This window comes from Hibiscus syriacus, unplaced genomic scaffold (assembly GCF_006381635.1).
Source record: "Hibiscus syriacus cultivar Baekdansim isolate YM2019G1 unplaced genomic scaffold, ASM638163v2 tig00111779_pilon, whole genome shotgun sequence".
Taxonomy (NCBI): domain Eukaryota; kingdom Viridiplantae; phylum Streptophyta; class Magnoliopsida; order Malvales; family Malvaceae; genus Hibiscus; species Hibiscus syriacus.
The window spans coordinates 1184261-1244663 of NW_024063176.1; the positions used below are offsets into that span (position 1 = coordinate 1184261).

The window sequence follows — 60403 nt, forward strand, 5'->3', positions numbered from 1 at the left end:
GTAATTTATCTCTTTAATTGTTTGAAGGAAAAAATGGAAATTAAATATGATAAACTACATTTTATTAGGTGTCTTAATCTCGTGATATCCTTTTCCTCGAGGAATATTCTTCTTCCTCACTTTTACTTGAAAAGGAACATAAGGATATAACGGTAATTTTCTGTTTGAAATAATGAGAAAAGGAAGTAGGAAAAATTACAAATTCCTTTTTTTGGCGGCATCGAATTGGTCCAGGTCCAACCACCACCGCCAGGCCAGCGCCGTCATCACCGACCACCACCGCCAACACCGGACAGGGTGTCGAAGTCTAAAGTTGGATTCTAATTTCTTAAAGGCAAAATATATATGGGAATTGTTTAGTCCTCATTCAACTAAATTATAAGTATTCATGTTCTACTTTCAAAAAGAACAAGTATTCATGTTGAATCTATAACTTATTTTAAAATATTTTATATTTATATAAAATTTAATAGTGGATGACGTACATGATTTTTTCTTGGAAAAATTAGATTAATATTACGAAATTAAAAAAAATTTAATAATTTCTCTCAAATCTAAATATATATATAGTAAACATGGATCAAATGACCTCAGTGATTAAATGATTGTTGTTATCTTTAACGTTCTGAGTTTGACAATCGCATATACAAAGTTATAAGTGTTCATCTTCAAATGGTTGTCTTTAAACTGATATCAACTTGTATTCACCTTAGAATTATCAATATATAAAACAATCTTTTTTATCAAAATCGGTATAATTTTTTTATGATTCCTCGTATTTTTAAACTCGAGGAGAGTTGATTATAACTTCTTAAAATTATATAAGATCAAATAATAAAAATAGATTCAAAACATAGAGTTTGGATATTACATACAAGTTGGGGGTACGTTACTTTAGTAACTACATGCCCCAGACAGATATTACATAGATAACATTTAACATTATTCAAAACATAATATGAACTGGTACAGCACCGAAGGTTAGGCCATTGGGTGTTTATATACATATTATGGTGGTTAAAAGCCATTGGGTGGTTAAAATTTTCGATTTGTATGGTGATAGTGTATGCTTCTTGTACTTTTGACCAACATGTCATGAGATTAAACTGTGTATCATTATTTAAGGGCCCATGGTACGTTGAGGTGGATATTTTATTATTGTTTTGACGGTTTATTCTTTTTAATTTAGATTGAGAGTCGTAGTCGGTGGTTTAATAAGTTGAAGGAGATGATTAACAATAGTGTGGTAAAGCCCAAGAGAGAGATTTTGCATCCCTTCCGTTGTGCATGATGACTTATATAGTGATTTTTAGTATTGGTGTCAAGTCTAAGGTCATGATAACTACTAATAAATTGACAAGTTAAATAAAAAGGGCTGTCGTAGATCATGTCACGGTGAAATCGAGCCTAAGAGAGAGACTTTGCTTCCCTTTCACCATGCATAGTGACTTGTATGGTGACCCTTGATGACTACTAATAAGTTGACAAGTTAAATAAAAACAACTATCTAATATCATGTTATAGATCATGTCGGTTTGCTAAAGGTTAAGTTAAAGATTTATAGTTATGCGGAGGACATAAAATTCCGGAGATTTCAATGAACTCTTTTGATGCTGCTGTCTTTTAGGCGGGTTTGATTGCAAGTTTGGTGCACTCTTTGTGCCTGTTTTAGGCCTTTAGTTGCTATATTTTTATTGACTACTTCCTAGTATTGCCATTTCTTACAATTTTAATCAAGCAATTCCATGTTTTCCGAGAAAACAAGAATGCTCTAACTTATATATACGTGTGAGTTTGAACCGAAACAACAATAAGATAAAAGGGAATAAAATTTGATTAGCCACCATGTGTGTCTTAATAAAGTTTCTAATCACGCTCATCTTTTTAATTGTGTCCGGTATTACGCAAATTTCAGTAGCTTCTGCAAATCGTGAGGGCATCGGGTTAAAATCGCTGACTCTTTTGAATGACGCACCCTCTCCGTCGCCCTACTTAGCCCCGTTCGGTGTTTTCGATGTTCTCGGTTTAATGTCACCCTGTTGGCGCTTCTTTAACGGAAGAGATTCCGAGCCGTCGTCGAGTTGCTGTGCAGGTGTTAAAACTCTTGTTCAACGAACGAAAACCAAACAAGACGAACAAGAACTATGCTTGTGTCTTAAAACGTTGTTGTCGCAATATGGACCGTATGAACCTAAACGAATTCCTCTACTTGGCGAGGGATGCCGTGTTAATTTGCATATTCCTCCGATTACTAGTAATACAGATTGTGCCAATTAACCATTCAATTCCTTTATCCTCCATATTTCATAAAGTAACATAATCCGGGCGAAGTAAAAAGTGTAGACGTGACACTTGTATTTTCGAGTTAATCGAGTTAAGTTCAAATAAGAAAACTCAAATTTGATATGTTTATTATCATGTGGGTTCGAATAGCTTCAATATTTATTGAACGAAATAAATTTAAGTATCTTAATACATGACTCGAATAATTCATGTCTATTTTTTTTCATTTTGTAATCATAATTCTCGATTTGCACTTAAATAAACTTGGGTACAAGAAATTTACGTTTAACTTAAATAAACTTGGGTACAAAAAAATTTACGTACGCCACTAAGCTCGCATATAATATCGGATTTTCGGTAGTTAACTTGCCATTAAGGTCACATAATATAATATCACCATTAAATCATATATTATAATGTTATCATTGAAGTCACAATATAATATCGTCACTAAAGTTGCACAATATAATATAATCATTAACGCCACCTAATAATCAGGCTCTCAAACAATTAAAGTTCATTGCATCTCATAAGTTAGTTGCATGGAACAATCATAGTATGAATATATACGAGTCATGCAAATCTTCTCATGACAATCATTTATGTAGAATTAGCACGAATTAATCGATTTTGGTGATTAAGAAGGTGGTTGTTATCTTTATATGTCTTGGATTTGAGCATGTTATTTGCAAGAGTGTTTGAGTGTTCATTGTCAAAGGGTTAAATCTTTTAAACAGATATTACCTTATAATCATCACAGACTAATAAAAATACACAATTGATCATTTCCTCAGAGTTATTCAAAGAGGAACAATCTTTTTTTTAGTTGTCCTCCCGGTTCTCAGGACTTTGCCCTAATCAGTCTGGACTAACCTGTGTTGCACGTCTAATTTTGGTGGGTGAATCTCCCATCAGAGATCTTTTGCATACACAAAACCTCAAACTCAAAAACTCATTAAATGATAATAAGTTGCTTACCACTTTCTGTTGGAAAAAGATTGAATTTCATTGATGAATTATATTTCTTTTGAATATTACAAATTAAAAGATGTTTTTAATTTGAATATTAGTAGGATAATTATCCTTTGAATATGTCAAATTAAAAATGTATTTGTTACCTAGTTAACTTTGAATATTTAAAGATTATATTCTTTTAAATATTTCAAATTAAAATAATATATATTTAAGTTTGAATAGTAAAATGTGATTTTATCTTTTGAATATTTCAAATTAAAAGATATTACTATATGTTTAAATTTGAATATTAAAAGATATCTAATTAGAGTAAATCTCTCTTGAAAATCCCCTATAAATATTGAGTTAATCTACTAAGTTAATCACAATTTTAGAACAAGTTTTCAATAAGTTTTTGACTAGTTCAAAATAAGAAAAGTTTTTCTTTACTAGTTTTCCGGTGATAGATGAAGGCAAGTATATTTTGTGATCTCTACAATTGAGCTACTATAATTGATCATCTAGTTGTTGTATCTTGGGAGACAGACGACCAACGATCTCGAGCACCAAAGGAGTGGCTAAAAATATGTCTTTAAGTAAATTATGTAACAATAGGCATCAACTGTTTTCGATCAAAAGATCAATAAAAAAGTTTTTTTTTTCTTTCTTTCTTTCTATTTATTTTATTTTATTTTTAAGAAGTTTAATTTGGTTTTTTTATCTTCTCATGTAGGGGTGTTCATTCGGTTAAAATAGTGGCCGGCCGAACCGAATTATCATTAACCGAATTAATCGATTTTTTTTCTTTAATCGTTAACCGAACCAAACTTTTTTTTTTTGAAAATATTAATTGAACCGAATAAATTTCAGTTAATTTGGTTAATTTTCGAATTAACCGATTTTTTTTAAAATTTTATAAATTATATAAAAATTGAATATTTTTTAATTCATAAAAACAATTTACAATTAATTTAAATAATATATAATTATAAAATAAAAATTTGTATGAATTTTTTAATTAATTAATATTGATTTAGGTTTAAAAGTTATTGGATCTTAAATTATTAATTGAGTTTTAAATAGTTTGAGCTGAGCCCATATGTTATATATAATATATTTAAAATTAAATTTTGGTTAATTTGGTTAATTAACCGATTTCAAACCGAATTAACTGTTAATCGAATTCTAAAAAAATTATTAACCGCTTCTCGACCGAACTAATTCGATGGCCGATCGAATTAATCGAACTAATTAGGTTCGATCGATTAATTCGGTTAAAACCTAAAAATAAACACCCCTATTCTCATGTGTGATTATAGTATTGGATTGTTATACTTTCAACAATCCTATGACATAGTAAATTCGTTCTTTATCATTATTTTTTTACAATGATATTTGATCATTATTATCATTATTTTATTTATCTATATTATTTTTGGATTAACGACTTTTAATCCAACAATCTTAAGACATATTTTTTTTTTTATTTTTTTTCGAGATGATATATATTCTTTTTAGTTTAATCCTTGTTGTATGTAAAGAAAGTGTTAAAAATTCGACAAAATGACATGGTTTCACCAATTTATATGTAGGAATTCAAATAATTAGATTTTAAAATCTTTCCAAGATCTTTGTGGTTGCGAACTTTATGGGGGCACACATTGAATTTTGATAGTTTAAATTTTTCATTAACAATGATGAAGTAAATCAGGTAGATGAAATTTTAATATTTTTTGTTGACTGTAGAGGAGTAATTTAAACTAATTTTAGTTAAAATCACTATATATGTATTATTCTTAATATTTTTAAGATACCTCAATCTATAAATAATAATTAGTATTATTAGATTATATTTTTCAACCAAATAAGGTATCTAATTGGCATACCATTTGCACACAAATTATTTCCTAAAATATTTCAAACAAATAAGGTATCTTCTTGCCACATCCTACACTACCACATATGATTTTTTTTGAATTAATCAATGGTATTCGATCTATTGACCGACTAATCCAGATCGGGTATTGCAGAGGCGAGGACGACCTTCCCAACCCAGTTTGCTCTATTTGCAAACGTCAGGATTCGAACACCTGACCTTGCTTAAGAGACCTAGTGTCTCATCCCAAGTGTTTGCTTAAGGACCTATGAAAAGATCATCCATCAAGATTCTTGAAAACAAAAAGAACTGAATATTCTAGAAAATTGATCAAATTCTTTCAAGTGTTTTGTATTCTTGCCATCCTTCTCCTATATACCTCAGGTGCTGTTCACCTTTTGCTTTGAAAATTATCTTGAATTTTATTTTTACATATGTTTTCTTACCTATTATATAGGTAAAAATAGAGAAATAGTTCATTTGCAAAAATTTAGAAAATGAAAATGGTCTGAAATTAATCAGAGAAATAGGATTCTTGTTACAATGGATGTCGGAGTCATCATTTCTTTCCGATGATATTGTAAAAACCGTTACGTCATGTTGACCTCGTTTGATTAAAGGGAGTATTGTTTTGGTATACCGTCTTCAAGACAATGTGTTTGCTGTTGTAATTGTTAGAAACAAAGCATGTTGAGCATTTGCTTGCACTTACTATTTTATAATGAAATAAAATAAATATTGTTCGATGGATTATTCATAAATATTTGGAGTTATTTATATTTGATTATATTCAGTTTTTTAAATAAAATAAATAAGAAGAGCCGGGGCTAGGACGTTAGAAGCCATGTGTAAATTCTTAAAAAGAGGCATTTGCTATTCCGGGGCCCTTGCAAATTTTCTTACTAAAAATTGTAAAGTTTGAATGCATTATATATAGAGAGATTGGTGATATTACTAACTCAAATCCTAACGATGTGGGATAGGGAGATCATGAAGATGAACTCATTTCTCGTAAAGTGAAGTTAAACAAAAAAAATGAGATTTTTATTGTAATAAATCTAATTTTTTTTGGGCCCTTGCTATTTCGAGACCCTGTTCGATCGCTCATGTTGTTCACCCTATAGCCCCGCCCCTATAAATAAGTATGAATATAGAAATTTATTTATAAAACATAAATAGCAACATATTAATTATGTAGAACATCATAAAGAATCGTATGAAATCATCACCCTAGTACTATATTATCGTGTAATTATGAGAGATTTTATTTGTCTAAACATGTTATTTGACATAACGTAACCCTATATTTATATTTAAGTATAATAATTTTCTTAAAATTCTCTAAAAAATACCCTTTGAGGATTCAAGTTTGAGCACTTGCGTGTGCAGAGGATGTGTTTATTAGGAAAAAAATCACATCACAAATTATTCAAAAAAAATCATTACGTCAATGACCTCTAATAATATTTTAAATTTATTATTATTTTTAATTAATCTAGGATAATACAATGCAATATTTATTCAAAGACAACTCTTAACCATTTGACATTAGATGCTCACACCCTTAATATTTTTTGGCGCTCGAACTTGAGACCTCATTAGGATGTCTGTACTAAATGTGTAGTTTACCTTAATAACTAACCTAATACACATATCCAACCTAACCTAAAATTAATTTAATCCAATGTAAAACCCAATTTTGCAAATAAAACCCCCAAACTAATAAATTCAATCAATTAACTAATTTTTAATGTTAAATATTATCGATTTTTTAGATATTATTATCATATGACATTTATAAATTTTAAATATATACGTGCTTTTAACAAAAAATTAAAATCTTTAAATAAAAATAAAAATATCACGATAGCAAAGTGATAACATCATGAGACGCAACACGTACCATCATATGAATTAAGAAAATTTTTATTAAATTTAAAAGTCGACGTTGATAAAAAAAAAGATAAATTAAAATAGCTTAAAAGCTAGAATCTTCAAAGTTTGCATCCAATACGTTCCGCTACATCAATTGCTGTACAAATGCAGATAGTTTTGTAACATTGGTAGAAATATCAAAAAGCTGAAAGATGAACATTCTTTTCGACACGAATCCATGTCGCTATGCCATGCCATCTAAATCGAACATCAGCAAGATAACAGCACCGGCTTGTTGCAAAATCCGGGTAGTAATTATTTATCGACGAAGGTCGGACGAAGAATTGCAGTTAAATTTTTATACCGGAGTGAATGGCAACCACGCCCCCAACAAGATTCTCGTACTTGACCTTCTGAAATCCAGCATCTGCAATCATTGAAGCGAATTTTTCCTGCATTCGAAGATTTCTCATGATTAATTTATGGCAACACTGTACACTGGAAAAAAACTGAAGTAAATCACTTCGAATGAAAGTCCTAGATTTTTCACATTTCATGTTCCGGACTTCTAGTTGGTTTTATAGGGCTATATTCGTTTCAAATGAAAATCCGAGATTCTCTTACCACATGTTTTAGAAGCAACACTAAGAACCGCCTAGCTTTACCATACCAACTACCAATTAGTCTATCAGGATATGGTGCCAGATCCCTTAAGCAAGATCAGGTTCAATTCCCAACATTGTGAATGGAGCTGCCTTTGCGGTATTCGATCCAGATTAGTCAACCAAAGGGTCGAATACCGGTGGTTATACCATAAAAAAGAATCACCTAACTTTCCCAAAAGTGAGTATACAACTAGAACACTTGGTCTTTAAGTAACTAATTGTATATTACTCACCTGTGGTGGAAAACGGCGGATGCTTTCAACTAGGTACTGATAAGATTCTCTATCACCCGCAACGACCTCTCCTAGTCGCGGGATAACAGAGAAAGAATAAATGTCATACCTGCATAAAGGGCAGAAAATTCATAGAATAAGGCTAAAGTAACCTGAATCTCATAAAATATGAACTTATATAAAGTGAAAAAGAAAGATCCACTAAGATTAGCGGTGCTTTCTCACATTAACTTTTAAAAGCTACCAAAGATTGATAGCCATCTATCAGATCTCGAGATAAAATTCTCAAAATGCTTCTCATGTGTGTCAGCATGTGCACTATTTGTGTGTAAAATACAAACAGAGATCACATCTAAATTTCAAATTGACAGGCACCAGCTAGATGAAGCATATTCGTAGTCCTGCTTTACCACTTAAGCGGTTAAAAGAGAAAAAAAGAGTGATCACTTCAGTAAAAAATCAAGAAGAGGAAGGGCTGGATTTCTAAGTAAAAAATAGACAGAAAAGAGTCGGGGAAACAGGAAATTTGTAGAAGAACATAATGCAAAAATCTTAAACACTATGCCTCCGTTAAGTAGTCCATATGTAGTGGACAAATCTGCCAATACAAATATCTAGTCCTTAGGCCACTTGCTTATTTCCTATATACATTATAACATGAACCATATTCAATTATGAAAAGTGTGAAGGATACTCACAATTCCTTAAACACAGGAATTTCAACATGGCTCAGTTCGAGACAAAGGAATCTTCCTCCCCGTTTCAACACCCTGAAAAAGAGAGAGAGAGAGGCACTAGCATCATATATGATATAACAAAAACCATATTCAGTTATATAGAAGAGCCAAAGTTTCATTTGAAGCAACAAGGACATATATCTGTTCCAGGGAAATTGGAAAATTTAAGGACATAGAAGCAAACATAGATGTTCTAGGGAAATTTGTTAGCCCCATGAATTCAAGCCATAATCTGGAACTCTGTCTACCTCCTTACTACTCTGAGTACGGTTGTAAAGCTAAGTGGATATTCTACAGTTTCTTTAACCAAAAGTTGCAGGATTTACAGCTTAAAAGGTGAAAAGGTTCTGAATTCCTTAATCACTTATTCATAGCAGTAACGAAACTCATGATTAATGTTAGTCACAAGAAATCAAATGTCCGCTTTCTGAACAAGTTATATTTTTTGTCTCTCTAGTTTCTCTACAAAGGCTTGGTTTCGTATAGTAATTAAAATATAATAGATAAAAGGTCAAAAGTTGAAAGCTCACCTATAAGCTTCAGTGAGAACTTTCTCTATGTGGGTGACATTTCTAATTCCAAATGCAATGGTGTAACCATCCATTGAATTATCTTCAAAACTCAGGGCTTCTGCATCTCCTTGCACCCATACAAGGGATTTGGCTTCTCCAAGACCTAAAAGCACAGGGAAACAAGATATATAAAAAAATAATTCCAAATATTGGGCTGAAATTCAAATTTCCCCTCCCAAAAAATTATTCTCCTTTGGGAGATACAAATACTCCCTTCAACAACGAGCTTATTCTTTTATTTACCTCTCTCTATGGCACGATTTTTTCCAATGTTTAACATGTTTTGGTTGATGTCACATACATATATCCGAGTTTCTTCCTGTAAGTCATCGTTGATTGGATCTTGTAATGCTCTGCGTCTGATGCTGTTAACAATTTCCAGAATCCTGAAAGCAACATCACCTGCAAAATCAGCAATTTTAACCTACGAAACATACGTTCATTTTAGATTAAAAAAAAGGATGAAAAAGCATAACAACACCCCACACTTGCCTCATTTGATTTTTCTGTAGAAAATGACAGATAAATATCTTATTGAGGAGCTCAGATTCACATTAATTAAATTCAAACGTACATCCTATTATGAGCAATATTCAATGTACTTACACTGGAAAATTAATTATCCAGCCATTAGAACTATACATGCTAATGTAACTCTTTATCACTTTTGTAGTTCTTATATTTTCCAAGTTACCTCACCAAATTTACTATTTGACAATGTTTATGCTTTCTCCACTACAACCAATGCACATATGCTATGTTTAACAAAGAAAGCCTACCAGTTCCACCAGCTACATCAAGATGTTTCATTCCTGGAAATGGGCTCAGTTCGGAGACCAGTCTGATAAATTGGGAAGCAGACACAAAGAAGATAAGAGAAAGCAAAGCAGATGATAAAAATGAAACAAGTAGAAAGATCCATAGAAAATCCAACCTATCCTTCCACAGTCTATGTAGTCCAGCACTCATAAAGTCATTCATGAGATCGTAGTTTGAAGCAACATTGCTAAAGACTTTACCAACCATTTGGCTTTTTTCTTCTTCTCGTACTTCTTTAAACCCTGAAAATTTAACACTGCAAGCCTTCATTCTATAGAAGTCAATGATTGTGGAACAGGGAAAATAGTAGGAATTCTGATACATGAATAGGGTGAAGTATTTCAGCATCAAGAGCAAAGAAAATCATATAATATGTCTGTGGTTTATGGATATCTAATATTCATAGTTGACCATTGCATTATAAGAAATAATGACTTCCTAAACCCAAATTTTCATGGTTCCATCTTTGGATATCGTATTAAGCATCAGCCATCTATTTTACAATTTGCGCGCTACAAAATATAGTGTGAGTGTCACATTTCAAACTAAAGTGAATTTGCTTCATGGCAAGACAGAGGAAGAAAGAAAAACTAAGGAATAGATCCAGACATAGAAAACAAGCATAAAGATGATCTAAGCTTATCAAGTAAACTGATGGGCAAAATTGAATTAATGAATTAATAAGCAGGAATCTTTGTTTTCATGTAGAGAAAGAAAAAAGCAGAGAAATACCAAAACTCGTGGCGTGTGAATGTAACAAAGATGCAGAACATAGCTTAGGCGAAATCCTGTTCCTGAGATTCCTAGTTACCAGCCTGAGAGCCATTCCCGGTACAACGATTTGCCTACAAAACAAAGCTCATTTTCACTTTCAACTTGCAATAGTATGATCTATGTTACCCGAATTCTTCATTTTGTGCAAAGTACTTATGTGAGACATATTTCGACGTGAACATGGGATATGCATATGATCCTTGAAATATATGGGGAAAAAGCTTATACAAAATTGAGCATATACACTTGTTCCTGAATCCTAGTAACATAGAAAATGAGTCCTCTACAATGAAGATGATAAAACAAATGGGAAACAATTAGAACCCACAAATCCTTGAAAGTAAAAAACAAAATCAAACATACAATTCCAAAAGATAAAATTGAAAGAAACAAAAAAAGAGAAAGTGAGTACGAAACGGGACCTCGATCTCGGTGATAGAAGCAGTCGGTGAGTCAGTCCGACGAGTATTGTGAAACGTCTTCAAATGGAAGTAGATTTACAAAGAAACTGAAAGAAGGCATAGGTGAGTTAGAGGACACGGGCAGGTTTCGGAATGATTACCCCGCCACCCGAATAGGAAACCCGAACCCAAACCATTCCATCCAAATATGAATTAATCCTACCCTAAACTGTTCATGGACCGGGTAGCCAGCACTGTCCGGGTCTGGATTTAGATTTTTATTAGGGTAAATTGTATTTCCTTTTACTTCCAAATTCTCTTTAAAATCCCAATCTAATTTTATATATTTCAACAATTCAAAGCTTCAGTTGTCAAAAAATAGTCGATGAGTTAGTCCGATGAGTTTCGTGAAACGTCTTCTAATGAAAGTGGGTTTATAGAGAAACTTAATGTAAGTTAGAGAACACAAGCATAATTTGAAATAATTACGCCGCCACCCGAATAAGAAAACCCTAACCTAAACCATTCCATCCAAATATGAATTGATCCTACCCTAAACTGTTTATGGCCCGGGTAGCCCGTACTGTCCGGGTCTGAATTTAGATTTTCATTAGGGTAAATTACCCATTTAGTACCTAAATTATTACTTTTGTTCTATTTTAATATTTAAACTTTATTTTTATTAAACCAATCTAATATTTACTTTAAGTTTTAATTTGATATTCGTCTTTAAAAACTTAGTGGCAGTAATTACGTGATTTTTTTCTTTTTTGATATTTTTTGTTTCTTGTAATGTAAATTTCACTTCATCAGTGTTGTTAAGTTTTTAGCGACGATGTACTACATTGAAACATAAACTAAATATTATATATAATTGTAAAAAAATTAAAATTTAATTACTAAAATGAAACAAAAATAGTATTTAATGCTTTCTGTAGTCCGTAACTGATAATTAGACTTATAAAGAGACATGTTCGACACAATATTGATATTTTGAGAATTTAATTAGAATATCTTAAAATTTGGATCAATTTAGAATTTAGATTATAGTTTGAGGATATATGTTAAATTAACCTTAAAGTAACAAAGTTAACTAATTCTAGGTTTTAAGGTTTTAAGCCGTCGCAAAAGGTTGTATTCATTCTTCTTCGTATTTCACTCTCTCTAGCGTCGCTGCCGCCGCCGGAGTCGATGCCTCTAGTCTATACTTTTTTATCCGTTTCTCCCTCTATTTTGTACTTTACTTTCTCTCGTTCTCAACACTCAACAGAAATTTCCGCGTTCAAAAAGATCTAAAAAGAAAGAAGAAATTGAGTGAAATAAGATGTCGAGTCGGCCTGAGTTGCAAGCCCCGCCGGAGATTTTCTACGACGATTCGGAAGCTCGAAAATATACTTCCTCTTCTCGTATCGCTGAAATACAGGTTCAGTTGAAAATTTAATCCTCTTTTACTTTCTGTTGGATTGTACAAAGCATTAAAATTTGGCATTTTGTGAAAAAAATAGGCAAAGCTTTCTGAGAGAGCACTGGAGCTTCTCGCCTTGCCTGATGATGGAGTCCCGAGGTTGCTCCTTGATATCGGTATGTATATTTCATTCTCTGCTCAAATAAAAGGGAAAGTACCTAATGTTATGATTATCTGATTAGGAACATTTGATGTTATTTTTAGGGTGTGGATCTGGGCTTAGTGGGGAGACAATAACTGAGAATGGTCACCAATGGATTGGTTTAGACATTTCTCCTTCAATGCTTAGTAAGTTTTTTTAACTTAATTTTACGTACCAAGGTGTAAATGAATAGAGTATTCTATGAATTGTTCATAGAATGTTCATTTATGTATATTTTTTATTCTTTCCTAAATAAATGAGTATGAACAAAATTTTTATGTTCATTTAGTAATACATAGGTGTGTTTGGTTTGTTTTTGATCGTTTATGTCCACAAACAAACTCTTTGAAAGCTTGTTTACTGGTGTAATTTCACCAACATGTTCATCAAACAAACATATTGACGAACGCTGAACGAACATGTTGACGAACAGATAAACGGACATGTTCTCGCAAACATTAAACGAACCGAACATAAACACAATAAAAAATAAACAAACGAACACAACCTTGTTCGTTCAAGCCCAATTCATTTACACTCCTAATTTTATGACACATTTATAATGTATGATTTTTTAAGGGTTCCCCCCATTTTTGTTGGTTTTGATTCATAGATGTTGCTTTGCAAAATGAGGTTGAGGGTGATTTGTTACTTGGTGATATGGGCCAGGTATTTACCAATTTCTTAAATCTCTTCAAATTAAAACCGATGGTATCGTTGTTGTTTCCTGACATAATGTTTCTTAAATGACGACTTCATTACGCTATATTTACGTTTCAGGGCTTAGGACTTCGACCTGGAGTTATTGATGGTGCTATAAGTATTTCTGCTGTTCAGGTATACTTTTGGTGCTTATTTGAGATTTATGTAGTTAAAAGACTGTTCTTGCTCATGATTTCCCCCCCTTTGTTGCTTTGGCATGCAGTGGTTGTGCAATGCTGACAAGTCCTCTCATGAGCCAAGATTGAGGTTAAAGTATGTCGGGTTCTTACTTCTTACATGCCTATCTTTTTGATAAATTAAACTGACATTTGTACATACATGCAAATGGAAGATGTGATTCTGTAGATGTAACGTGTGATGATTCTCGTGACCTTTTTAGGGCATTTTTTGGATCATTATATAGATGCTTAGCTAGGGGAGCAAGGGCAGTGCTCCAAGTATATCCCGAAAACCTAGCCCAACGTGAGCTAATTTTGAGTTATGCAATGCGAGCTGGATTTGCTGGTGGTGTGGTTGTTGATTACCCGCACAGGTATGCCGTTATTCTGTATGAACAATTTATGACTGTCTTTAAAATTGCTTCCTCTGTTTGTGTATTATACGTGTTTGGTGAGATGGATGCCCAAGTTAATGACAGTTATATCATCGACTGTTTGTGTGTTTTGCTGGACCATCTCTTCGTGTTCGATTCTTTTTACCTTATTAATTAGCTCTCGTACTTTGCATTTGCATTTTCGTTTTTGTTTATATTACAGACGTCCATCTATTATATTCTGTGTTCGTAAATGTAGGGAAGGTGCTATCCCTCCTAATGCATGAAATATAATTTTGGTGAAAATATGCATTCAGGAACATAGAAGAGTTCAAGAGAATAAAAATGAATTCAATTGACATCTCATGATATCTTTTAAACACCCTAACATGAACTAATTGTCTTCCGCCAGTACCAAAAGGAGAAAAGAATACCTTGTCCTCACTTGTGGCCCGCCATCCCTCAGCACCGCCATTCCCAGCGGAAAAGGTGAAGATGGAGAGAGTTGCTCCGATGACGAGAGTAGTGGAGATGAAGAAAACCAGACGGTGAGCCTATATATATCGTATCATATTATTGCTCTTTTCTGGTCAAGGGCTTTCACATTTTTCCGAAAAAGGAAATAAATAAACAAATAGATAAACGGTTTGGAAGGTTTAGTACTTTGCTCATTGTTGCTTCAGCTGCCGCGACACTGCCATTTCCACGACTGCAACTACTAATATTATCGTTGTATTCTTCGGGAATTTGCAGGTTAGCATTTCGGACAGGCATAGACCCAGGAAGAAGCAGAAAATAAACAAGAGAGGCAAGGGCAGAGAATGGGTGTTGAGGAAGAAGGAACAGATGAGAAGGAAGGGGAATGCTGTGCCCCGAGACACCAAGTACACGGCTCGAAAACGCAAAGCTCGCTTCTGATGGCTACGGTGTAATAATCTGGAATGCATCCGTCGAGGAGTGTTTTATTAAGTTTTGGCGATGAACTAGTTTGCATGGTTCATGTTTTATAATCTAGAACTCGTGGAAACCACAACGAACCACACCATTTGAAAATCATAGTAAGTTGTGGCTAATGCATGGTTTTTGTTACTGTTTTGATTTTACGAAAATACATATATATTATTAGTTGACCATATTCTCATATGTAATGGGGTAAGAGGGTAGGATAGTAGGCTACCCCCAACGTCATGTTGAGAGTAACTTTCGTGAGAGACCTCCCGCAGTCAGAATTATGAATTGTTCACCGTGGTATTCAATCTCACGACCACAAGGTTAAGAGTCTTGCGTTCTTACCAACTGAGTTGGACGGACAATTCATTTTATTTAGGTATAGGGATCGTCAAATATTATAATCCGATGAGTTATGATCTGATTATATAAGATTATTATTTTTAACTTAGGGTCTGTTTGATTCACTGAAAATGTTTTACAGAAATGTAAATCATTTTCCAGAAAATATTTTTCAGTGTTTGGATGGTACATTGTAAAATGTTTTACACTGTTTGGGTAAATTTTTTGAAAATTATTTTCAAAATCTGTTTTTAATAAAAAAAAACTGTACATATTGAATATGTTTTATTATTTATTATTTTTAAAAGTTTTATTATTTATTATTTTTTAAACGTTCATTTTTTATATATAATTATATTTTGTAAAACGGTTACTGATTGATCCAGAGATCGGAACACAAGTACATTTTGAAAATCTTGAACTACATCTTTAGACAGGTATGATTATAGAACCTATTAGTTAACTAAACTGAAACAAAACAACATTTGAGTTTTCTTGCTGCATGTGTATTCCATTACAACATCTCAGAAAACATATGCAATCATATGTTTCAAGCAAAATAATATGTATCCAAAATTAGGCAAAAATTCAATGCCAACAACAAAAGGCAAGTACAGAAAACTGAGTTTTATTAGAAAACATACAAAACACCACGTCGGTAGAACACCAGATTTGCTGAAGTGATAACCGACCAGACGAATACAATCCACCAAGCCATGAACACGACCACTTCTTTAACAAAAGCAGAGCAAGGCAATAAACCACAAAGGAGGTTGTATCTATCAAATGAATCAATGTCAATTTGAGATAAGTCAAGGAAGAGAAGTACCAACAGTGATGGTGCAAAGAATTGCAGAACTGCAAGGCATATGTAGTGATTGTGCATGAAAACCTTGGCTCGGCTGAAATCCAAATCTGGAACCTTGCTAGCATGCAATTTTTGATACCAAGTCAAAACTGCTTCGTTCAAAAACATCTACAGGTTCGAATGTACTGCGATGATTTGTGCAATTCCGGAGAGCAATAAGCAGAGAAGCCTAAACCTAGTGAATTTTGAATTCGAAAACCCAACATTTCTAACAAGTTCCTCCGCAGCTGATCCACCATGGAAACTATTCTTGTTAACAAGGATTTCAGCAAATGGATTGATCCAAAGTAAAGCAGTGAAAACTGTTAACATGTAATTGGTTTATAGAATCATTCTAGCAAACCATCCACAAGAAATTATGGACAAATTATATCTAATCTGATCAGTCCCAAGCCAAAAGAACCTTGCATTTTTCCGCATATACAGAAACCCAACAAGCAATCCCATGAAGATGGCAATAAGAATCCTCCAAGACCCTTCGATCGAATTGAAATGGAAATCGAAAACCGAGGGTCCTATTCCAGAACACATCATAATCCCTATAACAAACCCTAAAACACCAAAAATCACACTAAATTGCTTCTTCGACCTCTTAGAAGCAGATTTCTCAAATGATATCTTCGCAAGAGCTAAAATGATTTAGTTAAACTAATGAATGCCAGAATAACCGAAATCAAATTCACATTCCCATAACCCTCAGAGCTACCTAAATACTTGTAAAGCAACAAACAGGAAATACCCACAAAGGAGAAAAGAAAGGAATTGTGGTAACCATCGAGTCCGAGACCAGAATTCGAGCCAGAAGGTCTACTAATGGCAGCTCTAACGCCGGTGATGAAAAGAGGTCAAGCAAGATAAAAAGGGAGAAGATGAAAAGAGAGATACCTGAGAAGACGACCGTCTGCCTCGCCGGTGACAAATATTCCAAATAGTCGATCGATTTTCCAGTGTGAGCAAGGGACAGGAGAACAAAGTTGTTTTCTGTGTGGAGAAGGGACGAGAGAAAAAATGGAAAACGACCTACCCTTTTCCAAACGGTAAGTCGAAATACCATGTTTTCCTCTCACTTTTCCATTGACCGTAAAACCAAATACATTGACCTGAGTGTTTTCCAGGAACCAAACACAGGAAAACGGGGGAAACATTTTCCGTAAAATGTTTTCCCCGTTCCAAACAGACCCTTAATTTAGGTTTAGGGTAGTTATGATTCTTCTTTAATTTTACTGTGTCGGTATATGTCTGTCTCCATATAATAAAAGAGGGTAAATTACATATTCCTTATTGAACTAGGCTCTCTATTTCTATTTTCCTAACTTAATTTTCAATTTTTCTAATTAACTTATTGAACTTTACAAATTGAATTATTTTGCTTATTCATTTGTTATATCTTTAACGTTTTGATGACATGTTATTATCTTTTTAATTGTTTAATATAAAACAATTGAGAAAATAAAAAAAAAGAAACTGAAGGTGAGCGGATGTCACTATAGACCATCGTCGATGTAGATGGTGGTCGTTCGGTCTCAAATTTCATGGGTTGTTTCATCTCGACACCTGAGTTCGAATCCAATCTCTATTTTGTCGAAACTTGCTTCGAAATTCACGAATTTGAAATTGAAAATAAGGAAGCCGAAACGTTTTAGTCTAGATTTACGGGTTTTGAGGCATATTTCGATGAAACAACTATGGGATTCGGACTCAGGAGGTTACCGACCCATGAAATTTGAGACCGAACGACTACCATTAACGGCGATAGACAGTGGTCGGAATGAAAATGACTTGTGTCCAACGACGGAAATCGGTTGCAAAGTAGAGAGAAAATAGGGAGAAAGAAAAAAGGAAAAAATAAAAAAAAATGAAGAAGAAAAAAAGGATTTTATAATGGATTCGAAACGACGTCGTTTTGGTGTATATTTGTGTTTTTCAAAACGATATCATTTTGATGCTTATGTAATTTATTGTGTGAAGTCATAATACTGTTAAATAGTTAAAGGCAGAGTGAGCAAAATTATTCAATTTGTAAAGTTCAGTGAGTAAATTAGAAAAATAAAAAAACAGGTAAAGAAAATGGGAGAAAGAATATAATTCATTGAGAAACGGTGTAATTTATCGAATAAAATATCATGTGACAATTTTAAAGTTGATGGCTCTAATAAATTGACAAATAGATAAAATCAACTGTCAAATAATATTTAACCAAATAATCCATTGATGATTATTGATGGCTATTGTATCAAAAGTCTCTAAACATTTTTGTATTAATTCTGTTTCCTTCTAAAATAATCTATTCAACCAAATAAGAAGAAATCAAAAGGGCAACGGGAAACATACTAACCTTGGCATAATCGAAAAAAGCAACTAGTAGTGGAACTTAATTTATAGAGAACAGAAATGATAAGATCATTTTCTAAAGAATTAGACAAGGTATAATATCAAAATTAATCCTCAACATTTATCGAAATGATCATTTTGGCTTATGATTTTTTAGTATTTTAGCTCACAACGTTTTATTTTAGAGTAAAAAAGTTTCTAACGTTTGACTAAATAGTCACTTTGGTATTTTAGACTTTTATTTTGAAACATTAGTCGTTCATTAACTAACGATTTTCATCAATACAGAGACCTTTTATTCAAAAATAAAATGTTAAGAGTAAAAATCCTCCAATAAAATAAATATGAACCAAAATAATTATTTAATCGAACATTATGATTTTTTTCTGACATTATACCTATTAAAAAATCTCTCTCCTCGACAATCTCTTGTCAGGAAAATAAATAAATAAATAAATAATATTTTATCTCCAAATTATGATTAATATTTTAAATTGATTCTCAACCTTTATAACATTTAAATTCATCCTATGTTATGACGTTCCTTCTAATACATCGTTAGTGGAAGGTACAATCGAAGACATAATTTGTTTTAAAAAAATCCGCACAGCTTGTTACGAAAGAAAGCGCAGGCGCTCATAGCCAATTCTCTCTCGCATCAACGCCGTCGCCAGCCATGGTCTCCTTCCTTCCCTTTCCATTGCTTTTCATCATTGACGTATTCTCTCTCACTTCATTATTTTTTTACTGTTTGGTTTGAATCCGCAATCTCAGCAACCGGATACGAATTTGACTGAAGAAGAGCTCGAACGAAAGAAGAAGAAGGTTCCTTTATTTTCATTCCGATCTTTTCTCCATTCTACTTGAATCACGTCTAGAAGCATGGATTTGTTTATTGTTTACTTAGAGTTAGTGTTTTACCTCTCTCTTTTTTGATAGGCGAGGGAGAAGGAACTGAAGAAATTCAAGGCCTCAGAAAAAACTAAGGCAGCCAAACTTAAGGTAAACACAATGAAGAATCTGCTTTAGAACTTGAGAATCTGCTAGATATAATTTTGTTTTGATTTTAGATATGTTAAAAACTTAAAATTAGTGAGTGTGTTATTTCTTGTAATTCTGCACAGGCACAACAAGGATCGAATGCTCCCAAAAAGAGTGCAAAGAAGAGTGCCACGCGAGAAGTGGATGATGAGAATCCGGAGGATTTTGTGGATCCAGAGACTCCTTCAGGCGAGAAGAAAAGACTCTCTAGTCAGATGCCTAAACAATATAGTCCAGCTGCCGTGGAGAAGCCATAAGTGTTGAAAAAGTGGATGATTTGTAGATTTGATATGGTTTTTAGTTGGATTTTTATTTAACTTTTGCATTTTTTGTGTCTGTATGTTTAGATGGTATGCTTGGTGGGAGAAATCTAGTTTTTTTTTTTCATGCTGATGCAAGCAGCTTAAAACCACCGTTTGTGATTGTACGAGTCAAATTGGAATTCACACTTTGTGTTCACCGTATTTAATAACTTAACTGATTTTGCAGGTTCTTTCTCCACCAAATGTGACTGGGGCTCTACACATTGGCCATGCACTAACTGGTGCCATAGAGGTTGTGTATTATAATGCTGCTGCCGCTGCTGCCATATTTGATCATCGACTTTTACATTGAATTTCATTTACGTTTAAATGTTATTGCATGCAGGACACTATCATTCGTTGGAGAAGAATGTCTGGGTATAATACATTGTGGGTAACTGGCATGGATCATGCTGGGATAGCTACACAGGTTGAGTTCCTTTAGTATTTATTTGGACCAGTCAAATCTAGGGATGGCAAACGGGCGGGTCGGGTGCGAATATCTCCTCCTCTATCCTCATATTCATCTAATTATTTTCAATCAACCACCCTCCCACCATCCATATTGGGTAAAAATTTTCAAATCCACACCCGCCCACGCGGATACATTCTCAAATCCATCCCCACACCCACTACCTACTGGAGACGTATCCGGCTAGACCATACTGAAAACAAACTTAAGTTATACATAAGCAACAAACATAAAACAAACACATCTATTAAGAAACATAATAAAATAAACCAATGATTATCTGAGTTAAGTGTTAATATAGATCTTAAAGTACATAAAAACATCATAATAAAAGACATAATTAAAGTCTAGAAACATAAATGACAAACACATAATGTTTTTGTTCTTTGGCACAACATTCTAAAATTTCAAGCAATACTTGTGACATCTGATACTCCATTATTACAATCATCATTCTCATAAAACACCATAATAAAACACCAGTATTGCAAAAATACTCGGTTGAAATTTGAATTTGAAAAAGTCAGTTTCAATGGCGTTAAAAATGGAGGTTTGAGAAGCACAAGTGAAACACTTAATTCTATTCAGTGGCGTTAAAAATAGAGATTTGAGAAGCAACGATCTGACTCTGTTAGCAAAAAACGTGGGTGTTCAGTCACAAGATACTGATTTGTAGAACATTAAGAAATTAAGCTTAAAACAAACATTAAGATGAATCTACAAAATAATTAAAAATCAGTACGAGCAAATAAAAATTAAACTCTTAAAACGAAATACAGAGGAACTTAAAACGAAATGATTACGGAAATGACTCTAACAAAAATTAAATTTCAAATAAAAAGGGAAGAAACATACATGAATAAGCTAGAGAGTGAAGACAAGAGGTTTGAAAGAAAAAAATTTATACATAAACTTATTCCTAATATTTGATTAAATTACAAGTTATATCTTATACAATATTAGGATTTATAAATTAGTCTCTTAAAATTACATCTAAATTTATAATGGTCCAAAATTTAATGGATATTTAGTTGGGAGGGCGGTTGCGGGACGGGTAAGGTCTCAAACTCATTACCCGCCTACTACCCGCGACGGGTACCACTTTCTAAATTCACACCCACCCACTACCCTCTAAAATTATACCCATCCCCACTCCAATTAGAGGTACGAAATCCACGAAATTATAACCGTTTCAAATCCTAAGTTTCATTTCGTAATATTTGGTGTTATCTTTAACTTACTCTGTCTTTTGCTTTTATAGTTATTATTTTTCTTTGCATTTTGTATTGAAGTTGCTCTAATGTCTGAAATTTTCAGGTGGTTCTAGAGAAAAATCTAATGCGTGAAAGGCTTGACCAGACATGATGTCGGTCGCGAAGAGTTTGTAAATGAAGTGAGCTTCAACCCTGAAGTGTCTCCAAGTTTAAATGTGAAATTAAGTTGTAGATTATTGATTTGTTCTGCAAATATAACGTCTCACGGTCTTCTATTGATGCTGCTATTATAGGTTTGGAAATGGGAGAATGAGTATGGTGGTACCATTCTGAGACAGCTACGACGTATGGGTGCCTCCCTTGATTGGTCGCGTGAGGTAAGATATAAATGGCACCCTTTAAGCTCCATATATTGGTTAATGGTTTTGTAGTTAAATACATCTTCAGCTGTGCTATTAATAGCTTATCATGTTTCTTGCTGTTTTTTCATTGTTATTATATTATTTTATTTACCTCTCCTAGTGCTTTACAATGGATGAGAAGAGGTCAAAGGCTGTGACAGAGGCTTGCAATCGGCTTTATAAAGAGGGTCTTATTTATAGGTATGTTTTACATGGTGAAATTTCTGTTATTATGTGACCTGATGAATTTATGTTGTTGACAGTAATATGAATAGTTTTGTAGCATTTAGACTGATACGTATCCTTTAAACATTATCTTTTGTCTTTTTTAATTAAATTCTTTCTTGTTTTCTCCATGCATTTTACAGGGATTTTCGATTAGTCAATTGGGACTGTGTCTTGCGAACTGCTATCTCTGATATAGGGGTAAGTCAATTTTTAGGTGATTCTTTGTTTTTGCATCTTCTGCTGCATATCTTGAAGTTGCTCCATGTTTCTATGTAGATTATACAGTCATCAAAGAAAGGACTTTGTTAAAGGTGCCTAATTATGAAAAACCAGTGGAATTTGGAGTATTAACATCATTCGCGGAAACAATGCTAGGTGATACAGCAATAGCTATTCATCCAGAAGACAAGAGGTACAGTCATCTGCATGGGAAATTTGTAATTCATCCTTTCAACGGCAGAAAACTTCCAATAATCTGTGATGGGATCCTAGTTGATCCGTGTTTTGGAACTGGTGCAGTAAAGGTAAGAATTCTATCATAGATTTTGAGATCCTGTTATTGTCTTTCTCTCCTTGATTTGTTTATTTTTCTTGTCATGGCCTTCAATGTTCCACAGATAACTCCCGTTCATGATCCTAATGATTACAAGGTGGGCAAGCGCCATAATATTGAATATATAAACATTTTCACAGATGATGGGAAAATAAATAGCAATGGTGGAGCAGAATTTGCTGGAATTCCACGGTTTAAGGCTCGTGAGGCTGTGATTGATGCATTGCAGAGGAAGGTATTCACTTTCATTGATATGCATCTAGGATGACTTACCTTTCAAGGTGAGGTTTTTCTTTGCTTCTATGGTATTGATAGTTAAATTTCTTTATTATGGGTGTGTTTCGCCTCCCTTGCACCCCATCTATGTATGTAGCAAGAATTAAACCTGCCTTCATTTGGTGTAAGAGCCCAATGCTCTACCCCAAACTTCAAGGTCTTTCCCAGTATGCTGGATCCACACGTGATGATATTTCATAATTGTGCTCTTCTTGGGATCACAATTTGATTGCATGAAGAGTCTTTCGGTTGTTGACTAATTGTTGCCTTTTACACTTTTATATGTGTTGTTTTTTTGGTGTTAAATGATTTCTAATTTTCATCCATGCATGATCGTAAATTCATTAACTTATTTCTTCACCATTAGAAATTGTATAGAGAAGCTCAAAACAATGAGATGCGCCTTGGCCTTTCCAATGATGTTGTGGAGCCACTGATAAAGCCCCAATCGTATGCAGCCCGGTCCTGACATTTTAAGAGCCCTAGACCAGAAGGTGATGACAAGAAGACAAGTGGGGACCCATATCTAGATTTCTCCCATAATTAAAATGGGACCAACTGAATTACTATATTTTCGAGTTTTTTAAATAAAAAATGATGTTTAAAATATTTTTTAATTATTGAGGCCCACTAAATTACCATATTTTAGAGTATTTGAAATAAAAAATATGTTTAAAAATATTTTTTAATTATTAAATTTAAAAATAATTTAAAAAATGAGCCCCTCCAAGCTTGGGGCCCTAGGCGGTCGCCCCCTGGTCTATGCCTCGGGCCGGCACTGATGGTATGTTAACTGTAGTAGCATGGCAATGCAGGCTCTTGATGTAGCTATGGATGATCAAAACAGGAAGCTTGAGTTCATTCCAAAACAGTATACTGCAGAATGGAAAAGGTGTTCATTTTCTTTTACTTTCTGCCAATATGTTGTAGAATAATGATCTTGCTCGAGTATTGTGACTATTTTTATTTTGGGTGTTGTCAGATTCTCATATTTGACATAGATTGATACGTTCTAATTAAGCAAAAGCCTGAAATTTTTCATTAAAAAAAGAAATGAAGAAAAGATGACAGAAACCATTGCTTTTAGGTTAACGAGTCTTGTTGGTTTCTATCAACTGCTTCGTGGCTTCACTTTTTTGTATACTCTTTCAAATTTATGTTATACTGTCCAGGTTTAATGGTGGCCTAACCTAAGTGATGTTCCAAATGTTGCAGGTGGCTTGACAATATCCGTGATTGGTGTATTTAAAAGCAGCTTTGGTGGGGTCACCGTATTCCTGCATGGTATGTTACAGTTGTAGATGATGAACAGAAGGAACTCGGTGCTTATAATGATCACTGGATAGCTGCCAGAGATGAGGAACAGGCTCTGGCAGAAGCTAGGAAGAAATATTCCGGGAAGAAGTTTGAGATGTCTCAAGATCCCGATGTCCTTGACAGCTGGTTTTCGGCTGGTCTTTTTCCGTTATCTGTGTTGTGATAGCCTGATGATACGGCTGATCTAAAAGCATTTTATCCAACATCGGTCCTTGAGACAGGGCATGATATAATCTTCTTCTGGGTTGCTCAGATGGTTATGTTGGGAACTAAATTGGGAGGTGATGTACCATTCAGTAAGGTTGTGCAATCCTTTTCCTAAATTATATACAGCACTCTTGTGAGGCTGCTTTAGGTTCTCTATTGACCCTTGATGGTATTGATTTTTTCAGGTTTACTTGCATCCCATGATCCGAGATGCACATGGGCGTAAGATGTCGAAGTCTCTGGGGAATGTAATCGATCCTCTTGAGGTCATAAATGGGATATCACTCAATGATCTTCATAAGAGGCTCGAAGAGGGTAATTTGGATCCTAATGAGGTTGCCACTGCCAAAGAAGGCCAGGGAAAAGATTTTCCTAATGGTATTGCTGAATGTGGTGCTGATGCTCTCCGGTTTGCTCTTGTTTCCTACATCGCACAGGTTACTATCTACGTGCTTATTCTGTTACGGTATACCACTCGTTAAACTTATTCCTTCCATTCATCTCAAGGATCTTTGCATCTCTCAGCTGTTTTTTGTAAAGAAAAATTCGTTTCAGTTGGATAAAATTAACTTGGATATCCAACGAGTGGTTGGATATCGCCAATGGTGCAACAAATTATGGAATGCTGTTCGTTTTGCCATGAGCAAACTTCCAGATGACTGTACTCCTCCATCCACCATAAATCCCGAGGCAATGCCTTCCAGCTGTCGCTGGATACTCTCGGTGCTGAACAAGGCTATATCGAAGACCGTACTGTCATTAAATTCATATGAATTTTCAGATGCAACCACCGGTGTCTATTCTTGGTGGCAGTATCAGTTCTGTGACATTTTCATTGAAGCCACCAAGCGCTACTTCGCTGGTGATAAATCAGCCTTTTCCTCCGAAAGGAAATTCGCACAAGACACTCTCTGGTCTTGTTTGGAAATCGGCTGCGTTTGCTTCATCCGTTTATGCCATTCGTTACCGAAGAACTGTGGCAGCGCCTTCCGGGAGTAAAGAGCCACACAAAGAAAGAATCTATAATGATATGCTAATACCCGTCACCAGTAGAGGTAAGTTCCAGTTTTCTTAATTCAGATAATATATTTTGGTCTGCTATACCGGAAACAGGAAAAAGCATGATAGCTGTCCTGAAAATTTGTTCGAGTTAAACTTTTAATTTTGGTTTTATGCTATGGTTGTTATATTTTGTGCCCTTTGCAGAGCTGGATAAATGAAAGGGTGGAATATGAAATGGACCTTGTCGAGTCAACAGTAAGGTCTCTTAGGTCACTTCGAGCTGAGCTGCTCGCTAAGCAGAAGAATGAAAGGTTCATACTGAAGAATATTTATTTATATATATATATATATATATATATATAATATTATTTAGTTGAGTCTCTCGACTACTAAAAATTATAAAATGGTCACCGGATTATTTATTATGTTCTAATTCATCATTTTTTATTAAAAAATTAACGGTCGTCTGAGTCGGACGCTAACTTACGGACTGAGAGATGATATCCTTTTGAAATTATGAGATCAAATTTTATCATATCTCAGTTAGTAGGTTAACGTCCAGTTCAGACAATTGTTAATTTTTTAACAAAAAAGGACGAGTTTGGAACATAATGAATAGTCGAATGACCATTTTGTAAGTCGGTGACTCAACAAAGCAACTCCATATAGTCAAGAGACTATTTTGTAACTTTTAATAGTCGAATAACTCAACAAAAATAGTATCCTATAGTTGGTAGACCATTTATGTACTTTACCATATATATGTATATATTGTTATCTTCGATTTGCGAAGAAAAAAGTCACAGGCACAGCATCGATTTAACTAATTGCATTGCATTGATTAATTTTGTTTCAGATTACCTGCTTTTGCATTCTGTCAAAACGACGAAGTGGCGAAAATCATGAGATCCTGTGAATTAGAGATCATAACCCTTGCCATTTTATCGTCTTTGAAGGTATTATACGAAATATTCAAACATGTTTGATTAATGTTCAAGTTTGATTTTTAATGTTTTCAAATTACCATTCTCCAGGTTCTACTGAGTGATGTAGATGATGCTCCAGCTGGAAGTGCAGTTGAAAATGTTAAGGAAAACCTTAAAGTTTATCTCAAGGTTCAAGGAGCCCTAAATAAAGAAGCAGAACGCGAAAAGATGAAGAAATACTGAAGTAAGTATCGTTTCCGAACTCTTCATTTTTCTTTGAAATACTCGATTCATCCGAATTTGAGCACGGAGATAAAACCCTCCGAATACTCTCTAATACATGAATGGAAATCTTAAAAAAATGAATGTATTCGTATCGGACACGTTTATATCTGACATTCATATTTGAGTTTGAGTCACATAGTCCGATAATATATCGAGAGAGTTGCCGGAACTCACGGGATCAGTTTTTGTTTTGGATTGAACAGGCAGCAGGAGAAGTTGAAGAAGATCATCAATGCATCGGGATATCAAGAGAAAGCCCCATCTCATATTCAAGAAGAGAATGCGACAAAGCTGGCGAAGCTCCTCCTGTAATTCGAGGTTTTCAAGAAAGAAACCGAACGTCTAGAATCCGAATCGCAGCATCAACCATAGGGGTAAATCTCCTACACGTTTCTTCTTCTTTTAATGATTGTTTTCTTGTTGCTGTCTAAACCTCACCAATACATTGCTGGATCTTTGATGTTTGATACTTGCCATGTTTATCATGCATGAGTTAACCCAGTTAGTTAAAATCCCATAAAAAACTCTCCACTTTGCTAATCCTATCGCAAATGGAAATGAAATGCTTAGAGTCCAGGAAGGTACATTTGATATATATATATATATAGGTTACGATCCATTACATAGTGTAAAACTCTTTTAATGTTACACATATTTAGGACTGTTGGATGAGTGAAAATATAAATTAATGTGATTAACTCGTATTTTCCTAGTAAATATCTTCTCATTTTCTAATGTTAATCTCAACCGTTTATTTTCATTCATCTAACAGTTTTAAATCTGTGTAATAAAGAGTTTTACATTGCATAATAAGATATTAACTTCTTATTTTTTTTCCCAGTGAATATATCTTCATTTCCTACTGTTAATCTTGACTTTTGATTTCTCCCATTCAACAAATTCCAACTCTATAAGATAACCGAAGGCAATTGCAATAATTCATTTATTGCTTTAATTACAATATTTACGTTAATTAAATGTTTTATAAATACTATATTTTCACGAAAAACACAGACTTAATGGCGATGAGAATATCTTGTGAACTTTCAGCTCTATTTAGAAGTATTATGCTTTATCGATACATTCTGATTGTAACTTTTCATATAGTTTTAACCGTAAACATTGTTTTCATATCATGTTTAAATAAGATTTTCATAACTTTGTTAAACTTTTAGTTTGGTAAAAAAAAAATTGTTTTTGGACCTAAAACTGAAAATATTATCAAATTTGACGTCATTATCGATCAAATCTCGACATAAAAAAATTATAGATATGATAACTCTCATCTCCTTAAAGGATAATTGTCCTCAAATTTAACAGGATAAAATAGGTTTAGATATTATTTTCTTGTCGATTTCTCTCTCTCACGTAGCTTCTTTAGTCTCGTGATTCTTTTAAATTATTGGTTCTTCTGCGTAAGTCAGGTTAAGCTCAAACTTAATAGATTCAAAAGTGATAATACAAGATGAGTCTCAGCAATATTTTCAAATATCGATGTATGAACTTCATTATAGACTTGATTCAATCTTGATGATAACTCAAGCTTATATAAGTCATATGACTAATCTTTTTAAGTAGGGATGGACGTAAAATTTTATGTTAGGAGGGATAGATTTTTAAAATTTTAGGATATGATGAACTTATAAAATTCAACGAAAATAGATTTTCGATAGAAAATACATAAAAATCTAAAATATATAATAATTTTAAATTTTCAGGGGACGACTACAGTTAACCAATCCGATTTTGTAAGGTCTAAAAAAAATCGAGGACTTTTAATTTGACATGTTAGTAATTTATACATGTTTTATATATTTTGACACATTGATATAATATATTTCACTATATTCTTTATATCGTATATTATTTACATCGAGTTTCTATTTTTATGTATTTCTAGCGTCTCTAGTAGACATCATTGAAATATGATTTTATCATATTCCAGTCAATAGGTTAACGCTCAGCTCAGACGATCGTCTATTTTTAAACGAAAAATGACGAGTTTAAAACAAATGAATAGTCATGTGCTCATTTTATAACTTTTAATAGTAAAATTTTGTAATAAAATAATACTATACCGTTTATGTACTTTACCTTTGGTGATTTTCTCGAAAAATCACCTATTTTGTAATTATTTACGTGTCAGACACCGTTATAAAAAATATTACAGATCTAACACCCTTTGTAGAAAGGCACGACCCATGCACCGAGTCTTACGTCACGTGTTGAAATGCGCAGCCCATTCACCGTCTCAGGCAACGTGTAAAGACTGGATGTTAGTTTCATAATTTTTTTTATAATGGTGTCTAATATGTAATTAAATTCTATTAGGGTGATTTTTATATAAAAATGTCAATTTTTTTTATTTCTTTGTGTGTGCAAAAAAAACTTTTTGCATTAAAATATTTAAATATTCTTTTGCAAATTATTTTATAACTCGATAAGTTTTGATTTTTTTTGCATGAAATACACAATACAAATAATCTAGTATAGAAAAAAATTGAGGGTAAGTAATTTAAAATCTGAATAATTTTATAAAAGTTTTATAACTAGTATTTCTTTTATAAATGATGATTAATATGAAAAGTATAAATTCTTTTTTATTGTATTTTTAAAAATATGAGTTTTAAAAATATGAGTTTTGTATTTACAAAATGTTTCTAAAAGAAAAGTATAAATTCTTTTTTATTGTATTTTTATTGTAAAATGTTTCTAAAAGAAAAGTTTTAACTCATATATTATTCAAATGTATGTATTTATACTTTTCTTTTAGAAACATTTTACCATAATTTTTCTTAATTAATTTGAATAATAGCAGAATAAATGATTAATTTGAATTATAATTCATATATTTAAAATTCAATAAAAATACAATAAAAAATAATTAAAAGTGAATAAAATTCAATAAAAAAAAGTAAAACTAAAATATATCACCTATGTACTTAAAATATTATTTTTAATATTACTTTTAAAAAAGATTAAATTCTAATTTTATTAAAAATGAATAAATATTATTAACTGTTGTTAAAAAATAATAATTAATGAATTATAATTCATTTAATCCCTCAATTGTAATTAAAAGTTTATTTTAATATTTTTTAATATTTTTTAAATTATAAAATATTTCTTATTATCATCATCATCATCATTTTTTAAAAGAAATACTAATTATAAAACTTTTTTAAATATTTCTTATACATATAATCATATGTATTGTGTAATTTCATGCAAAAATCAAAATTTATCGAGTTATAAAATAATTTGCAAAAGAAGATTTAAAAATTTTAATGCAGAAAGATTTTTTCACACACAAAAAAATAAATAAAAAAGTTGACGTTTTTACACAAAAATCGGCCTAACAGAAATTAATTACATATTAGCACCATTTTAAAAAACATTTACGAAACTAACATCCGGTCTTTACACGTGTCCTAAGGGTGCATGGGTCACGCCTTTCAACACGTGGTACCACATCAACGTAAGACACAGTGCATGGGTTGCAAGTTAATTTCTATTATCAGTTAATTCAAAAATATCAATAAAATATAAGGATTTGATAAAAAAAATTATCAATATATACATGTTACCTAAACTACCTACCAAACATGATCTGGATGACGTGTACAGAAAAAGTTGCCTAAAAAGCCTATCAAACTTGTACAAAATAAGTAAACAGTAAGGATATTTTTGTCATTTTACTCATCCAAGATAATAGAACCCTCGTAATCGTAGTATATACTTCGATTCTGAAAGCAACATGTATGTTGGAACATGGGACAAAGATAGTTTCACGCGCTCTTGTCTCGCGTGCTTTGCATGCCATTGGCTCATTATTTATTATTGGAGTAAGTGATAAATTAATATGTAGTCCCTTAATTTAACAACATTTCTAAGTTGATCTCTGAACTTTTTCCTAATCCACATTAATCCCGAAACTAGGCAGCTTTTTAAATTCGGTTCCTAAACTTGATATTCATGAAGGTGTGGTGACATGGCACACTGATATTGTGCCATGCCGTCCCCAATTTTTAAAATAATATTATAAAATTTAAAAATAAAAATATATTAAACGAATTATAAAAAAAATATTAACAATGTATCTCTATAGAAATACTAGATAATGATGTAGTATAAAATTAGAGTGCCATGTCATCACACCTTAACGTAATCCAAGCTCGGGGACCAACTTTGAAAAATTGCTATATTTTGGGATTAATGTGAGCTAAAAAATTTCAAGGACCAATATGAGAAAAAAATAAGCTCAATGGCTAAATGTTGCTTATCCCTAAAATGTAACTTTACTAAGTCTTGTTTTTTATTTATTAATTCGAGATAAGTATAAGGTAGTATATGTTTAAAAATAACACTCAATCATTTCACATTGAACGCTCACACCACTGATATTCATAATGCTCAAACTCCATATCTTAAAAAATAATAATAATCTCTTTATCACCGAGGTAACTTGATTGATCTAACTTTACTAAGGTAATGTTTGTTTTTGCAGAGGTAAAATGTCTGCAATCTGCGAACCACATCTACAGGCATCTGCAGCAGAACAGGTAGACCAAAAGTCTGCAGTCTGCAAGAAGAAGATTGTTTATTTTTTAATGTCTGCATACTGCTAAAATAAACTAAAATATAAATAAACAGATTTTTTAAACTTAAAAGAGTTTTGCAATACTGAGATTTAAATAATTTTAATTTTACAATACTGAAATTTAAATAATTCATACAACTACAATAAATTTTTTTTAGAAAAACAAACATCACCTTATTAATTCTATTATAAGTCTCACATAATCACATGTATTATTAGTTTTATAAGTTTTATAGAATAAAATTTATAAATGATCATTAAATTATATGATGTTTTAAACATTAAATTATCTAAAGTTATATAATAATATTAAATTTTGAATTTTATTATCATATGGCACAACAACATTAATTATCATTAAACTATTATTAATCAATGAATCATACACCTCTCTTTTTTTAAACATTAATTATCATTAAACTATTATTAAATATGCAATTATGTAATACTTTTAATTTTTTTAAATATATATTCATAATTTATTTTTATAATTATATGATATTTTTAGAAAATATTTTTTAATTTATCAAATTATTTTATGATTATTTTTTATTTAATTTTGATTATATTTTAAAATTTTAAAAACATAATTTATAATTTTTTATATTTTAAAATCTTAATTATCAAACAATGAAATCATTTTTTATTAAGCAATGTGGTTTAAATACTTACATTTCGTATAAAAAGTTTAAATATAATTTAAAAATAACAAATCCAAAAAAATATTATATTTAAACTTAAATAAGAATAATTAAAATAAATATAAAATTTTAATAATATATAAAATAATTTATATGATATAAAATTAAATATCTATAATATAATATTAAAAAACTTAATATTTAATTTATTTAAAAAATTAATATATATAATATAATATTAAAAAAATATATTAATTTATTTAAAAAATTAATATTTAATTTATTTAAAAAATTAATATTTAGTTTATTTAAAAAATTAATATTAAAATTAAAATCAAATATAATATAAAATTAAATATAAAACCTCTTTGAAAAGGTTAAAAGACGTCCGCAGACATAAGGCCACGTCTGCGCCGCGCAGACCACGCGAGCAGACGTTAGAAGAGCTTCTGTCTTCTAAAAAACAAACGGTCTGCGAAGCTCAATGTTTGCGCGGCGTAGACATAAGAGCTTTGAAGACCTTAAACAGTGAAAACAAACACTACCTAAGTCTTGTTTTTACCGTACATGTGAGAATTTTCTATTTCTAAATTTATTTACTTCAAAATTGAGAATTTAAATAATCTACTTTAAATTATTAAATTTTATTTTTTGGTAAATTATACAAATGGTCCATGATTATAGGACGTTGTTTTGTAGAGTTACCTGACTATTAAAAGTTACAAAATAGTCATTGATTATAAGGCGCTACTTTGTTGAGTCCCGACTATTAAAAGTTACAAAATGGTCATCCGACTATTCATATGTTCTAAATTCGTTATTTTCATTAAATAATTGACAGCAGTCTGAGCTGAACTTTAACATGCTGGTTGAGATATGATAGAATCTCAAACGATTATCATATCTCAATCAATATGTTAATATCCAGCTCAGACAACCGTTAATTTTTAACGGAAAATGACGAGTTTGTAACATATGGATAGGCGAATGATTATTTTATAATTTTTAATAGTTGAGGGACTCAACAAAGCAATGTCTTATAGTCGGAAGATCATTTTATATTTTTTAATACTTCAAAGACTCAATAAAACAGTGACCTATAGTTATGGGACCATTTGTGTACTTTACCATTTAATTTTTGTATGAAATATAAATCTGAGAAAATTATTTGATATAAATATTGCTGTAAACTTTATTTTATACAAAGTATGTCTATTTAAAGGTTCATGGGTCTTATTTAGAGTTTAGATATTTAGGTTTTAAAATTTTAAGAAATATAGTTCAGATTTATAATTTATCGTTTACGGTTTAAGATTTAGAATTTAAAATTAAAACATAAATATGTTATATAAAATAAATTTTATATAACCTCACTATTAAATAATAAAAATTTATAAAATTAAATAAAAAATAATTAAATGACACATGTATTTGTATAATATTGTATTTAGGGGTGTGTAAAAAGATATGATCTGATTTGTTGACCCGATGATCCAATCGGGAAATTCATATATTCGATCTATTTTTTTATTTTAAGATAATAGGATCGGATAAATTTCAATTTCAGATTATCCAGAAATTCAAATTAAATTTTGTATTCAAATATTCGATTTTTTCGGATCAAATACTAATTACTATTTTAAGTATCTGAAATTTTTGAATATACAGATTTTCGGATCGAATCGGATCTGATATCTAAATTTGTACACCCCTAATTAGTTTAGGGCAAACTACACTGTTAGTATCTGAACTTTCATTTTTGATCTGATTTAGTACCTGAACTTTCAATTATTTTAAAATGTACCTAACTTTTATTTTTGATTCATTTTGGTACCCTGCCCTTAAAAAATTAACGGCAGAGCTGACGTGAAATTTTTAAATTATTATTTATATTATTATTTAATTAGTTTTAATTAACTAAAACGGTGGTGACACTTGTACTAAATGCCATCTGAGCTCCAACAGACCATTAGTCCTAAATGCCAAAGTATATATTTAACATATACTAAAATATCACTATAAAATGCCAAAATTATTATTTAACGTATAAAAATTTTAAATTAAAATTAAATAATTTATCATTTAGAAATAAGAAAATAATTAAATCAATATTTAAAATTATTATTTGTATTTATTTATTTGATTAAATAATTATAAAAAATATTAAATTAAAATTTATATTCTATCCTTAAAATTGTTAAAATAATTATTTATATTTATTTTCATAAATGATTATAAATTATAAGTTTATATTTAAATTTTAATAATTAAACAAATAGAAATAATTTTAAATTATATTTTTAAATTTTAAATAAATAAATACATATAATTCTAAACTACTTATAATATAATCCATATAATTTTTAAAATAAAATAATATTTATTTTATAAAATATATAAATAATTATTTAATTATCTTAAATTAAAATAAGAAATTTTATAATTTTAAATTAAAATAAATAATAATTTTGGTATGTATTAAATTAATTCTTAATCTGAATGATTGAATATTTTGGGAGATGTCCTAAGTTCAAATCATATATCTAACCATTTTCTTTCATTTTATAGTGACAGCTTAGTATAAGTTAAATATATACTTTGGCAATTAAAAATTAGTGTTCTGCCCCAGCGTAGATGGTTGAGCACCTGTCTTCCTCCCAGCAGACTCGGTTTCTTGTCTTGATTGTTATGCTCCTTTTTGGGAATTAAATCTTGGTTTTGTATTTAATAACCACCTTATTAGTTGAATAAAATTGATTAAATAATATAAATAATAATTAAAAAAATATCACGTTAGCTCTGTTGTTAAGTTTTTAAAGGCGAGGTATTAAATGAAACAAAAACTAAACGTTAGGTATGATTTTAAAATAATTAGAAGTTTAGATACTAAATCGAATCAAAAGTGAAAGTTTAGGTACTAACCAAATAGTTTATCCTTACGTTTATAGACACATTCGTTCTAAATTTAATATATATAGATATATATGCAATAAGAAAAAGGGATTTTTTTTCTTAATAAAAATGTGAGTAAACTACACGAGAGACCACTAAACTTTGGTCAAAAATCAATTTGACCACCGAACTTTTAATTGAATCAATCAGAACACCAACTATTTAAATGTTTCAATCAATCAACCGGCCGTTAATGTAACACCCCCAACCTGTATACGACCCGATCACGAGTCTGAGGTGTCACATTAACTTTTCAAAACCTTTACTTGTATAACATAATGAAAATTTTCCACTAATATTAAATAAAACTTCATATTATTCCAATAAAAAGGTTTACAAAACTTATCAGAGCGTGTACAGTTCAAATCTTTTATCTTACATGCCAACTACATTCCAAATAACAAAATACATATTAATAATAGACTTTTCTGATCTGATATCCGGAAAGGAGAAGTTGACATGTCTTGCTCCTCAATCTTCTCGAAACATACGTGTGAAACAATCACACGCTAAGTCGATGACTTAGTGAGGCATATAAAATGAATACATAAACTTTAATTATCTAACTATGCACAAACAATGACACTCTCATATCATGCAAAAAATCATATAACAATTCATATGATCATTTCATACATACATATATTTATATTATCGTTATCATTATTCACACTATTGTTATTAACAAAACTATTTGTATTCATTCATTTAATCTTGTGATATATCCTTAACAATTATGCATATCATATAATACATCCCATTACACAAGGTTTCTTATGTTATATATTTTATTCGCCCATGTACACTTGTGAGAACTAAAGATATGTGAGTACATAGAAGTTGTGCACATATGTTGTCACCACAGCTCGTATAAAGATTCATTGAGTGACATGTGAAATTTGTCCTGAATGACCTCATGTATGTCCCGAAGGACCTATGTATATGTCCCGAAGGACCTATGTAACCCTCGACTTTTGGCATGCCAACTATACCCCTAGCTCTCATAACAAATAACATGGGCATTATCTTTTATATTTGTCACGTGTACACATTCATATCACATAATCATATAAGCTTATGTCACATTCTCATATGGTCATATAGCTCATGTCACATTCTCATATGGTCACTTATCATATCATGTATCACATATAACTCATATCCTTTCTCATATACTCACATAGGTCATACCACCTTTTCATATATTCCATTAGTTTATATATATAACTTATATCATATTATCATATGGTCACATATATCACATAACGCATATATCATGGTCACATAGCATGTATCATATAGACATGTATCCTCATGGCTAATAATCACATACTTAACATACAAACATATGCATGTATTCATATCCACAGAAATCATATCAATACTACATTTATATTAATGGACTCTTACAATCTGATAGTGAAAATAGACTCATCGCAAGTCTTATTTCCATAAAACATCATATACATAATAACATGCACTCACATGGCCTCACTAGTCAATACTAATCCATTTCTTGATGACTATTACTTGGTCGACTTGTCCGGACTTTGCTCTCGATCGTTATCTACACAAATACACAATCCAACAAATATTAGGATTCATATTACTTGAAAATATTCTTACTATTATCAACTAAACAGAGCACTGATTCCTTAATTTCTTCTTTAGTAGTATCGGTACTATAAGCACATTACCGATACCTCTATGCTTATAGTATTGATACCCCTCCACGGTATCGATACCCAATTTCGATTCTGTGATCTTTATTTTTAAAATGGTACCGATACTTGCTTAATGGTATCGATACCCTCAGTATCGATACTACTCCTTTGGTATCGACACTCTTTGAACAATTATATAAATTTATGCCTTATGGTATCGATACTCATTCAACCAATATCAATACCCAAGCCCCAATTATCACTCATTTTCTCTTTGAAGTATCGGTACTTGATGAATAGTACTGATACCCCTTGCCCAGAATTCATTTATCTTACCCGAAAATCTTACCAAACTTACTTAATTCCTCTACCATAACCTTCTTTTAGTCCTTTAAGCTTAACTACACTTATTTTAACCAACTTAGATCACTTTAACTCATCCTAATATCCAATATCCCATATACATACTTGAATTCAATAATCAAGCCAATAAATCAACATGTTCTAAATTTGTTTCTAACACTTTGAATTTCTTATTTCAACTTATGACAAGTCAAATTCAACTTCAAAATCCACTTACTCCTTTTTCAATAGTTCACTTAAAAACTCCTTTTACTTTATCTTTCATAACTTGTTCATCTTTAAGTTTTAAGCCACTAAAAACTTTCCTTAAGCTTTCTTATCACTCTAAGAATCAAAAGAAACCTTAAAATTAAAGAAACAATCAAATTGAATTCAACTCACCTTAACACTGAAGCCACGGGAGGAAGAAGATAACTAAGCCTCCAAAGTTTTCTTCCTTTCCCTCTTAACTCCACATGTTTATCTCCTTATAAAAGGAAAAATAAAATAAAAAAATTATAAAATGACCATTATACCCTTCCTTCACAAAATATTCCTAATTTAGTCCCTAAACTTTTCAATCTTTCAAAATCAAACCTTAAAGTTTCAAAACTTCCATTTTAGTCACTAGCCCTGATTTTGGGATGTTACAGTTAATTTTTAACGAAGGTGATGACGTGTCTGTTAATAAAATTAACATAATTCTATATTTTATGATTAATATTTACATATTCTATCAATTTTGTTTTCCTTTCTCACAACAAACCAGAATTCTTTTTCTTGGGCAATACTAAACTAGAATTCACCCATCACGTGAACCCACTGCAACAAACCCATACATACAAATATCTACATTCGTTTCCCCTTCACCACATTGTCGACAACAAGTATTTCCAGCCATTAACGTCGTTTGCATTATAGTTTGCCCCGGTAGTCTTCTCCACCAAAAGATTACCTGAATATCCCGGGTACGAACCCGACCCGAACATCTCAGTGCAAGCTGAAACCGCCTCTAATGGAGCGTTGGTCGGCCCTTGGAAATACCCGTTATTAAACAGATTGGTAACAGTGTTAGCCAAAAGGGTGGCCAAGTAAAAGATCATTCCATCAACCTCAATGTCTCTATTGGGAGCAACCAAATGCGGTGTTTGGGGACCATAAATAGGCTGGTGAAACGGCCAGGCGCATTGACCGAGACACTGAGTCTCCGAGTTCCCGACCAGATAAAGGCACTACGAACCAGACCATGGGTAGACCCGTGAGCCCTGCACCTCATGCTAAAGCCTTCGACAACTACATCTTTGGTCGTGAGGATGATGCTGATAGTATTGACGCCGTTAAATTTTTCGGCCAAGGCCGACATGTGTGGGTTCTTAAGGGTTTTACCGAGTGGGTAGTTTTCGAAGAGGACTTGATTGTCCACAACTAGGTGGATGAACCACTCTTGTATTTCTCAGTCGTTTTCCACCATGAAGATGCCGAAGAAAGCTTGAGGTTGGCGGAACTCAACGAGTTGATGAAATCGACGATTATGGAGCGTTGGGAAGGGGTAAACTTATCGTACCAGATGAGATTGACGGCGATTTTGCCCTTTAAAAGAGGGCCATTGTGGTACTTCAACACCAGAGGCTGCTCTTGAACCAGCTCACAGAAGGAAGAAGGGATGATACATAATAAGAAAAGAGTGGCAAGTTTGTAAATAGAAGCTGCCATTGTTTTAGTTATAGGAAAATCTTGAGAAATATATCGACCGGTGGCTTGATTGATAAAACATGTAAATATTAAGGATCAAATATAGAATTATGCCGATTTTATTAACGGACACTTCATCACCCTCGTTAAAAATTAACGGCTTGTGGCTTGATTGAAACATTTAAATAGTTGGGTGATCTGATTGATTCAATTGAAACTTCGGTGGTCAAATTATTTTTGAGCATAGTTTAGTGGTCTCCCGTGTAGTTTATCCTAAAAATATTTCTTCCCCATTTTATAAAATATAAAAATAAATACAAAATATTAATAAAAAAATGTGTCAAAAAACATTAATTTAACCCCTAAAAGGAAGGGCTCAACTGCAAATACAACGATACCGTGACTTGCACGCGCTAATGGTGCGCATGGGCATATACATTATGATCCTGTAATAGAAAGCACGCTGCATTAAAATAAATCGCCGGCTCTGTTTTATGCTTGGAAATTAGCTAAAATGCCACCCCGCCAGCTTTCTCCTTCCCCATCTCTTCTTCTTCTTTCACAAACAAAAATTATATAAAATCACCCAAAAAGAAATAAAAGAAAGGATTTAGATATATTCACATCGTCAAATCTCTGAATTATTGCCTTTTTAAAAAAAATATTCACATACAGAGAAATCCATTTATATATATATAAATCTATTCTTATTTGTTTCTTGTTTGATGCTCTGCCTTCCTTTTAGATCTTCATTGTCTTATTGTTCTTTGGATCTTTCAAATTCTGGGATTTCAAGATCTCTTCCGTTTTCTTCAATCACCTCCATTACTCAGTTAAGTTTGCTGAATCATCTCTCATTTTCTTCAAGAAAATACATTGTTTCATTCATTCATTGACTGTTGAATTGGATTAATTGTTTATTTTTGTTGTTGTCTGGAATTGAAAAACGATGGAAATTCAATGCTACAAATGTTCCTTTTTTGTTTTTTGTTGGGTTTTGAACGAGTATCTTAGCTTTGGTAGGTTCGATCATCGAGGTCTTCGATTTGGGTTGACTTTTTTGTATTGAAATATGCCTCTGTTTGGTTTTTATTAGTTGGGAAAATCCAAATGTTTAACGTTTCTGGATTTTGCATACGTTGAAAACCCGTTTGAATTACCCAGCAGTAACAGATTAAGGGTGAATTTTTTTTCAGTTTTTTGTTTTTATTAATTCTGGAAACGTTTGGTTGATTTCCTTTTCTTAAACTATAATTCTTCCCTGTCTGAAGCTTTAGCGTTAAGGGGGTGTTTGGATGGGGAATGTGGGATTTTCATGGGAATGAAATCCACATTCCTTGTTTCGTTAGTCCAGGAATTTCATTTCTGGTAATGTAAGATTATCAATAGTAGATTTTTGGGGTATATTACCGGGAATGTCATTACCTCCCTTTACTTAGGTATTATTGTATTACCGGCGTTTTGGACTAAAAAGCCCTTAAATTTTTCTTTCTTTCAAAAATATATTTCTCTGTCATTGAATAATAAAATTTTACGAATGTTAAATTACAAATTTATCCTTAAACTATTTTAGATTTACAAAAAAAAATCTATAATTAAAATTTTATATGAAGTTCAGGGGTTAAAATAAAATTTTATCCTTTCATTAAACCTTTTATATTTTCAATTTTGTAAAAAAATTATATAAATTTTATGAATTTAAATTTTTTAAAATATATATAAATATTTTCCAACTTGTTAAAAAAACAAATATATAATAAGGACAATTTGGTCAAATATACATTCTAATAATCTTTTATTCCTTTAACCAAACACGGTATTATTACATTCCTGCTAAGCAAACCAAACACAAAATACAACATTCTCAGTAATCTTATTCCCAGGTAATATTACATTCCCACCGGTAATCTTACATTCCGTGGACCAAATGCACCCTAAAGATATGGTCAGGTTTGCCTTGGTATTGAAGTTGACCTTTTCAGTTGAGTTTTGTTTTTCATTTATGATGGATGCTTGTGTTACAAACCAAGTGTTGTAACTCCTTTTTCACCTATGGTTTCACTTTTCCAGATCACATTACTTTGATCCATTGAAGAATCTGTTGTTTGTTGGATATTAATTCATTACCTTAAGGAGGAGACTGGAAACAGAGGAAACACATGAACATAGCTGTTCTGTTTATACCATAGATGAAGGAAGCTAAGGGGTGGCGACTAGGCGGCATGGGTGATAACAAGATCTTGCCTGGTTCTCGCCATCGCACTCCATTGAAGAGGCCGATATGGATTATTCTAACGGTGTCTATCATCAGCATTCTTCTACTTTGTGCCTATCTCTATCCACCGAAAGGCGATGTGGCATGTTATGTATTTTCTTCTATAGGTTGCAAGGCCCTTGGCGTTTGGCTTCCTCCGGCTCCTAAAAGGGAATTTACAGATAAGGAGATTATATCACGGGTTGTGGTTAGGGATATTTTGAATATACCTCCTGTCCAATCTAAAAATCCTAAAATTGCATTCATGTTCTTAACTCCTGGATCACTGCCATTCGAGAAACTTTGGGATATGTTCTTCCGTGTAAGTTATTTCTTTTTGGGCACCTACTTTGTTTTTCCTTTCTACGATCTATCATCTTCATATGCTTCCTGGATTTTGTTTAGTCCATTAAATTTCATGATTATTATCCTTGAACTTGGCTTTCATTCGAGGATTGTTCCTATATAACAGGGTAGGATAGATTATATACAAAATCTACCATATGATAGATGTTTACTAGAAAGAAATGTCATATTTGTGCAAGGCCTGAAAGTACCCTGCCTGTTCTGTGTTATTTCCTTTCTCCCGAAGTAAACTTTATCTGTTTAGTCGTTAATGTAGCTTTGTTGGTACTGATACAAAATTGAGATTTTGGTACTGGACCATAGTGTTAATAGGGATGAAGTAAGGACTCTCGGTAATAAAGGTACTATTCTGTGACATACTTAGAGAGGGGTGAGGCCTGCTTAGCCATAACATTGCATTTATGCAGATGGGAAAACCTGGTAAAGATATTTTGCCAGGAGCATTAGCATTAATAGGGGGTGAAGCTAGGACTTGTTGTAATAAAGGCGCTATCTTATATCTGTAGCAATAGGTAACCGGGGAGATGATGCTTTTGTATTTTGGAGTAGTCTACCTAGATAGTTTGATCATTTCTTCAGGTTTTTCTCTTTTTCTCTGGAATTCTTTTGCTGCCTTTCAAGGTTTTGATACATGTCAAAATGGCGAAATTTATACCATAGTTTAATGATATTCACATTTGGAGGTTTCTCACACCTTGGTCTGTTTATGTTGCACAAGAATGCAGTTTGCCTGTATGATTTGTTAATTAATGATCATTATCCGCAGAGAGTGCCAATATTTGTAATTTATAACCTTAAGCTGGGAATTAAGAACCATTTCAGGTCTACATTAGATTTAGAAGTAGAAAAATAAAATAGTTTATTTGTGTGAGAGACTGGGAGTGAAGCTGTTTTATGCTATTGCATGCTGAGTAAAGTTGGACTACTTTTATTACTATAATATAGAATTTAGTCTCTTTGAACTAACTAGAAACTTAAAGTGACTGAGTATAGGCTATTAGGAGTGTTTTATAGTGGAAAAGCTGTTGGCTGTATGAAACCTCTTTGTGAATCAAATAGTACTTATGTTTCTTCAGATTGATTCAAATAAAGTAATCAAATAGCCTGTATGATAAAAAGAAATTGCTCAATTTTCATGGCAGGGACATGAAGGAAGATTTTCTGTTTATGTCCATGCATCAAAAGAAAAACCAGTGCACATGAGCCGTTACTTCTTTAACCGGGAAATTCGCAGTTCTGCGGTATGTTTCTTAGATTTAAAATCTGATAGTTTTCTCTCTGCCCTTTTATATGATGTTTCTATCATACATGAATTATGTTCCATACTTTTATTCCAAGCATCCTGATTATGTAATGGTTGTTATAAAAATATACAGTAATTCATTCATTGTGGACTTGTTAATGGTTCCTGCAGACAGCCTAATAGTTTGCTTAAGTTTAGCATATCAGAAGGAAAAGGGCGGACCGCGGACCGCCCCGTATCCTTGTCTGCAATATCAAGAGTCTGTCTCATTTTACGTTTCTGCAGTCTGTCTTAATTTACAGTCTATTTTTTGTTGGCCAATATGCAATATTCCTTATGGTCTTATGCCTGTATTAAGAGCATTTGGTGCGATTTTGAAGGTCCAATTGAGTGCGTTTTTCGTGGAGGGTCTAAATTGATTATTTGGTGCGAGTTCAAGGGCTAAAATACCCCTTATATCTATTGATTTATTTACTGACACTGAACTTGCAGGTTCAATGGGGAGCATTTAACATGGTTGATGCAGAGAGACGGTTATTGGCATATGCTCTGAAAGATACTGATAACAAACACTTTGTTTTACTCTCTGACAGGTAAAATAGTTCATCTCATTACCAAACCCCCCTAAACCCTTATATATATACACACACACATATACATTTATCAAATCTGAATTATTGATGGTGACATTTGCAGTTGTGTTCCATTGCATAATTTTGATTATGTCTACAATTATCTGATGCATGCTAATATGAGTTTCATAGACAGGTAAGTGAAATTTTAGAGTATTAAAGATGCACACACGCATTATGGCCTTCTTGAACCGTTTCTCATGTTTGAAATGTATCCCCTCCACCTTGTTTTGCCAGCTATGTGGATCCTGGGCCTCATGGAAATGGCAGGTATTCAGCACGCATGTTACCAGAAGTAGAAGAGAAAGACTTCAGAAAGGGTTCGCAGGTATGTCTTAACTGATACTCAATGCGATAGATTGATTCGAATAGTAAATTCATGGTTGGGACATGTGACTAAACTTTACCGCCATGAATGAAGGGCATGCATCACTGCTAATGCCCTATACTTGTCTGTATCCTTTTCATTTTGAATGCTTGCTGTATCCTCCATCAATGGAGTCTCTTATTATGAAATATTTCAGCATTCAGCAGACCTCGTTGGGCAAACTTATAGTGTCTTGTTACTGCGAAGTTTAAATTGCTGAATTTTATGCAGTGGTTCACAATGAAGCGGCAGCATGCTCTGATCGTTATGGCTGACAGTCTTTACTACTCAAGATTTCGGGATTACTGCAAGGTGAATTTGATCCTAAAATGTATTTTGATTTACTGTATCATGTTGCTAACACATGTTCATGTTTACAGCCAGGTTTGGATGGCAAGAACTGCATCGCCGACGAGCATTACTTCCCGACCCTTTTCAATGTGAGAATCATACTCTGCTCCATCTTTCATGCTGTTCACTTCTGCTTCTTCTAATGTGTTTTCCTTTACGCACCACCTCCAGTTGATTGATCCTGGTGGCATTGCAAACTGGTCGGTAACGCACGTCGACTGGTCCGAGAGAAAATGGCACCCAAAATCGTATAGGGCTCAGGATGTTACCTACGAGTTTCTAAGGAATATTATGGTAAACATTCTCATCTCTCTGGTCTTGATGTTGATGAAGTAACAGTTGTAACGTAGTACTGCCAACTTTCAACAACTTACCACTTCGTCGTTTAACGGATTATGCTGAATACGTATGGTTCTCTTTGTATAATAAGTTTATATTCTATGACAAATTTCGATGTGTATTTTCGCAGTCGCTCGACCAAAAGACCCATATAACAAGTAAAGATAAGGTATGTGTTTTCTTGTGCTTCAAGGTATTCGTAAACTTAACTGAATTCCAAATATAATGTTGACGGTAGTCTTCATCCTTGTTATAGGGTGATGAGCTGCTACAACCTTGCCTATGGAACGGCATTACACGGCCATGTTTCCTGTTTGCAAGAAAATTCTACCCAGAAACCTTAGATAAACTGGTGACACTCCTCAATTTTTGAATGAATTCTTCGGTTAGATCGGTCGTATTTTCTCGATCCTTTCATTCCCATCTTGGTTTTACATATCGATTTATACGTTTGTACATTGGCCACGTTCCACAATTACAATTCTTGCGTGCAAGGGTAACCGGAAAAGCAGCAGGGATAGCAATCGAACGTAGCCGGAGGCTAGGAGTTGCTAGGGTTGTGTCCTTCGAGACGACAGGTAATTTCTCATCTAACCCCCCACCACCATCCATTTGTACCATTGATACACAATCATATATGTGAAAGAACATTGGGGGATTCATTTATTAAATCCTTATGAAATTATATTGAGAGAGGACCACTCAACTAGTCATCTGTTCATAGTTATTTTCTTTATCACTTCTCTCGTACTCCCGAAAAGAATGGGCGTTTGACATTCATGTTCGACGCATATACAGATGCCAAAATATAGGGATATGACTTATCCTCTTAAGTCTTCACTATGGTTTTTCCATTCAAACCTCGATGCTTTGGTATCGATTAAATTGATACAACCATTCAGTACGATCCGATTCTTTAAAAGCTGCTCCAATAAGCGAATTTGAATATCAAATTTCTAAGATTTGTATTTGAACCATTGCGGATAATAAATTTAACATCCGAATCCGGAAAATAGAAAGAAAAAAAAACACAAGACGATACTCGATGAACATGAAGCTTAATCCAGTTAACTTATACAACCTCATATGTCGGTTACATGTATGCATGCATGTGTATAATAAATACCAACGGCACAAATGTGGGGTGGGGGTTGGACGAGAAATTACCCGTCTGGAAGGGATGCGCCACTCGAAAATCGTTAGCCTCCAACCTAGTTCTAATCCGGCTGAAGATTCTGCGGTCGGAAATTAGGAGCCTCATCAATTTATGAGTTTCTGGACAGGATTTCCCTGCTAAAATTGGTTAAAGAATTTAGAAATTTTACCAACTCGTCCAAATCCAGTCTACTACGGTATTCCAAAATGAGAAATCATGCAAGAATTCTTCATGGTGAGCATATCCGTTGAGAGCGAAGATGGTAAGTTGTCAAGTGTTTGCCATTTTCCCGTTTTCGTGGCGGAAGAGGAATGTATGTTTTCTTAATGACCTTACTACCTCATGCTCATCGGCATCAAGAACAAAGTGGCAAGTCATTATTGCAATGGGATTGCTTGAAGAAAAAAACGTCTCAAGGACATGTACCGTATCATTCTTCAGAAACTTGTCTGTAACATCCTGAGCGAACATGATTCCGAATGCCACTTTCTTGCAGGCCAGTAACTAGACCTTCCGAGGGTACGGTAATTAGACCACTTTAGAAGTTAAAAGTGAAAAAAAAACAGGAAACTTGATTCCAGAGTATGATTCTTAAATGGAAAAAGGTCAGCAAGTAATGCTCATCAGCAATGCAATCTTTGCCATCGGACCCGGCTGTAACAAACAAGAACACAAATTCTCATCAGGTTCAAACTTCCACAGATTATAATTAGCAGAAACTTATAACATTATAGAGATCATAACAATGATGAAATTCAGTCACTTCACATGTAAGAATCTCATTTTTCTTATACAGATGTAATTATCATTATTCATTACTGATGGGTTAAACCATGAAATTTCCGGCAGAAGGTTTGAAAAACATGATGATGATGATAAAACCTGAAGAAAGCATCCAGACTATCTAATTGATTCAGTTAAAGTAGGTAGACAACTCTGAAACAAAACCAGCTTCTCCCTTTTGTTACCTAATGGCTATGTTGCTTCGACTCTTCAGTTTACTTGAAGTAACCCGGCACCCATATCTGACACCTATTGGAATACAGGGATATGATCGTCCAAAAACTCTCCAAATACATGAAAATCTTGAAAAGGAGGAGTGTGACCAAACACAGGCAGAGCTGCACATAAAAATGGCGGTTTCTTTTTTAGCAAACATTCTAGTTCACGTGCATCCATAGATAGGGCGGCAAATAATGAATACACGATGGGCAAAGGGGTAATACGTCATACGTAATGTGCAGAACAAAGAAAGCAAGTTACCTTCTTTAAGAACAGAAGAAGTTTATATAGCATCATATCATTTGGCTTTAGCTTGTAACTGCGTGGCTTCTTGTCTTCATATTACGGCAGAGAAAGCTTTAGATTTTAGTCACCGAAACCAAAATATCAGTAATTTGACTACAGATCTCCCTGCAAACTTGAAAGCATTTCATTCATAATTTTATTCACTTTGTGCAGCTCCCCTTTTGAACAGAGTGAACTTAGTAAGGAATAGTAAAAGCCAAAGTTGCGAAATTTAGATTTGTCTTTTCCAACATCATAATCTTCCACTAACTTATGTGTTTGCTGTGGGTCATGCGTTGCGCAACATAAACCGGATATTTTGTTGGATCCTGCTGACACTGTAAAGACTGCAGAAGGAACTTCACTCTTCACACCATTGTTTGGCGCTTGAGACTCTTGTTCGATGTTGGACCACTTTTGACTAGGAACGAGTATAGATGCAATTTCATTAAGAACAACCAGAGCTTCTTGGATACTTCCTTGCTCACATAAAAATGCAAGAAAACTTTCTATCGATTCCGACTCGGTCTTGGTATCAATGTTATTTATCAACTCTACAATGGATTTTGTCTGAAGCATTTCTCTCAAGATATTCCTTGCTTCTTCCATCCTTCCTTTGCACAAAGACCTCGTACCATATGAATATAACCCAGGAAATCGGGAGATGCACCTTTCATTTTGAACTCGGAATAGAATGTAAGAGCATCTTCCATGTCACCCTTCTTGCAGTAGCCATAAATCAGAGCACTAACAGTAAATTCATCAGGTTTAACACCCTTGATCTCCAGATCAGATAGAAGCTTCAAAGCTTCATCCATTTGACCAAACTTGCAATAATTGCCAATGAATGAATTATACACACGTATATTTGGTTTACAACCCTTGTTTATCATAGTATCAAATAAATTTTTGGCTTCTAGCAGTAAGCCTTGCTTACATAAATTGTCAATTAGTGTCGCATATGTTACTGTCGAGGGAACCAAGCCAATTCTTTCTAATGAGTTAAATAGTCGAAGTGCTTCAATAAGACACCCTTGATGACACAATCCACTTATGACCGAATTGTATGTGACAATGTTGGGAGTAATCCCCTTAGTTTTAGCAAAAGTACACAGATCTAAGGCCTGGTTAGGGTATCCTTCCTTGCAGAGTGCATGAACCAGGATAGAGTAACCAACCACATCCAAAGCAGGGAAACTTTCGCTGGCTTCTGAGACAAGTTTATATGCATCCAATAACCTACCCTCTTTCACAAGGTTTTCCAAAACCGAGGGAGGCAAAATGACTGTTGATACTAGCCCTTTCATTTTCTTGAGGAACCGTACTGCAATGTCCATATTCTTAAGACACAAGTATTGTGCCAAAATCTTGCCAACAATAGGCTCAACAAGGCCATACTCTTTTAGGAAGAAATTAAGAAAAGGACCAACTAGAGATGTTTTCCCACCGTAAATAAGATTTTCCAATACGAGATTATAGGAACTTTTCATCAATATTAAACCCTTCGACCTCATCACAATGTAGACTTCGCTTGCAGCTTCAACAAAACCTCTTTTGCACAAGAAACATATAGCATCATCGCATAAACTATTGTAAGCATCTGACCTGAAATTCTTGAGCTTGTAAACAAAATTCATAACTCCCACTGCACCTGTTTGAGCAAAAGCTGCCCGGATCAACATCATAGAGATACCCATGTCCAAAACCAAACCTTTATCACCAAGTTCAATAATCACCTCAATGGCCATATCAACCATTCCCTCTTTGCATAGCCCACTAATCATGCAATTATAGCATGCAACAGAAGAAACTAATGACATCCTATACTCATCAAATACCTCAAGTGCTTCCTCTAATCTACCCGCTTTACAATAGCCATCAATCATTGTGCAATAAGTAATTGAATCTGCATTCAAATCTATTTCCGGCATTGCTTGGTAGAGTGCATGGGCATCTTCAAATGCACCAACCATAAAGAGTGCTTTGATCAGTATGTTACATGCAACGACGTCCATACAGAGCCCTGATTCTTCCAATTTTCCTTTCATCTTAAAAATCCCTTCTACATTCCCTTCTTCAGTGTAACCATGCAACAGAGTACTGTACGCTATAATATCAACACCTGCCTCTTTGAATACGTTATCTGCTTCAGGTGTCCTCCCAACCTTACACAAACCGTTAATGACTATGTTATAAGTAACAACCCCCGGCTTAATTCCCTTCTTCTCCATTTCACCCAACAGATGGAAGACGCAATCAAAATTTCCTTTCCGACAAGCTCCATCAATCAGTGTTGCGTACACATACTCATCCACTTCAATACCCATATCTTGAACTTCCTTGAACAATGTAAATGCCTTCTCCAACTTCCCTTCCTTACAAAATCCTAACATGATTGCCGTATACGTAATCACATTGGGCATCACCCCATCTTTCGACATCTTCTTCAGAAGCCCAACAGCCTTTTCCACGCTGCCTTCCCTCGAAAATCCACCGACAAGAATAGTGTAGCTTACAATATCCGGGTTAATTCCTCTGTCCACCATCTCTCTATGCTTTTTCAAAGCCTCCATTAAACACCCATTTCTAAAGTACCCTAAAATCCAACAGCTATAAAGAACAACATCCAAAGCCAGCCCTTGTTTTTCAATACCAGAAATCAAATCACAAGCCTCGTCAAATCTACCTAACAGATTAAAAGCGTTTAACAGAGCCGTATAAGTAACAACATTAGGCCTTAAAACTCCTAACTCTACACAATTTTTGAAAAATTCAAGCGCAACATCAGGTTTCGCAGTCTTACAAAAACCGGCAATGACCGAACTACAAACAAAATTATCAAAAGGGTATCTAACTCTATCACCTTTCATCAACTCCAATACCTCAATTGCTCTATCCATATTCCCTTGAGATGCAAAACTATGAATCAACGAACAAAACGTGAAAGAAGAAGGCAAAGTACCAGAATTCGTTAACCAATCCTTTAACAGCAAAAGACCCTTTTCTGGGTTGTTCCGGATAATACCAAATCCTTGAATTAAAGAATCCCAAAATCGATATCTGGGGAAATTGGAAGATTTTGAAGTCTGGGTATTGATGAAATGCTCGGCTTCTTCGAATTTGTGCAATTTAGGAGAGACCAAGTGAGGATTGAGTGAGTTTGGGAATCGGCATTGATATTGTTGGATTGTAACTGGGAGTAGAGATGGATAACGGCGTTGAATCTTCTGGAGGAAGAGAGGAAGAGGAGTAGTCGGTTGATGGATTTGAGTGTGGGAGTGAAGCCTCGTTTGAGCAGTTTTTGGAGAGGTGGGATTTTAGGAAGGGAAAGAAGAAGAAGAAGAAGAAGAAGAAGAAGAAGAAGAAGAAGAAGAAGAAGAAGAAGAAGAGAACTTTTTGGGAAAAGACATGGATTTTGGTCTAGTGATTGTTCAATGGTCTGGACTGGACCAATTGTTGAGCAACTGCAATTTTCTTCCAGTTCTAGTGAGTTTTTGTTGTTGTTAAATTACATCATGGATCACTCAGTTATTAGAAATATTATAAATAGGTCACTCAGTTGAAAAAGCAAAGTTTCGTGTTAATACTTCAAAGTTTAAGATTGGAGTCTTAAATATAGGGATTATCTCCGGAAATGTGAATTAATATACTGTTAATATACGGCGTTACTGGATATATTAAAAGATATTTGATAAATTTGGTTTAGCGCTATCGGAAATATCGAGTAATAATAATGTAATAGGTGGAAATAATGAAGAAATATTAAAAAATTTGACAAGCGGTAAACTTAGCTTGTCGGTTTGTGTCGATACTTTATAAAAATATATTGATCCATAACAATATAACAAGTTAAAAAATGACAAAACCGGTCTATAAATGACAAAACAGGTAAAGCGCTACCGGATATATTGAAAGTGTCGATACTTTATAAAAATATATTAATCCATAACAATATAACAAGTAAAAAAATGATAAAACCGGTCTATAAATGACAAAACAGGTAAATCGCTACTAGATATATTGAGAGTGTCGATACTTTATAAAAATGTATTTATCCATAACAATATAACAGGTAAAAAAATGACAAAACCGGTCTATAAATGACAAAACAGGTAAAGCGCTATCGGATATATTGAAAGTGTAGATACTTTATAAAAATGTATCGATCCATAACAATTAAATAGGTAAAAAAATGACAAAACCGGTCTATAAATGACAAAACAGGTAAAGTTACCGGATATGTTGATAGTGTCGATACTTTATAAAAATGTATCGATCCATAACAATAAAACAGGTAAAAAAATGACAAAACCGGTCTATAAATAACAAAACTATCGATCCATAACAATAAAATAGGTAAAAAAAATGACAAAACTGGTTTATAAATAACAAAACAGGTAAAGCGCTACCGGATATGTTGATAGTGTCGATACTTTATAAAAATGTATCGATCCATAACAATATAACAGGTAAAAATATGACAAAACCGATCTCGAAATGACAAAACCGGTAAAGAGCTACTTGATATGTTGATAGTGTCGATACTTTATTATAAGTATCGACACTTTTGGAATTTAAAAGAAAAGAAGTTATAGCGTCAATAAAGTGTTGATACTTTATAAAATATCGATCCATAACAATGAAACAGGTAAAATATGACAAAATCGATATCGAAATGACAAAACCGGTAGTAAAAAAAGTGTGCTTGTGTGATCATTTTTATTTCAGAATTTTCATTTTTTAATACAAAAAGTTGGATATTTTAAGCAAAACTCAGTAAGAAAATAACAAAAACTTTGCAGTAACAAAAGAATAATATTGGGAAATCCACAATGTTATCAGTTTCTCAAAGAACAAAATCGGTCTAAATTTGTAATGTTACCGGTTTAAATATACATGTTTAGTCAGAAAATGGTCAATATAAGCGCTACCTATTACATTATATAAGCGCTACCTAATAAATTATTGTACTTAATAATATTTCCGGTTAAATGATATAACATAATCGGTCTAAATTTTAACCGGTCACTTGTTTAACTGGTCACACCATTTTTAACCGTTTTTAGGCGCCGCACAACAGAATCACCCCTTAAATATAATGTCCTCTTTCAGTCTAATAATATACTAAAGATAAATGGTATTTATATTTGATAATCGTTCAATTATATGTATGTTTCTATTTTAATTACCCTATGTTACATAATTATAAAAATAATGAACACATTTAATTTTAATTTTAAATTTAAATAAATCAATAAGTTTAGTCTTTCATATTTATAGATTGTATTAATTTATTCTAATTCTAAAAAAATTAAATATATAATTATAAAAAACTAAAATATATAAATTTATAGTAATTTTAATGTATGTATGTATATATATATATGAAAATTGTAAAATCTTTTTAACGTTTCGAAATAATTATTGGGAAATATAAACAAAAACCTGTGTATTTGTGAAATTATAAAATGTGTATATATACATGGATTGAAATGGTGATAAATATTATATTTAATTCTCTTTGAAATTTTAAAAATATACAAATGACAAGACATGATTTAACCTTAGAAAAATATTTATTGATAATTTATTAAACAATAGATTTTTATAACCACAGATAATTATTTATTAACTGAATATTACAAAAATTCGTTATGAAAATAGCCCTTTTAATCTAATTTATTTCATTTACAAAATTTTCGTGGTCAATCTAACAAAATAGTAAAAGGAAGCATTTTAACCTTAAACTATTCCACATCTGTATATTCAGACATACATATATTATATATAATCTAAAGCTCATATCTTATTAACCACAAATTACAAAGAATAACAATACCAGACCATGTCCATCTACAATCACTACAATACAATCAATAAATCACAACCCTGAATCGGATCAAAAGTTGTAATTTTTAAACTTGTGAACCGAAAACCGTTATAATTCGGTGTCTGTGATCGAATACTAGCAAGGATGAAGTAAACCGAAACGTTGCAGATGAAATGCTCCCCCTAATTATACAACCATAAAACTTTAATTTCAGCTTACCGATTTAATCTATCGCCAGTGTACCATAGCCACCACCGGGATAACTACCTTGTGCCCTCTGCTGCCTTTCATGGTGATCGATCCAAAGCTGTAACTTCCCGTCACTGATCGCGCGGTAAGAATCACGGAGAACTTTCTTGATGCACCAGGTCTCAGTGTCATGGCTGAAGGCCTGGTTTCGATGGCAATGGATGGATGCATTCTGGCTGTGATGACATAGGTTTCTTCCTCTGCGACATTTGTGACGGTACGAGTAACGGTTTGGGTACTGACCAGATGAGAGATCGTGATTGATGGGGTATTGAAATTCGAGGGGAAACCAATGGTGGTATTGCAGGGAGAGTTAGTGTACTTCTTTATTTCATGAATGTCGATACCGGGTGTTGTGCATAAGAATCCCAGATAATCCTGATAACCTACAAAAGGCAAGAGGAAAGCAGATTAAGACTCCGTTTGATACAATGCAAGGAAAGAGTGCAGTTTCTGGTTAAAAAACCAAAGACTTCGGGTTCAGTTCATCTGGTTGGAGCAACTAATTCAATGTAAAATAAATATAAAATATAGTTGACAAGTAACAAAAATAACCATTTGGCTTAATGTTACTGTCTCTAATATAAACCTAAGAGATTAAATATTCATATCTCATTAATTAGAAATAAAATTTTGAGAAGTTGAATATATAATGTATATATGATCGTTTTTTAGTGGTTCCATCCATTTTCTATCCGTTTTTACCGGTCAAACATGTATAGATAGTGAGCCCATTTAGACCATCCTCTTTCCTATGTAAGAATGCCTGCAGGATAAAATTACAAAACAAAAGAAAGAATACCTGCATCAAAGATGAGTCCGGGATCCAAAGCAGATCTCGGATCGACATGACCACTGCCATAATCGAAAGGAGATGCAGTGACAAGTTTCATGGCCTCTGTTTCGGAATACTGTTGTTCTTGAAGAGGCCTCCCCCCTCTGTCGAGCTTTGTTGTTGTAGTCATCAAGGCTGATTTTATAGCAGCGGGGCTCCAACGAGGGTGTTTATGCTTCAAAAGAGCGGCTATCCCTGCTATATGTGGTGCAGCCATACTAGTTCCGGATATCAAAGCAAATCCTTCTCCTGTTTGAAATAAGGAATTGATTAAGATTTCAGAATTTCCATCAGTAGAAACATGATGTTATCTTCTCTTCCTCATAACATGTGAAAATTTTCTAAGAGTGATGGTTGAGAATACGAGGAAGAGGAATGAATATAAAAACCGAGCACATCTTTACCAACGAAATTAGGCTCATCTGTTCCATTTGGAGACCAAGCAGCCCAGATTAGAGAACCAGGTGCCAAAATGTCAGGCTTGAGAAGATCAGCATCTTGAAAGTTGAAATCTTTTATGTTAGGCCCTCGAGCAGAAAATAGTGCAACCTCTGGAGCAGATTTATGGAGAATTGGCATCAAACCATCCCCGATGCTACCAATAGCTTCAAAGCTCTTGACTCGTCCGGTCCAGTCTCTTGGTGTCGAAACATTATAGTAATCAATAAGATCCTGCAAAAGAGATTTCCAAGAGACTAATCATAAAAATTTGCATTGTCAAGTTAAAAATGTTGAACGAAATTCTATCAAGCAGTGAGATAATGTTGCAGATTCTGCCCCGAAGCTATCAGCTTGAATGATCATATCAAAGAATAGGTAATTTGCCCAAGGAGAATTACCATTGTCTTTGACACCAGTGACAAGGATTCCGGGTATACCAACAGGGACAGGATCAAACTTCGCTCCAGGAAAAACATTTTCCACTGCAAGAACAAAACCAACTGCACCAAGAGACTCGGCTGTTTCAGAGACTTTCTTAATCGATGCAGTTCCAACAACAAAGTTGAAGGAATAGCCCAAAGAAGAATATTCCCCTCAACCAACTTCTTGTTCAAAACTTCTGGCCTTTGGCAGTCCGAGGGACTATACTTCGATGCAGAGGAATCTAGTAACACATCATTAGCAGCAACCATGGTGTAGGTTTGATTTGGATGAGTAGAAGCTGCAATAATCCATAAGTTACACACTTCAGCAATAAAGAACACAGATTTATCCAAAGACACTAAAAGGAGGGGAATAGGAAAGTCGGCAACCACGCTGAAGATGAGACTAATGGCCAATCCATTATCATGTGCAATTGATAAAACTGGGCACTTAATTGATCAAAACTAGAGATGGAATTATGCATCATATATTCAAGGAAAGTTTAGACCCTAAACTTTATTCCAAATTAGTTGTCACGCCTTTCTTTTAAGCTAACTTCAAACATGAATCAAAAATGTTTGTAGTAGAATAAAAATTTATTTGTATGAAATTGTCAATTCTGATTGCTTAAATTTCTAACTAAACCTTCTTCCCTAGAAAATTTTATTGCACCCACATTAGACAATTTAGTTAAATCAGACCAGCAATAACCAGACCGAAAACTCAAGCAGAGAAGTTTACTGTTAATGATCTCTATATATGCACAATTTGCCACAAATGCTGAAGGCATTAGCTAAACAAAATCATTAACTAGAAAAAGGAACGTCCAAGTTGTTCGAATCCCTATCCATTATAGATTAACAAAATATGCCATCCCGTGTAGATCCCAAATCATTTTCATCTACTGTTCTGGAAAAACATTCTCCAAAGGTTAAATGCACCTTTCTACTCTTTCCTGTGGGCTACCAGATCAGAACAAATAAATTGCCAAAGTTGAGTTAACTTACGGGACAATCCAATTCCGGCTAAATTTTTTCCATTTCCCAAGGTCAGATGGTTTTTGTATATACGATCATCGATTGCAGCTGCAACAGATGTTATCCATGGGCTATAAGAAACCAAAGTTTTAGGGAAAGGAACTCCATTTCCAGCTGCCTGTGCAACAAAAAAACCAGCTTTGACAGCTGCCAGAAGCGTAGCATCAAAAGGATTTAAAAATGTGGTATTTGTGGTTGTTGGCGAACTATTTGGTCCCACCGAGAGACTGAGAATATCAACACCATCATGAACAGCCTGTTCATTAAGTCGTGAAATCACAAGTTTTTGACAAAAATAATACAAGACTGTATAACTGATTGGTAAATAGGCACCTCAGAATCTCATTGATAGCAGAAAATATAGCTTTTCTAAAGAAAATTTTTGCTCTATTTTTCCTTTCCTTGCTTATTTTTACACGTTCAGAATTCAATTAAAATAACCAAAACAGAATCACTCTTTTTTATTGACAAAGGAAGATGCCAATCATCAACATCTCCAGTTCAAAGATAATCATCAAAGAAGTGTTCTTTATACAAAAACATATCCAAGTTTTGTATCAACTATTAGCAAGACGAGACACTTACAGGACAATAGCCAGGAAGATCTGTTATCTGGCTATCTAGAGTCCCAAATATTAGGTTTAAAAGGAACATATTACCTAAAATAATGTTGAATCTGTATCTCAGGCAAAAACAAAGCTCAAAAAAGATGGGAAGGCATGTAAACTTAGCAATAATTTTAAATTAAAATATATAGGAATCATAGAAATAACTATCCCGAGTAAAAATTGTAGCACACCTGGTCAATTGCAGCGACCACATCAGCTACAAAGCCTCCAAAAAGCCTTATAGTGCCTTGTAGACAGCAATTCTAAAACAAAAGAAAAATGTCAATTTCCATATCAAAGAAAATAATACAGCTTCTAATTGCATTTAATCTACGTTGATATACATAATCTCCACCTGGCACGAGGAGCCATTCCACTTGCTTTTCCAAATTCATGGCCACGCACTCTCACAGGAATACCATTATTCCCAGCTGCAATAGCTGCCGTATGACTGGTAACCAGTGACGTGACAAAGAAGGGGAACTTGTTAGAATGAAATAATAGATACATTTTTTTCTCACTCAATATCGGTAATTTTATATAAAAATATTCTATCAAATGCCTAATATTTTGCAGAAGTGAGACGAATAAAAGCTCTATAATAAAAAGTTTTATGCTGCTTAGTTTTGCCCAGAACTGCAGCAAGAAATTAAGGGGAGTTGCTTCATTTTATGCTCACTAAACATATTTGTTTACAGTTTAAGATTATACATCACCCTCTTTCCAGCACTTTCCTTCTTGCAATGTAGCAATCATGTAAAAGTTAGACCTCTCTCTCGATGTATTTGTTAAAGATAACATAGCATATGGTTTCCTATTTAAATCATAACAGCAACTAAGTATGGAAACTAACCTTCCATGTCCATCACCATCCATGGGAGATGCAAAATCAATAGCAGGATTAAAGGCACCAGCTGCTTTTGCTGCTTCAGCAAAATGTTGGGCTCCAATGATCTTGCCATTACAGAAGTCTCTCTTGGTATCAGGATCAATTTCGCATTTTCCTCTGTACTTTGGAACAGGCCCATATGGATCAGTATGAAGGGCAGCAAAGCTTGGATGATGTGGATAAATTCCTGAGTCTACAAATCTTATCACGATGTCCTCTCCTGCCCTGTCACAACCACCTCCTGTTGGCCATCCACCAGGAGCACGTCTTATAATTTCTGCCTACTAATATATTGTCAAAGTGTAAGGAATGAGAATGAAAGAGATCGGATTTGGGGGAAAATGCAAGTTATTCTGCTAAAAATTATTTCAAATTTAAAATCACAATATGTGTAGAAGCTAAAATGTTATTTCACCTGTTCAGGGGAAAGGTGAACCGAAAAGCCGTTTATAACTGTAGAGTTTCTTGTAACTCCCATGCTCAAACAGCATGCCAAGAAGCATATCATGTTTCTTTTCAAGATGACTAGCATAGGATGTTACTAAGTCACTGAAACAACAACCAAAGAAAACAGAAGGGAATAATAAGCAAAGCACGCGTTGGAACATCTTGATCAACTAAGAGTTGGATTGTGTGCGTTCATCCACTTGAGTGAGAAAAAAGTCAAAATCATTCATTTCAAGGTGTAACCGCGTTATTATTATACCAAAAGACTTTGCAACAGTAGAATGAACCACATTATTGTGTTACATATGAGATTTCATTAATCCCATAGCTAAGTAGGGTAAAAATTTGCTCAAGTAGTCAAGTTCAAAAATATGGTTGAAAGCATACAATTACAAGGTCTTTTTCCAATAATCTAAGGTAGCAATAACACAAAATAGGAGATGAACCCGGGACCTGTGGTTTCCTTCTAAGGCCTCACAGCAACCCTCCTCAACATGTGCAGGAAAATAGAACAGAACTTCAAACTTGACATTTTATTCACTTCTCTTTTCTTTAAGAAATACATTCACCGTTTTTCAAAATTCCCCTTCAATTAATAAAACTCTTACTCCCTAGCTTTGTTTTATTTCTGTAGCAGGTTTTCACATACACATGGTAAGCTAGAGTTCACTATGTAATAATTATTATTCAACAGAAAAACAGGATTAACTCATCATTAAAGTTTACAGTAAAAATATTGAAAATATTCCATTAGAACGATAAGCACAACAGAGTAGCAGCACTGAGGTGAAATAACCAAATTTCCCAAGCAGCAAATATATGATTTATGGCTTCCTTCTTTAAAGACGCTATTTATACAGAATAGAGAGGAGTGGACAAAAGAGAAGAATGTGCAACTCTAATCACTAGACTAAATGTAATTAAGAAACTATCAAGTATATGCAATCAGCTACCTACCTTTTTTGTTTGCAAGGGCGCTACTATTATAGAATATTTTATATGCTACTCGGACTTTTCACTTTTTATACTCATATTCTATACGTGTTCCGCGCTTGATAAAATATGGTTGGAAGCATGGATTACTAAATATAAGAAAAAGCATTCAAGAAAAATTGAAAAACTCTTGAACATATACCGACTACCGTACAGCTCCTACGTTCAATGCATATTTGAACATATGAAAAGAATTTTAAAAATATTAGTTATATATTCATATTGAGCACCTACTCATATTCAATATTCGATTTTAAATGCAAACAATATAAGAAATACTATATACTAACAAAGTCAAGTCTAATTCACAGTAATATTTGAACAACCAAAGACGTCAATTGCTCAACAAGATATCCAATAAGTCAAGACCCCACAGCGGAAACTGACAAAACAATATTAAAATGGGAAAAAACCAATGGCGAAATATACACTAACAAAAATTTCACCTTGTAGTGTCAAGCTTCTCATCCGACTCTACGGCCGTAGCTTCAAACCCATTTTCACCACCTTTGTAGCTAATAATAGGCTCTCCCTCAACCGTCACTATGTAAATCTCTGCTTTCAAACAAGCCACAAGACTCGATAGCAACTCCAGGAAAACCCACCCAAGCTCCACCGCCTTCATTTTTCTCGCTTACAAGATCTGCTTCATATTAAGACTAGTATTTCAAGAAAAAAAATCCAAGACTTTCCCTTTTTTTTCCCTGCTTTTTACAGTCAGTCTTAACAGCAATTACATTCTTTTTTGCTTCTTAAAAAGGCAAAAACTACAGTTCTTATACGTAATGATAAAGACTCAAGTAAACGCGATTATTTGATATTGACATTTATAGGGAGAAAAATAAACTAACTTTGGTTCAGATCTTTCCTGCTAAAAATAAACTTATCCCAATAGAGATTAGATTTAGCTGATATTTATTAAGCTCATTTCAGCTACATAAGTAAACTATTTCCCGGTTTTCTTTAAGTAAAAAAAAACAGTACTTAATCAGTAAAAAAAAGAAGGAAAATAATACTACCTCGAAGAGACAATAAAAAAACCCGATCCAATCCAACCGGAAGCTTGCTTTCTTAGTTACATTAACGTCAATCTGCGTCAACGTCCTTTCATAGCAATATCACTCGAAAACCAAAAGGAAAGAAGAATATAAAACGAAAAGAAAAGGGGAAGGAAAATTTAGACTTACGCAAGTAATAAAGAAGGGAATCAATAGAAGCTTTTATAATACGATTATAATCAAAGCAAAAACAAAAGGGAAACAAAGTGAAAAGCAGAGGAGAAAATGATTGGATCAGAGAGAGAGAATGAAATCATTCACATTTGCAGAGATTTTAATAAGTTCGTAGAGATCTTTTTCATTCAAATGAAACAAAGAAAAGAAGACGAGAGAAAATTGCTGGGGAAAATCAAAGATTAAAAAATAAGAAAAAAAATGGAGATCTAAGCAAAGTGAGTGAGTGTGGTAGGTAATTTTGTTCTTTTTTGTTTTTTTTTATTATGTAAATTAGATCGATTAATTTAGATTAAATATCGACGTATTCAGAATACATATTATTTAAGTAATTAATTTTTTATATATTTAAGTTTAAAATGGATAAATAATTTTTAGTATAAACCACGTATTAGTCACTCAACAATTTATATAGTTCCATTTTGGTCATTTAATTATGTTTTTTAAAATTATAATTTTGATTAATATGGGATAAGTATAAGGTAGTATTTGTTCAAATAATACTCTCAATCATTTGACATTGAACGGTTGTACCCTTAGTATTCTTGGTATTCGAACTTAAGACCTCCAGAAATAACAACAATTATTTTACCACTAAGGCTATTGGATATGATTTCAAAAATATACTTAATGTTATATTTTGATTTCATTTTTGATTATTTATCGTTAAAAAATTAACAAGCTATTGATGTGGTATTTTTATTTTTTTCAACGATGATGTGGTATTATCTTATATTAACACTTCAAGATTATCATTAATTTTTTAATG

General features: G+C 33.1%; 3 protein-coding genes and 5 pseudogenes across 4 annotated transcripts; 3 read left to right on the top strand and 5 right to left on the bottom strand.

The window, feature by feature from the left end:
- Positions 1-7105: 7105 nt before the first annotated feature.
- Positions 7106-11323, bottom strand: LOC120170267 (2-methoxy-6-polyprenyl-1,4-benzoquinol methylase, mitochondrial-like). 2 transcript variants are annotated; one of them, XM_039178246.1, is made up of 9 exons: positions 11211-11323; positions 10747-10859; positions 10130-10270; positions 9975-10036; positions 9439-9597; positions 9154-9298; positions 8585-8656; positions 7887-7995; positions 7106-7440 (listed from the first exon to the last, which is right to left on the bottom strand). In XM_039178246.1, exons 2-9 carry the CDS (start codon positions 10785-10787, stop codon positions 7339-7341), a joined length of 831 nt encoding a protein of 276 aa, XP_039034177.1. In that variant the 5' UTR covers positions 10788-10859; positions 11211-11323; the 3' UTR covers positions 7106-7338. The 2 variants fall into 2 exon arrangements, with proteins under 2 accessions (XP_039034177.1, XP_039034176.1); XM_039178245.1 differs by having other exon boundaries at positions 7112-7440; positions 10130-10256.
- A 1015-nt stretch (positions 11324-12338) lies between these two features.
- Positions 12339-15184, top strand: LOC120170316 (18S rRNA (guanine-N(7))-methyltransferase RID2-like). Its single transcript, XM_039178281.1, has 9 exons — positions 12339-12612; positions 12695-12770; positions 12859-12942; positions 13410-13465; positions 13577-13633; positions 13722-13771; positions 13899-14051; positions 14464-14599; positions 14805-15184. Exons 1-9 carry the CDS (start codon positions 12514-12516, stop codon positions 14967-14969), a joined length of 876 nt encoding a protein of 291 aa, XP_039034212.1. The 5' UTR covers positions 12339-12513; the 3' UTR covers positions 14970-15184.
- Positions 15185-15972: 788 nt separating this feature from the next.
- LOC120170376 lies at positions 15973-17354 on the bottom strand (annotated as a pseudogene).
- A 529-nt stretch (positions 17355-17883) lies between these two features.
- Positions 17884-27071, top strand: LOC120170377 (annotated as a pseudogene).
- On the bottom strand, positions 24045-50167 carry LOC120170379 (annotated as a pseudogene).
- LOC120170378 lies at positions 37830-38700 on the bottom strand (annotated as a pseudogene).
- LOC120170477 (glycosyltransferase BC10-like) lies at positions 40760-44724 on the top strand. Its single transcript, XM_039178425.1, has 10 exons — positions 40760-41231; positions 42418-42516; positions 43011-43111; positions 43215-43286; positions 43388-43478; positions 43749-43829; positions 43898-43957; positions 44040-44162; positions 44338-44376; positions 44464-44724. The coding sequence occupies exons 1-10, from the start codon at positions 40845-40847 to the stop codon at positions 44578-44580; spliced, it is 1170 nt and encodes a 389-aa protein (XP_039034356.1). The 5' UTR covers positions 40760-40844; the 3' UTR covers positions 44581-44724.
- A 2233-nt stretch (positions 50168-52400) lies between the features above and the next one.
- Positions 52401-59833, bottom strand: LOC120170478 (annotated as a pseudogene).
- Positions 59834-60403: the final 570 nt, after the last annotated feature.

Coding starts and splice junctions, on each gene's coding strand:
- LOC120170267 (XM_039178245.1), bottom strand. CDS start 10,840: ATGGCTCTCAGGCTGGTAACTAGGAATCTCAGGAACAGGATTTCGCCT. Junction 8,657..9,153: donor GTTCTCACTGAAGCTTATAG/GTGAGCTTTCAA, acceptor TCTCTTTTTCAG/GGTGTTGAAACGGGGAGGAA. Junction 7,996..8,584: donor ATTCCTGTGTTTAAGGAATT/GTGAGTATCCTT, acceptor CCCTTTATGCAG/GTATGACATTTATTCTTTCT.
- LOC120170316 (XM_039178281.1), top strand. CDS start 12,514: ATGTCGAGTCGGCCTGAGTTGCAAGCCCCGCCGGAGATTTTCTACGAC. Junction 12,771..12,858: donor GAGGTTGCTCCTTGATATCG/GTATGTATATTT, acceptor TGTTATTTTTAG/GGTGTGGATCTGGGCTTAGT. Junction 12,943..13,409: donor CATTTCTCCTTCAATGCTTA/GTAAGTTTTTTT, acceptor TTTGATTCATAG/ATGTTGCTTTGCAAAATGAG.
- LOC120170477 (XM_039178425.1), top strand. CDS start 40,845: ATGAAGGAAGCTAAGGGGTGGCGACTAGGCGGCATGGGTGATAACAAG. Junction 43,830..43,897: donor GATTTCGGGATTACTGCAAG/GTGAATTTGATC, acceptor TCATGTTTACAG/CCAGGTTTGGATGGCAAGAA. Junction 44,377..44,463: donor ATATAACAAGTAAAGATAAG/GTATGTGTTTTC, acceptor TCCTTGTTATAG/GGTGATGAGCTGCTACAACC.